This window comes from Pimephales promelas, chromosome 10 (genome assembly GCF_988280905.1).
Source record: "Pimephales promelas chromosome 10, fPimPro1.hap1.1, whole genome shotgun sequence".
Taxonomy (NCBI): domain Eukaryota; kingdom Metazoa; phylum Chordata; class Actinopteri; order Cypriniformes; family Leuciscidae; genus Pimephales; species Pimephales promelas.
The window spans coordinates 26,378,511-26,450,599 of record NC_142778.1 but is presented as its reverse complement, the minus strand read 5'-3'; the positions used below and the strand labels follow the sequence as shown (position 1 = coordinate 26,450,599).

At 38.3% G+C, this 72,089-nt stretch overlaps 1 protein-coding gene across 3 annotated transcripts; it reads right to left on the bottom strand.

The window, feature by feature from the left end:
* Positions 1–18,310: 18,310 nt before the first annotated feature.
* On the bottom strand, positions 18,311–71,368 carry kcng4a (potassium voltage-gated channel, subfamily G, member 4a). 3 transcript variants are annotated; one of them, XM_039650496.2, is made up of 3 exons: positions 71,236–71,368; positions 42,180–43,097; positions 18,311–19,684 (listed from the first exon to the last, which is right to left on the bottom strand). In XM_039650496.2, exons 2-3 carry the CDS (start codon positions 42,927–42,929, stop codon positions 18,818–18,820), a joined length of 1,617 nt encoding a protein of 538 aa, XP_039506430.1. In that variant the 5' UTR covers positions 42,930–43,097; positions 71,236–71,368; the 3' UTR covers positions 18,311–18,817. The 3 variants fall into 3 exon arrangements, with proteins under 3 accessions (XP_039506430.1, XP_039506432.1, XP_039506429.1); XM_039650498.2 differs by lacking the exon at positions 71,236–71,368 and adding an exon at positions 66,966–67,069; XM_039650495.2 differs by lacking the exon at positions 71,236–71,368 and adding an exon at positions 44,638–44,976.
* Positions 71,369–72,089: the final 721 nt, after the last annotated feature.

The following is a 72,089-nucleotide window of genomic DNA, read 5'->3' as shown; positions in this document are numbered from 1 at the left end:
AATTAATTGGTTATTATTTCTTAGTTCACAAGTAGTTCTCAATGAGGATATATTTCTTTAGTAATACTCAAATACCTACCAAGGAACTACCTTTGTACTAAATTACCTATTACTTAATGGTTAGTTAATATTGCTTCCATATTAGTTAATAGTATTAAGTTCGGTGTTAATGCACCTATTACTTCCTGCATAGCTACTTGTTAACTACGGACCATTTTTTTAAAGTGTTACCCTAGAAGACATACAGGTTGCTCACGTGACAGGCTCAGTTTGAGCTTGCGCAGTACACCTGGCTATTAACGGGCTTCAATTTTCTCTGTTGAAATCAATGGGGTCACTGTGTCCATTTATTTTACTGTCTATGGTCATTCTGATTAGAGCTTCCAGATAAGCGAGATGAGTTTTCCAAACTGTGTTAAACTGTGTGTGGAAATATAGCTTTAAAAAGGTTTATTTCTACCTCTTAGCCCCTGGATGATAAAGGGCACAAGGTACCGTTTTAATTTTATGTTGTATGCTAAATTTTGAGAGACAAAAGTGTTTGTTTCCTTCTCTTTTGACGCTTATGCATGTGTGTAAATCAGTGATATGTTATTAGAGTGTGTGTATAATTGATTGTTACTGTCACATGCAAAACAGTGTAGTATTGCGTCCTTTCTCTTGATTTAAACGTCTGATAGATTGTTTGCAGGAAATTAGGCCTTTATTTTGCCCTTTCATATATTTTAGGTTTTTGTCTCTGAATTGATATTGTCAGCTGTACAAAATAATTCATTGTTTATTCAGTTGTGTCATTTAGTAGATATTTTCTCTTTCTGCTGAAGGAGATACACACCTGCTGTGGCCGAGTTTCACGGGTCCTCACTTGGATGATCTCTGGACCTGAATATAAACAAGCTGTTTTGTTAATGAATTAACTTACCCTGGACAGAAATGTGTGTAGCACATCATTCTCTAGAGTGCATAATAACAAGATGTGCAGAAATAAACAATTAATTATATAGACTAAATCTCCTTCATACCCTACCCTACTTTTTTAGATAGAATAGTAAAATACATTTTACTGAAGTTAGCAACCACACCAAGCAGAGGACCACAGCTTGTTTAATTATATCATTTTAAAACTTTCCTTTTGATAAATATGATGAGCCTTCTGGTGCATTCAGCATTCTAAAACATGTTTTGTTCGACGGAAAATGTGCTTCATGTGATAGCATCTATTAACTGGTTTATACAAGTCAAACATATTATTTATGACTGAAAAATCCTGAATATATTAGCCAACAACAATAAAAAGTAATTTCTAAAGATCAGATAAAATAGAAATAGGTAACAACTGCATTGGAATTGGCCGAGAAAAGTGCAGACATCAGCTTTTTTGATAGATTCCAATAGGATGTCACATAAATCCTTATTTTAAGACCCCAGAGTTCCTTTAGTATATAATAATAGGATTTTGAAGATGAGATGGTCAAATAAACATTTGACCTCCAAGAATTTGTGCCACTCGTAAGTTCAATGCTCAGTAAACAAATCTATACATAATATTATGCTGCCTAACTGTTGAAATAGGATTGACCAAGGTCATCATATAGGATTTTTTTTTTTTTGCATCTTGATTTTTTTTATCAAGATGCAAACCTGTAATCTTGGGCTTGAACTACTGACACTCAACTTAAATTGAGGCATAAACAACATTTTACCCTGAGAACAGTTCAGAAATAGCCTGAATCTCATCTCTCAGCCACTGCCCTAAACTTCATTGATTAGCGGAGGTCGTTTAAGCTTCCTCTGATGTTTGATCTTCACTGCTTGGAATGTTTTGAAAAACAAATTAAATGGAAGGAAAATTAAATAAGCTCAGGGGCCAATAAAAACTTGTTTAATTTGATGCCCTCTCCCCCTTTATGCATGTAAAGTAGGAAGAGTTTCCTTAAAGGAAGGTTAAACTGTCAAATGTGCATAAAAACTGCCAACTTTAAATTCATTCAGCCGTAATTTTTGCCTCCTGGACAGGCACTTAGACACTATTAATTATAAAATATATGGTGAAAAGTATTACAGAAATACTATGAAATACAGTGTGCATAAAAAACAGGATGGATAATACAAACTTGACCAGACATGTTTGCTCATAACTATATAGAAGAATCAAATTGACATCGTTGACACTGCAATACCTGTTAAACATGTTAATGTGTGTGACACATAATGTAGATTATAATCAGGGCTTGACATTAACTTTTTTGCTCACCAGCTACCGTCAAATGGCTTTTCAAAGTGACTAGCCACTCAGCATTTTCAATGGCCACATTTTTTGATATTGATACCATGGGAAAAAAACTATTATCTCATAATTCGGCAGCAGGTATATTAAGCTGATGTCACTTTAAGACCTGACTCACAGATTCATTACACTGTTACATATGTTTTTTGTCTCAACTGTAACATAACTGTTTATGTGAATACTTGCCACAACTACACAAGTGTTTTGACATTATTTTGTTGAATGTTTAAGTGCAATGAGCATCGAAAAATAACTCAATTTAGTACTTAGGGCGGCATTATGTGCGAGCACTTTGGGCGCGAGCACAAAATCTGCGGGAATTAGTAAAATTATGCATAATGTGCGTAATCCCAAATTAGTTGACATGTGGCTGCAAAGTTACTTAGAGTTAGTAGACCGATCCTGGTTAACTGTCTAGACATTGGGGAAAAAAGATGAGAACTCGATTATTATGACACTGACACTAACATTATTGATTTCTACTAATGGTTAGAACTGAAATTATAATAGAATACTGAAAAGGAATACCTGCAGTGTAAAAGCATGAAAGCTTGATAAAGTGAGTTATGAGTGAAAGTAATATTTATCTTGCATAGATACAATTATATTGGCTTGCATCCCTTTTTACAATGCTTTTGTCTACCAGAGCTACACCTGATTTCAGCATTGAAAGTCTCAAAACACATGCCTACGAAATTGAATCGTCATAATAAACTGCCATTAGACAGTATCATGATAATCAATTTTACAAATTATTTTACATACTGTAGAATTAGTAACGTCTGACATAATAATGACATAATTAGTCACCTACGTCACTGACTCTTAAAATAATATATTTAATAAGTCAATAGTAAGTCAATAGTAAGAATTTTTAATGTATGCTCACTAAGGCTACATTTATTTGATCATTGTACAGCAAAAATGTATTGTTATTTAATGTGTTTTCGTTTTGTTCTGCTCATGAAACACTGGAAAAATATCTTTCCAAGAAATTTTAGTTGACAAAAAACTCCCGACAATATTAGCTGTGGAAAATTGTAAGTAATCTAAAAGCTTTATTCAGCTTTTTACAGCGGATGCCATTGGAAACACGGTAAGTCTATCCCTCACAGCCTCACTTTCATACCTGTCATACCGGTCGCTGTTTCACAAAAACATCAGAGCTGCATAGTGTGGCTTTAACATCATAAATGTCTTATACTCTCCCTTCTGATCAATTAAATGCATTTTTATTTCTTAAAAGAGATTTAAGTTGAATTTCTTTTTTAAAAAATATTACTGACCCAAAACTTTTGAATACTGTATTTCTATAGGATAAATATAACTATAGAAACTGATCATTTTGGTTGAACAACACTGAAAGGTTAAGATAACATACATCAGCTTTGGGGTTAAATGTTGCATGTCCTGTTTAAAGCTTCATTGGTTGCATGTTCTCCAGTCTTGGATGAAATCTAATTAAAAAGGACCAACTGTCAGCTAGTTAGTTATCGAATATGGTGCAGAGCCTAGCTGTGATCTTTTACTCTCTGGACACGCATCAGACTACTCATGGTCAACAGACCTTTGCATCTTGTTTAATGATTCCATATTCCAGACATGAATCTGGACGTGTCGCATAATATTAAAACTGCAAGTCTCTTAATTAGAATGATTTTCCACTTACTGGATATCACAGCATGGATGAAATAATGTAGATTAATCTCTGTTTGGGTACTGTGACCTGCAAGGTGTTAAACAGAAGGTGAGCATTAGCCGAGCAGAGGGTCGTTCATCAAAATGAGGTCTTTATGTTCAGGATCCCTCTGATAGGATATGTAAGACTGGAAGAACTGGAAGAGAGGGCTACTGAATTAAATTGAACAAATTGAATTAACAATTGAACTCACTCTTGTGAAGTTAGTCTCACCATTTGAGACGCAAGTCTCCCCTTAGAATCATTCTAATCTACATATCTTTCTCTCTTCCCCCCCTCTCTTTCATGCTCAAAGTTTAACTTTAATGTGAATAATTATCATATACATGTTTCATAGTATTATACATGTAAACCAAAAGGTAATAAGTTATTAAGAGTTTTAGGGATAACTTGTACACAAAGGGTGTGTCTTCCAGGCAAATGGCAATCTACTTCCAAAAAGTGTAAACTCTGAATGCAAATTCCCATTGTTAGCAAAAAGTTTCTGTCCATATAATGAAATGCAGCAAGAGGCTCGAATTAGCCTGTGATGCAGATTGGATGCCGGCACTCTGCATCATGTATTTTATAATGTCAGGTTCACATCTTCTCACTCTATTCGAGCATTTGATGTTTTGTATTTATTATCTTTGAATTGATTATGGAACTGGCATGTAATACATTTTTCTCACATTAAATGATGCCAATCATTAAAACCTTTTTCCCTTTATGGAGTCAGATGAAATAACGAGTTAATTTAAAAAAAAAAAGATTTCATTTAATCAAAATACTTTGCCACACGGAAAGTAACACGCCGAGACCTTCACCCGTTCTATCCGAAAACCTCCACTGGGCCGATTGAGTTGAGCTTACAGTTGAAAATGTAAAGACACTACATGAAACCAATTAGATAATGTGGACGAACAGGATTAGATAAGGTATTTATCCTCTGAATAGTTCAGACCAGTTGAGTTCTATGTTTTTACATTGTCATTGATAGAAGGGCATCCAATTCTGGCAGTTCTTTAACTCCAGTGGCTTTCACCCAAAAAGCACAGGTGTCTTTGCACTTGCCCAGATGGCTATGTGGTTGATACAAAACCTGAGTATCATAAAAAGACGAAAGGCAGGACATCTTTGGAACATAAAGATCATCTAAATCACAATTTTACTGAAATTGCTTTGTTAGATTATCTCGGAAGCTTACGTTACAAGGCATATTCTTTCAGAATGAAGACAGAACGTACAGAACATTTTTTTTTCTTCTTGAATACAAAGATGCTAGGCAATTTTGGATATGAATCAATGTAATGTAAAATAAATTGAGGTTTTATTCTTCCAAGCAATGCTACTTTCTTTATTTTTGGATTAGCTGTCCTACCGGAGAGGAGCAAGCTTATCTTAAAATTAGTATGGAACACATGATAGCTTGGAAAAACATGACCAATCTAAGAAAAACTGGTTTAGAATAGTGTATTTTTGCCCATTCAAATTATTAAAAAAATTATTTCTGTTTGTTGGAGTATGTTGGTTTTGATTTCAGAATTGAATTTAGAATTACTTTTAAATTGAATTCAATTCCTTCATTCAAATGGAATGTAAATAGCATTTCATAAAAATAACTAACACAATATTTTTCAGTATTTCAATACTTTCCCCAAGACTGCTAAAATACAAATGGACTTGTCATTCAAAACTTGTCTTCAAAAAAATGAACAAATTAAAAAGAGATACAAAAACTGTTGAGTGTGTCCTAATAATTATATTATATGTGTTTATGCTTCTAACACCGATTCTGTTCTGTTGTTTTCATCTGTATAAGGTGTGACCCCTCTGTTACCGTCATGGTTATGTTTCTGTGTCTATGGTTACCATCTGTGCTCCTCAAGAGGATTTGGTGTCACTGCACCAAAAACATCCCTTCCCCCTTATCTTAACAAAGCTAAGCTTTACACACTGATGGAAAAATAACAGACTTAAAGACTGAGCAAAGTTCTGGGCTAACAAGTATAGGAAAAAAATATGTCTTACCTGTAGCCATCAGGTGTGTTGTAGCAATAAGCCTGTGGTCTGCTGTGATGATGTCAAACCTCCATAGGTTAAACAAGATGGCGATAAAAGGGTGGAGCTTATGAAAATGCTGCAACACAGTCTCATGAAAGTTTTCATACACCATTTATACACACTCCATTTATTACACACTCATTTATACACCAAAATGTTTTTTGCGTGCATATGCTACGCACCGGAAACCCCTGGGGTAGGTTAAGGGTAGTGCGTGCGTGCGTATTATATGCCATAAAGTGCGTATCATATGCACGCGAAAACTGCATATCATATAGACGCAAAAAACTATTTTTGGCGTATAAATGGCACGAGAAATAACATTCGTTGTATACAGTAGATGAGACAGAACACACAAGTTTGTGGGTTATTACATGGCTGTATATTCAGAATACTGAGTGATGCAAGTGTTTGTTTTGCATGTGAGTTACTTACGTCATTTATAATTTATAGCTTGAATTTATAATCTGATTAGAGGGTTTCTACATATTAAGTAAGTTTTGATGTATACATGCATAAAACATTATACCCATCTAAGCAGCTAGTATCAAACTATATAGTGAATGTCAATGTATCTAAATGTTTGTAATAGTCCTGTGTTGTATTTATGAATTTCTATTATGATCTTGTTTGTTGTAAAGAAGGGACCCCCTCGAAAATGAGATGGTTCATCTCAAGGGGCTATCCTTGAAACAAACAAAAAAAAAATATATATAGTTCTAATGGCTGTGTAAATGCATTTATGCAACCTTTCTTTGTTTGTAATATGTAATATGAATTACATCAAATGAAATTACTGTTCTTTGAAAAACTTTCAAGTGTACTAAAAAGTTAATGACTGATGTCACACAATATGGTGTAAACAACACCAATTAAGGCCCAGTCTTATAAAACATAGCTTTTACTTTGGTCTTATTTCAGACTTTGCGATAGCAGCACACGTGTGTTTTTCAAACAAAACTAACAAACCAAAAAACAATCTTGGTGCCCACCATCAGACCTGTGTTTGTCCTCAAAAGAATGCAATTGATAACATCTCAGCCCAAAAACAAGACATTAGTGTCCAATTCTATATTGTAGTCACGCAAATCAAGTGTCATAAGTGTTACACTCCTCTGGGAGCGTCAGCTCACACGGGATCTGATCAAGGAAGTTATTTTACTGGACATGTGGAAATGATTCCTTGACTTATGGAGATCTGACCTGCCCGGAAAACCAAACATTCTGCTTGAAGGGGACCGAGGACTTCTCAAAAGGTCAGTTAAACATCCAACGCAGATGTTTCCGCAAAGTGTAATGACACTTTCTGCTCATGCTGACCAACACAACAGACTTGGTAGTCATTCTACAAACTGAATACCACCGCACCAAGTGCAGGTGGAAGCAAACCCGACCAAGAGGATCACAGACATCGTGTCCCGCTGCTGCAGCATCCACTCAGCACAGTACACCTAAAAGGACTGTGTGTCACAGAAGATTAATGCTCTGCAAAATGCACCTCTATGTTCAATCTGTCAATGCTGTTTGTTCAAGTGAGAACTTGACTCCTGCACCCAGTCAGGTGTCAGCCCTATGAACACTGAAAATAACACCGGAAACCGGAAATGTAAAAAAAAAAAAAACCCAGGAACTGATCTGAATTTGTCTCAAGAGGCAAGGAGAGGCCTGTAAAACTTGAAGAAAAAAGCTGAAATAAAAACACCCTACAATAAAAAAAACAGACCTGGAGAGAAGGACTCAAAGAAAGAGCAAAGGACATCACCTTGCCTAAACTTATTTCATGTTTAAATGTGACCCTGGACGACAAAACCAGTCACAAGGGTATTTTTTTTAAGCGGTGATGAACTGAGAAATCAAATTTTCCTTGAGCTTTTGACATCTAAGAGGTCATCATGTTATAAGAATATCCTGTAAGTTTCCTGTAAGATAGAAAACTCAGGAGAATTCTGATAATTTCCCCTCTCGCCGTAAACAGGTGTAATCTGTTATTTCTGAATTGGCTTCTAATTGTTTACTTGTAATTGGTATGGTATATTTTTACCTGACAAATAAAATATTACATTTGATTTATTCTGGACTCTTCTGAAATCATTATAACCAGATTATGTGGAGGCTGGTGCTACCGTGGATAGGTCAAACAAAAGGCACATGTATGAATGGAGCAGTAGGCACGTCATCTGAAGACCTTTTGATTTATGTATTTAACTGACTTGGCAAGTTGTATGGAAGTGGCTAAATAAACTACACTTTTTTGTACGAGTGAGCAGAAGGCAACCGACTAAAGAATTTAGCTTACCCTGCACAGTCTGACCAAGATCAGACTTGAGAGTTTGTAACGCATTGGGTCCAGAATGAACAGACAATTGAAAGTATGTGATTCCCAGAATAATCAAATATCTATTCAATTACCAATGTATATGACTCATTTCTAATTAGAAGCATGATATACATTTGATAATCCATTGAAATTGGAGTCAGATTAAGTGTGGAGCTAAAGTAAAATTGAAACTAAATTCTAATAAATTAAGTGAACTTCACTGGAGAGGACACTGAGAAGACATACACACGTTATACTTTCCCCCACGCCGTTGGTTTCCACAGTTGGGCTAATGGGTGGCCCTTACAACTTACTCATGCAAACATTTTAAATTTGTGTTTTTTATCTAAAGGTTATAATCGGCTGATACTAAATTTGAATTTTATATTCGTTTGAGCACCAAATTAGAGGTTATTTTAAGGGTGTTATTTTCAGTACAGTCTGTGTGTTTCACTAATCTAAATTTGAAGCCCTTGATTCATTACTCTGGAGTTCAACCTCACCATCTGCCTAGCGTCACAGATAGCACTCAAAGCCCCAAGCTTTCTAATTTACATGAGCAGAGAGATTTAGCCAACAAAAAACGTATACTATCTGTCCAATCAAAATGTCAGAGTGTGGACCTGCACACGGCGTGCATATATGCGTGCACTGGAAGACTAACACAAGATAATGGTTTTCTGTGCATTTCCACCCATGCGAAATGAAGGGCCCGTCAGGGGCTCATTTACAGTCTGTGCTGATAGTTGATGATTAAGACTCAATCCAGCCCGGTCACAGCTGAAAGGACACAAAGTCGTCTTCTACCGCTTTTCCTATCTCGTCAGGACTGATCTTTTGTCCAACTATTGATATGTTTGAAGATAAACAGGGCAGTCATGCTGGTGGCTTCATTCATTATGTGGCACATGGAGATCTCTGTGGACAAGTTTTCTTGTTTTTTGTTTGTGTTTCTCGAATGTGGCGTTCGATTTCTTTTTAGGCAAGCTAACATCTGGCAGTGATCCAGAGTGAGACTGATGATAGTGATGATATCTCTGCTGCAGCTGCACATGAGAGATGAGAGAAAGGAAATGAAAGCCAGTTCTTTAAGTATGATATCAGACTAGTGACTAAAACTGAACAGAATGACAAAATAGCATGATGTATAATAGTGTGTTAAAGTATAGTACAAACAGTTCCCAGACGTTATGATGATGCAACTCCATTTAAACTGGCATATGGCATAGAAACTCATACAAATAATTATAATATTTTAAATCATAATAAAGAAAGAAATAATGTTTTTTGTTACTACAAAAACACAGTAATACAATAGAGGGTATGCGTGTGATGTCACCGTCGGCCGGAGTGCCGTCTGTATTTGTTTTCAGCGTGAATGCCGCGAAAAACAAACACAACACATATAAAGTGGGAAAGAGCTTTGCGATTGACTGTACAACTACATTTGACAAAAAAATCGGAGGTATATTTCTACAGGCTGCTATAGAAAGAGGAGCAAATGGTTCGCTGCAATTCACAGAAACAACTGGACTCCAGTCAGCGAAAGGTGGATTTGCAGTTATCATTTTGTGTCAATAGTTAAACCATACCCATATATTTTGTATTGTTATATATATTAACAACTCATCAATTAAATATTTATCATTGCATATTCTGCATTATTGGATGTTTTTCAATAAACACTGACCAAAAAACAAAACAAAAAAAAAACTATAAAGTTTTAGGGCTGGACGATATGATGATTTATATAGGTTATATACTGTATAACACTGATATAAGTGATCACCCAGATTTAGACCTACCTATATTGTATTTATATAAAGCGTTCACAGGCAATTTTGCTTTATGTATAGGTCTATATTGCTTTTATTTCCCTGGTGTCGACATTTAATCAAACATAAATGTCAGGCAACACGATTGGATCACTGGATCTTTAGTAAGTTGTAAGGAACACTGTATTGAGTCCAACATTTAGTTTAAATTGATACAATTATTCGTTTTAGTTTCATTTTCGCAGTTTCCCCTATTAAATCCAGTCAGATCTTTTGCCACTCAGTCAGGCTGAGGGGGGTTGTTCCGGCGGGAAAGTGACGTCAATGCATTCCCTCTGTATTTTCTAGTTTGCCTCTAACCATATCTTTTTAAACCAAAATGGCTCCTTATTGCAGTCATTTTTGCACATTGCAGTTTCTCCCATTGTCTTTTTTATGTACAGTATGATTGACTTTTCTCCAGTTCCAATGCACCTGCTGAAAATAAAAGGTAGGGGACCAGTGCGGAGTGTCCAAACCCTTAGGCAAGATGATTATAAATCATGAATGAAATCATCAGTCCATTTTTCTCTGGACATTTTATGGATTCACCACCATCCTTCATGAGGTCTCATGAAGCTCATTAATACATTACAGTCTCATAACTGATTCGGGGACATTTCTACATTCCCTGACATCACATCATTCTCATCACCGTGACCACTAGAATAGCTCATCTTTGTCTGTGGGCTATTTAGAGTGGGCTTTGATCTATTGGTTCTAGGATGTTAGAAGTTGGGTCTAATTACCCTTGGTGATGAGATGATTAACGTGGTCCTTTAATCTGCCCTTAAAGGCAATAATCATCAGTGTCCTGTGTCGTCTTCTTACAATCTCTAGATATCTTCTTCATCTCTAACCTCTCTGATCTTGTTCATCGTCAGCCTCTGTAGAACATCAGAATTACAGAATGTCAGTGCACTTCCACATACACCAGAAAAGCTATAATTTTTTTTATCAAGTATACACCTGTACTACTTTAGCTTAAATGTACAGTTTACAACAGAGGGAATATGGAATGCACTCATCTAAAGGATTATTAGGAACACCTGTTCAATTTCTCATTAATGCAATTATCTAATCAACCAATCACATGACAGTTGCTCCAATGCATTTAGGGGTGTGGTCCTGGTCAAGACAATCCCCTGAACTCCAATTTAAGCAATTTTGAGCGTGGCATGGTTGTTGGTGCCAGACGGGCCAGTCTGAGTATTTCACAATCTGCTCAGTTACTGGGATTTTCACACACAACCATTTCTAGGGTTTACAAAGAATGGCGTGAAAAGGGAAAAAATCCAGCATGTGGCAGTCATGTGGGCAAAAATGCCTTGTTGCCTTGTTACAACCAAGGTACGCAGCAAAGCATTTGTGAAGCCACAACACGCACAACCTTAAGGCGGATGGGCTACAACAGCAGAAGACCCCACCGGGTACCACTCATCTCCACTAAAAATAGGAAAAGATGCTACAATTTGCAAGAGCTCACCAAAATTGGACAGTTGAAGACTGGGAAAATGTTGCCTGGTCTGATGAGTCTTAATTTCTGTTGAGACATTCAGATGGTAGAGTCAGAATTTGGTGTAAACAGAATGAGAACATAGATTCATCATCCAATCATTTCAAATTAGTTTCTTGAACACGACAATGAGTTCACTGTACTAAAATGGCCCCCACAGTCACCAGACCCCAACTCAATAGAGCATCTTTGGGATGTGGTGGAATGGGAGCTTCGCGGCCTGGATGTGCATCACACAAATCTCCATCAACTGCAAGATGCTATCCTATCAATATGGGCCAACATTTCTAAAGACTGCTTTCAGCACCTTGTTGAATCAATGCCACGTAGAATTAAGGCAGTTCTGAAGGCGAAAGGGGGTCAAACACAGTATTAGTATGGTATTCCTAATAATCCTTTAGGTGAGTGTATGTATGGGATTGAATGTAATGCACTCAATCTAACCTTCCATTTTCATGATGATGAATGACCAATAAGTAATATCTTATTTAGAGATGGTTTTAACATCTCTTTAAAAAATTGATTGAATGTCAAGTTCATTTTTTTAACTTGCATTTGTATTAAGATAGCAAACCAACCATATTTATGTCAAGGGCCAAGAATTGTGAGGACTCAGAGAGCTTTGAAGGGCTTTATTTAATCAAAAAATAAACAAAACACAACTTAAACCTCCCCAATGGGGGAAAAACACGGTCCAGGGCAGCAGGCAGCAGGACTGGTGCAAGGCACGACAAACAGACAAGGCTTGCACATGAGGAACATAGATGACGACTTGGCACAGGACAGCAACAACAGGAGAGTAAAAAGAAAAAAAAAATCAGAAGGGTAACAAGAAAGAGCACGTGAGGCAAATTAACCAATACTCAGGTAACAAGAGGGCAGGGCCAAGGCTAGAGACTAACAAAAGAGCACATGGCACACAGAAACAAACAAAACCATTTTGATAATTTGACCGCAAAACAAACATGACAGAAGCAAAGTGTGCTCACACAAACCCACAGGACAGAAGAGAACATGGCAGACAAACACACTCTTACTCAAATGTGCCCAAACAGAAAACAAGACACAAGACAGACAGAAGTGCACAGAGCATGGATGTCAGGACCGAAACCGAACCAAGACTAGGCCGAAGTGGCTGGAGACACCACGCCCCGAACATGCAAGAGACAGACATAAGAGTGCACGGCCTTGAGAATGCTCACACAAACACAGGTGTGTCTGGATTAGGTCACCAAATTAAGCACAAGAACAATTAAGGTGACGAGACCCTGACAATTTATTTATGAGAAGTCCCCTACCTGAATTAAACATGCAACTTGGTGAGGTCATGCGACAACGATGTGTATTATTGTTTAAAATAATAATTTTAAAATGCATTATGTTTCACATATTTTGTAGTGTTTTATCTATGCAGTTTTATCTATGCATATCTATGCAGTACGATTGTATTTCAATCTCAACATAGCCTTTGACATTCAATCTAATAATGGGATAATATACTGAAATTCAATATCAAGCACCAGAGTTGAAATTCAAAGCTTGCTATCAATGGTGCAATGCAGTGAAATTGTGACTTTGCTGTAATTATAGTCTAGTGTATTCTGTTCTGTTCATTTCATTGACTTTATCATATTAGTATTTACTAGCATTATTGACTCTATTCAACCTATTTCTGTATCAAATATCAAAATACTTTTTTCTTAAAGAGTAATGTCGAACAACGGATTTTGGTGTGGATCACCTAAAAGGGTGGTGATGGCGCAGTGGATAAGACGCATGCCTTTGGTGTGAGAGCGCCGGGTTGGAATCCACTGTGAGACACCAATGTGTCCCTGAGCAAGACAACCCCTAGTTGCTCCAGAGGCATGTGACCTACATATATAGCAATTGTAAGTCGCTTTGGATAAAAGCGTCAGCTAAATGAATAAATGTAAAAGCAGTTCAGTATATTACAATACAAGAGACAAAACCACACACATTTTCACCACTAATTAGAAAAAAAGTCAAGGAGGATGGAAAGCTTGTTACACTTCGAGATCCAACAGTTTGTTGTTGATCTCTGATTGACACAAAACAACTTTGTTCTGGAGTAGAACATCAAGCAGAACACCCACTACACAAGTGGATAATTTGATGGCAGGATTAAGACACAGCCACTGTGCCCAAACACCTCCTTAAAAGAATAAGAAACCTTGACAAGAAAGAAAATGCACAAAGCATCATCAGCCTCTATATAAATAGTAAATATATATAAACAGTACTTTGCGGATAGTCCCTTTAGTGCAGGTTTTTGTACATGTCAAGTTAAGTAAGACTTATTTGTATAGCGCTTTTCACAATACACATTGTTTCAAAGCAAATCACAATGTTAATGTTTATAATATCTTCATGCCTTATAGTTGCAATTAGCAGATTTAGCATTCAAGCATGTTAATTTTATATCACCCAACATGAGAATACTGTATGTATTTGGATAAAGTTGGACACACTTATACATCCAACTTTATATAAAGTGCTAGGTGATAATATAGATGCATTTTTCAGTTAAGATTCGCTACAGAACATACAGTATAGCTTTGCATGAATATACTGTATGTCAGTGGATAAAGTTGCATACTGTATAATATAGCCCATTATAAATAGAGCTGTGCGATAATGACATCACATAATTCAATCCAGCGAGTTTATTAACTGATAGCACATCATAGCATTCTTTAAATTAACTTGTCTTATTGTGCATATGAATGCTCAAAGCAGTTGAATGATCAGTGCACGAACTGCCCTTCTTGCTCTTTCACTCACATTTGTGTGGTATATAAATAATACATGGCTATTCACTGTGAAGTGAAGTACGCCTAGGAAAAAAATGCAGAAAATGCCTCCTCCTAGAGTCTTTGATTCATTTTTAAAACTTTGCCTTTATACAAATACTAAGAATCAATCATAGCTGTCTGTCAAAGACACTAAGGTCTCAGATCTTCAGTGAAACCTCCACCTAGACTGCAACTACTGCAGTGATAACGCTTGTGATGCAGAAAAGAGGAATGCTTTAACTTTCCAAGCAAGACCCTTTTCAGAATTTCATCGCAACACTGCACTACATCTATGGTCAAGTTGTCAGCTAAGATTAATGGGAAGCTCACTGCCCCATTGAGGCTCTTACCATCATGACAGACAGAGGGAAAAATTACACCGCATCGTAGCCAGGAGCACTGCAATACGTCTGTCTACAGTGAAAGCAAAAAGAGCTATTTGAGGTAAATGAGGCTAAGTTTAGTTACATAACCATCAACCCTTACTTTAATCTATACTACCAGCTGTGTATTTGAATAAGTGTTTATGTTAAAACCGGTGTACTGCTTAAAATGAGATTAGACAGTGCCACCTGGGTAATTCAGTAGCTGCTGTATATCTACAGTAGATTACAATGTCAACCAAAGTTCACAAGATCAAACCTATTTATAAACAAACATGTCAGACAGACCGACTGACAAGCCAATGCCCAATTAAACTCACTCCAAAACTCACTTCAATTAAACTCACTCAACAGTCGACACAAAAATAACTGAATAGTGAGAACTCGAACATCTGTTCACTTTTAGCATCTCTGCCAACAGGCAGCTAAGTGCAGTGATAAAGCTAAATGTGATAAAGTGATAGTCACATTTAAGCCCCTTAAATATAGTACAATGACAACATCATAGATATGCTACAGTAATAGAAGCATCCAGACAGCACAGCAGAACTCATGCCACTCATGAATACAGGGTATATACAGTAATCCTTAAGTTAAATTTACTACTTTTTAATACCTTTTTTACTACTTTCAGAATTTTTTTTATAACCATCACGACACTGAATTGCAAGTGTTAACCAGCGACCTTTCTATTACACAGATTTTGACATTTATAACATGAATAGATTTAGAGCACGCATTCCATTTTTATGTTTAGTGGATTGCATTTGCGACCGAAGTGCATTAGCTCCCATCCAGTTGACATTGATGTTTTTTACACACTAAACAATAGAGGGAATGCATTGACATCACTTTCCCGCCGGTACAACCCCCCTCAACCTGACTGAGTGGCAAAAGATCTGCTGCGTAACTGGATTTAATAGGGGAAACTATTAAACGAAAATGCGACTGAAAACTAACAATTTGATCAATTTAAACTAAATGTTGGACTCAATATAGTTGGACTCCTAACAACTTACTAAAGATCCAGTGATCCATATTGACATGCAGCCAGCAATCGTGTCGCCTGACATTTATGTTTGCCTGATTTCAATAAAAGGGAAATAAAAGCAATATAGACCTACATAGGCTAAAGCAAATTTGTCTGTGAACGCTTTATAAATAAAATATAGGTAGGTCTAAATCCGTGTGATCACTTATATCAGGGTTATATAGCCTCTATATATCGTCATATCGTCCAGCCACTGAATATGACGTCAGCATCAAACATAGACAGAGATGAAAGATCTTTGATTGTGCCCAGATAAGCTAAAGCCCATATTTATACGGACTAACGCAAACACAAAATAGGACACATAGTCTGAAAAAAAATAATACCTAATTTTTAAAAAATAATACCTCTCAGACTACATTTAACACTTTTAATGGCCTTAAATTTGACAATTTTGATTTATCACTTTTTAAAACCCAGCGGACACCCTGGAATAGTTAAAAGGGATGTAGTGAAAAAACAATACTTTTCTTGATTCTTTGAAATTAGTATGTATAGAGTAACATATAGGAACTTCAAGAACTGAAAACAGTTCAAAAGGACATGCAAAAAAAAAACCCCAAAAAAACAAAACTTCTTGTTCCAAAAACTTGGAACTAATATCTGACATCAGAAACCCACATTTATTAACATACAACCACCGACATTTTTGATAAAGTAATGAGGGGGAAGTTAACTAAATAAATATACCATTCCAAATACCATAGGGACAAATGTAATGCGTTATTTGGGCTGTTTCCGGCTTTCACTTTGCATATTATGACGTTAAAAACAAGTAACTGAATCGAGTTGATTTATCATTTTAGTCTGACCTTCAACAGTTTATGTGTCATATTTCAGTGTGGATTCCAAGTGGATGTTATTAAAAGATTTGCTGTGCATAAGCACAGAAAAGTGCTGTTACTGACTTCTGAAATGCTCTAAAGTGTCAAAACCTTTTGCTAAAATTGAACTGTAAATGGGTTTATTTGATGAAATGACTAAATCTTAAATCTACCACAATTTGGAATCTATAAAAGCAACTTATTTATCGAATAGGAATCAATCTTACCACCAAGTATGTCTGATGGATGGCCTCTTAAACCCTTCTTGAAGCTTTCCACATCAATCACTGGTGCCAGTAGAAGACACTTGGCATCTAGATCTGGGCTTCCTTGAAAAATAATGGCATACGATACATCATTGAAGCCATCCTTCAACAAGATTTCTCAATAAGCACTGCGGCTAAAAGCACTTTTATAGCTGAGCTGATGGCATATCTCACGATGCTTCCCCCCATCAAATGCTGTTGGTGCAAATGTTATTAAGTTCATATGAATTGTTATTGCAATAGAATACATTCCATCAAAATAGTTAAGAATATGGTTTTCTCTAACAGATTGTTGTTACAGTTTAAGATCAGTATAACGTGAACACAAACTTAAGCACTAAACATTGGAATTCTGATGACTCAGTAAGGTATGGTAAGATATTGCATTTATCAACAACATAGCTGTGGAGAGTGCCATGGTGTCATTTGTTGGCTTTGTTTGTCTTCATTGAAGCTCTTTACAAGTACCGTACCATTATGAAATATATTTATATATCTCTTCCTTTTCTGATGACTTGAGAGATAGTATGATGAGATTTCTTGTATAGTACAGTGATTTTAACAGAAATTGTTGACTGTCTGGTTAATGTACTTACTACGTAACTTGAGAGTGGACTGAGGCCTGATCCTGTGATTGTGTTTATCATAAAAGAAGTGATAAACAGGTTTAACCTTCACATTAAGAACAAGCTGATGTCCATTTAATGATTCAACCAGCTGGTAAATCCTGAGAAAAGCTACATATGTAATTTGATTGGTCCATCAAATTTGTTTCCCTTTTTGGATTCATGACTCAGCCATCTGGGGCTTTTCAAAGGCAACGGCATTTATGGAACAAATTTGTGATTTGTTGACAAAGCAAAGTCCGTCACAGAGTCTGACTCCAGAATTACTTGTTTATATCCGAGTATTTCTTGTATGTTTAATCACCAGCCTCATCAAGATCCCCCAACAGTCCTGGAAGCACTAGGCAGTGGGACAATTTTGTGACCTTAAAGAGAATCTTTTCACCTGGAGGCTTCAGACTTTCTTAGGAAGAAATCGGTAAGAGGAGGTGAAGACTTCACAGAGGTCAAGACATGTCTGAATCTCAACTCTAGCAATAAACACTAAAGCAATCATAGATTTATTACACCATAACTGCTGCATGTCAGAGTTGGCAGATGGCAGGGGCACATATGTGCTTCTTTCGTAAAACGAAGAAAAGAGAACAGGGTGACTGTGTCTAATGATTGAGCGTTTCAAATAAGAGGATTAGAAAATCCTTCTATGAACCCTAAAACACAGGACAAGACTCTGAGATTACTACTGTTTTATTTTGGAGCTGTTGAAGAGCCATTGAATGTTTTATTATATTAAGAAAATGATATGCATTGTGCACATTTTCTGGAAGAGCGATTCTTGCATTTAAAACAGTCAACAAAAAAAGCATATCTTTGGATCTGTTAACAAAAATGACTGATAATTAATTTGAGGAACATGAATTTCTCAGCTGTATGTCTAACGGCGTGGAAAAAGGCTTCACAGTTAAACTACATAGCTTCATTTTTTATTTCTATTGCATGGATTTCCATGCAGTGCTAAATCTGGCATAAGTCCACAGTGTAAATATGTAAGGTAATAGTACTTAAATGAGAGGAAGTCAGCTTGTGGCTGATGGAAGACAAAATACTGCTTCAAGGCCCTTTAACTCTTCAGACAGAGCCGTCCGTGAAAATTCACCCCGTCCACTGCAAAAGGGTTCAGTATGAGGGCATGGAAGAACAGTTTTGATCTAGTGAACTGTACAACGGTTGTGCATCATTTAAAAGGCTCCAGCTGGTAACGGATGCTTGTTATTCCCGGAAGTCTCTCCTCCGTTCCCGAGTAGGGAAAGGTCTTCAACAGAGCCTGGTGTCTCTGTGTCTGGGGTAAGAACTAGTCTAGGAGGAGGAAAGTCCACCCATCCTCCATCCTGCTCGTCCACGACTCCTGCGGTAGCGGCTGCGGCTTCCGCGCACTCCTCCTTGAAGAGCCTGTCGTGCTCTTGTTTCAGCTCCTGGTAGGAGCGGGAAAACATGTGGAAAATGGAAGTGGCTGGGAAGGCCATGATTAGGATCCCGCTCAAAATGCTACTGAGCGCCACCACCTGACCGGGGATGCTCCTGGGCACCATATCCCCATACCCCACAGTAGTCATAGAGATTATTGCCCACCAGTAAGAGGCGGGAATGCTGCTGAAATCATGTACTCCGGTAAGCTCGCTCTCCGCCAGGTGCACCAGTGGTGAAAAGAGTGTCACCGCTACACAGAGAAAGAGCAGCAGCAGGCCAAACTCGCGCATGCTCCGCCGCACCGTCAGCCCCAGCGTCTGCAAGCCCAGAGAGTGGCGCGCCAGCCGCATTACGTACAGGATCCGAAGGGCACGTAGGACCCGCAGTACCAACCCAAGCTTGTCCAAGTAGCCCTTACCTCCAGAGGGTGCCTCATTTTCGTCAGTGGGGGTTTCTCCCACGACAAGGGACACGTAGTAGGGTAGGATGGCCATGACATCGATGATGTTCAAAGGTCCACGGAGGAAGTCCAGCTTGCTGTCTGCCTGGACAAACCGTAGTAGAAACTCCATGGAGAACCAGCCCACACACACCGTCTCTATGATGAACATGTGCTGGCATTTCTGGGAGCACAAACCCTGCAGAGAGAGAGAGAGGGAGATAGTAAGAGAGAAATCTAATTCCCAATCAATTATTTTCAATAAAAAAGGCTTTGGCTGTAAATTTAAAATCAATGTGTTTAGGCATAGCTTATTAGAAGTTAAAGAAGTTGTTGTTGTTGTTTTGTGGAAGGGAGATAAATATAAAATACCCCAGAGAGCAAAAGGTTGGTCAGTAATGCAAAAAAAGGAGGAAAGAAAATGGATAAGATAAGGCGAGGGCAGATAGACGCAACATTTTCAAGAAAAGCTCAATGTTTACTTTTAGTATTCAAGTCACACTAACCGATAAGTCAAGCTGTATCAGTTAATTAGTCAGAGTCAAAGGTCGGATTGAGGCAGTGGGGGAGAAACAGCTAATAGAAAGGAAAAAAACAGACCACTTTGACCTTGAAATGCCTGAATTAAACACTCGATGTTCAGGCAACATGCTGGAAGAGACCCAAATTGGATTTTTCCCTTCATGTGACATGCTTCTAGATGTTTGTTTGTAAAAAGGTTTGATCTCGTGAACTTTGGTTGATATTGTAGTAATCTTAAAACTATCTGATGCAGTCACACATTCTGTTAACATACCATCACATCGTTTTATCATGTTGTTATAATTCAGTGCCAGTAAGCGCCTTGCTAAAATCTTAAAAACTGGGGGAGGAGCAAGCAGAAATACTGGAAAGATGCTGAGATAGCAGATTTAATTAATATTTGGTGAGATTCATTAGTTCAAGCAAAACTCAAGGGAATGTATCGCAGTCATTCCATGTTAGCAAATTAGCCGTTCAATTTGCAGTTGCTTGAAGACACTAGGTGTAGGAGATGTAATGGTTTTGTTGTTGTCATGATGTGCACACTGTATGCTGGTAAAGCATGTGATGTTATAGTTTCTGCTCACTCACAGGTACGTTAAGGTCAGCTGTCAGGTCACAATGATGCATGTGTAATTTACAGTAACACAAACGTGAACAGTCAAAGAAAAAATGATTACATCTCTCAGCAATTATTCAAAACAGTCCGGTAAGATATATGATGTGAAACATAGCCTCAGAGAACAAGATATGCAATAAATAATTAATGATGGACTGCTAAACTTTGGGTTTACCACATGTACATGTCTTTATAATGTGTTTACCTCAAGACATGCAGTGGAAAAGTGAAAAATGGCAAATATTTTAACCTTAATATTTATCAGGTGGGAAATAAATATAATACATAAATACTAGCACTACTAATAATGATAAATAAAAATATAATAAAACATTTTGAATGAATACATTGTATTTTGTTGTAGTGTAATAATTTCAAAAATAAAAATAAAACATTAATCACAATTAATTGAATTCCCAATTCATTTATTATCAATAGAACCGCTTTGCATCTAAATGTATTAAAATCTGTTTAAGCCAGCTTAGCATACAGAAGTTAAAGTAGAAAAATGTTTGCAAAAGGGAGATTTAAAATAACATCCGTGAGAGTAAGGGGAAAATGGAAAATATATCAACTAAACGAACAAAAAAAAAAATCTCTAGTTTCAAGCACAATCTGGGAAATACAGTACTTCATAGCAATGCAGTAGAAAATCCTCAACTTGACAGTCAGATCAAGAAACCAACTGAAATACTGCATACATACAAATGCTGCAAACCTTTCTCCACAAACATCCTGTCTTCCTAGTGCGTAAGCTACACTTACATCTTTCAAAATCCTTTCAAAACTCATTCATGCTTCTGCTTGTCAAGTCTTGAAAAGCAATTGTAAATTCTCAATCTTTCACCGGAGCAACAGACTCAACAGTTAGAGTGGACATATTATGAGGAGATTCATTGGTGTAAATTCAGCAATTCTAAACGTTGAGCACACAATTTGTCCTCCCCCGTCCAGTACTTTGTCCCCTTTCCGTCACTCTCCCCAGTTCTCAGTCATTCTCATTCCCCCCTTCTACTCCAACACCTTCCTCTCATCTCATTTCTCTGACTCTCTTGCTCCTCATCTCCCTGCGGTGGGGAAGAAGTGGCTGTGACTGCAGCTGCAGACATTATGCATGTAAAAACAATTTGCAACTCGTCAAGCTGATTGTCAATTTCTCAGTGCTAATGCACTTAGGTTAACCTTATCTCTGTGCTGCCACTCGAAATGTCAATGATATATCCCCCCTCTTTTGTGCCCAAAACCAAATGAGCCGCAGTCCCAGCATCTATACAACCAGTACATTTAGAAATCACCAGCAGAGCGAACGAGCAGATTACCGAGGCAGTAGGGCTGCACAATTAATCAAAATGAAACTGAAATTATGAAGCGCCTTGTTCTTTTAACCTTAAAATCTAAGAAATTTTAAATGTTCATCATTTAACAATTCACAACCAGTGCCGGCGCTATGGGGGGGCATTAGGGGGCAATGCCCCCCCAAATGTATTTTGTGCCCCCCCAAATTGAATTATGATATAATTTACAAAATAATATCAGTTTAATTTAATTCACATTTCAGTGAGAAATAGTACAAATATATGTCTACAAACGGCTCATTAGCTGAAAATACAATAAAGCCAACATAAAAACCAGTGTGACGCTGTGAGGAACCCCCCCTGCCGCCCCCGCCCCCCCAATCACGCACGTTAATACTTGAATGAAATGATTTTCAGTTGGCGCGACCGCGCGAACTTCCTGCATTCAAAACAAAGCAAACAGATGAAAACTCTCCAAAAATGGAAATTAGAAAATGGTTCAATACCACAGTTTCTCCTTACACATCGATTACCCCATACAGCAAGACAACGACAGCCCGGCTTTGGTATTTGGTGCTTCTACCGTGCAGTGTTGTAGTCGAGACCGAGACCAAAGACAGTCGAGTCCGAGTCGTAAGCTATTTATCTAAACTGGCATGTACTGTAATGTTCACTGTGTTGTCACGTGATGAAACTAATAGTTTAGTTGGCCTAGTTTTTGCGCTGCCCATTGCACTGCCAAATGTCACTCACTCCCGCCGTGGAGAAACAGGTGTTTAAGCCTATATTTTCTTGTAAATGGAAATTGTAGAATAATATCTGTGTATGTTGTGGGTGTTTTTTATTTGTTAAAGGTGTTAAAGGTTTTATTTGATAAAGGTAACTACATGATGCTTTTTTAAGGCTACGAATGTAAATGCTTATGTTAGAACATAGCAGAATAAAGATGAGTAACTTAGCTTTTTTTTCTCACTTCCGCCATTGAGATAGCATATAAACGGCTATTCTGTCAGTGAGAGACTGTGTACATGTTCGTTAGCTTTGCTATTATAAAGCTGTGGTCAGAGTCGGTCTTGCAATTTTTTTTTTGTATAGGCCTATTTAACCCTTGATCAAATTTCATAAGAGTCGCTCGTCTTGCAACAATGTGTAATGTTTTATGTGTTTATTGTGTGGGTTGCATTAATTCATGTTAATAGCACAGAAAAGGCAGTAGCAATAATAAATATAGGATATCTAATATCGGAAAAAAAGTCCCCATACCTACCTAGTGCCCACCCATTGAAAATAAATGCCCCCCTGCTAAAAGCGGTCTGAAGCCGGCTCTGTTCACAACACAATCACAATAAAAGTTTGGCTCAACCTAACTGCTGCAGTCCCAGAGTAAAATAAAGAAATAAAACAACCAATCACAGAACTACCATTGACATCTTGCCAGCATGCATCAGTCACAGTCTTTGTAAGCACAAACAAACAGGTTATATGAACTGACAGCCACCATTGTGGTATGAATCTCTGATTAAATGTTAGGCGGTTTGGCTGTGCTGTATGAATCTAGAGGGAGGGTCTGAGAAAGCATAAATGGATGTATTGAAAATGACATACTTTTGGGATAATCCGATCTCTGAGCTGCTTAGTGAATGAGATATGGGGACCTAGGAGCAGGGAAGTCAGGAAAAGACGAGGGGTTGGACAGATAATTGAATAATTGAAGCAGCGCTATACTGCCACACACACTTTTATCTGACTGTATACAATTAGAGGGTCTGATAAACAACTCCAAACACATTACCGGCATGTACTGAACTCAACGCTTGTTATGGAGCACATTCTCATTCATATATGTTAGCATACAACACATAAACCCCAGGGGTCATCTGTTTCCTAAAACTCCAATTTGAACTCAAACCTCTAAACATTTTCACATCTTATATTTTCGTGAAAATGCATCAGATATTCATCAAAAAAATATTATTCATGAGAAACGAAACCGCAGCAGGAGTCTATCCCTAAATGCATAAGCACGGCGCATATAGCGGAATGCATGCTGGAAAACCAACTCTATTCCTCTCAATATCTAATATTAAGGCATCTATAAAAAAAAATTCAAATTAAGTTATGGAAAACACTTGCAACTAGGATTCTTCACTTTCAGATATTAGGGCCCTGGGCAAATTATTTTATTACTCAGAGTAAGAGCAACTGCATGATTGAATATTAAATGAACACAAGAAAAATCAGAAAATGTGAAGTACGGAGCCGTTCATAAAGTATAAGACGTGTTAAGCATGGTCCAATTTGTAAAAAATCAAATCTTATTTCAGATTAATCAAAGTTGTCACCCTTTTTACATGTTTGGCACCAACTTCATGAGGTATGGAAGTAGTTCCCATGTCTGGTAGGCACATTTGTTCACTCTCTAGTCCAACTCATCCTTAAAAAAACAAAACAACAACTCACCCATTCCAATAAATTACAATGTATCTTTGTAAAAAAAAAAAAAAGAGCATAAATAAACAACCCATTGCTTCTTACAGGGTAATGTTTTTTTTTTCCAGTAGGAGACCCCATGAAACCTGCTGTTCAGTGAGTAAGGCCACGTTTACACAAAGCCAGGTATTTAGCGAAACAAATATTTTACCTCTTCGTTTTCAAAAATAACATCGTTCACACACTCGCATAAATACGCCGTCGAGCGCCATCATAACTATGCCAAACCTATTGGCGGCAGTGTAGGGAGAAGGATAAAGCCATACAAGCCAATCAGAATCCTCAGAATCGACAAGAGAGAACCTAAAAAGCCGTTTCTCCCTATCTCCCCATTCGTGTAAACGGGGCCTAAGACCCATTCACCAGTTGATTCATTAAACTGTGCCAGCTGAGTAACTTGTTGGCTGTAACAGTCTCAGGTCAAAAATGAAGGCAGCAGCAGAAGAAGTATCAATAACAGATGGATAAATTCAACAGGACAACAGAACATGAAACAATGTGCAGCACACAAACAATACCAGACAATGAGTAATACAAACTGATGAACTTAAATAGACAGAGATAATTAACTAAATGATAAGCAGCTGTGATGATTAATCAGTGTCCATAGAAACTAATGATTGGCGGGAAATTAAGGGGCTGTTTACACCTGGCCACTTCATGCGTTTTCTCAGAGTGCATTTACACATGAGCTGTGTCCCAATTCACATACTATCCGTCCTAAATAGTATTCGAAATAGTCCCAAATCGTAGTATGTTGAAATGAGTGTTTCAAAGATACCCGGATGGTCTACTATATTAGGTCAGAATCCGAAGTGTAGATCGATGCACACTCTAACGGCTGATATTGCTCACAACCCATCGCGCGCTGGACGAGGATTCGGTTAGAACTACAAACACGAGTAAAAAAGGGTTACGAAACTACAGACATGGAGGACGCGCGAGTCCCGCGGTTATGTTGAGAGGTTTAGATAAAGAGGTTTGAGTCATTAATTATCAGTATATAACTTAACGAAAATTAATTTACTCAATTTTGTTCACATTATATTGCATCTGCAGCAGCATTGTGAACTTTTGTAAAGATACGTTTAGCCATTACCTTTTAAATTCATCATTATATTCAAATTGCAAACACGAGGAGAGTATCCGCACAAAAAGACCCATGACAGGCAGATCAATGTGCTCTCTGAAACGGTAGAAAAAAAATCAAATTAGATTGAATGGAGGATTTTAACTGTGACAAGATGATTGACAGGGCAGTTCACGGTGACAGGATGCACGCAGCACGCGACAGAGCTGTCCGTTAAAGATGACGTGATAGTATGTCCCAAAGCTTGCCTACTCTTTTGCTACACACTCAAAAGTATGCACTTTTTCTTCACAAAAAGAGTACATACTTTTAGGCCGTAGTATAAGTAAGCGAACTGGGATGCAGAGCTGGTCTTTTCACGATCAGATAGCTATTCGATCACAGAAAACGCATGAAGTGGCCAGGTGTAAACAGCCCCTAAGACAAAGGAGAACATGTGACTAAAAATAACAAAATTAAAGTCCATGAAAATAAAACTAAGACGAAAACAGCATCCAAACAGAACAGAACTGTGACATTGGCAAAGTTCAGTAAGCTAATATAAATATTTACATTCACATTAATTCAATTAGCTGACGCTTTTTATTAGCATTTTATTACGGATATATTAAAGTTTGGGGTCACTTTTTAAAATGTTTTACTTTTATTCAGCAACTATACATTGCTGAGAAGGAGAGGGATAGAGAGGGAAGCTGGGAGAGTAGAATATATCACAAAGCTCACAGTCATTCCAAGACTGATGTCTTGTCTCTAATGTTTTCGAGCTTTGTCACCGAAGTGATAACATATGAGGATGAGGACTCTCTCAGAGCACTTTCTACAAGCAAGAGGGATGAGTAATGGCCAAAAAAACACATAAAAACAACAAAACACCTTGAAATAGAGGTAAATGGATGTTTAACATGGTTCTGCAGTCCTGCAGTGACAGTAGTATATAGTGTGATATGATGTAATGTGATGAAGTCGTCTCCACTGCACCGCTGCTGCTTACTGTGTCTTCCTGTTCTAACACATCAGCCTACACACTCTGTCTCTTGTCCATAATCTAATCCCATTATTTATTCTCTGTCTCTGTCTTTTCCACTTTCCCTTGCCAAAATATGTGTTGTCGAACATTCGTGGCTCAGAGTCAATAATGCCACGTCATTCTGAGCGTTCCTGGTAAAAGGCCCTATGCAGGAAATTGTTGAGGTCAGCATATTGTTTTAATTTAAACCGGTGTACTCTCGACTCCCCTGTCTTCTCTCTATTCAATATTCGGATTGAACGTTGTTTCAAAGACATAAAGGATAAAGTAAGCAAAAAAACCTGTAAAAGCGTGCTCAATCTGTCATGTTGGGTGTTTACCAGGCTGCGTGTGCTGATGAAGGCGTATGTCAAAATGACCTTGAGATCATTGCCAGAGATTGAGAGAGAGGCAGAGCCAGAGATGGAGTGATTGGGACATTGAAAAAACTATGTGTACTACATTGCAGTAATCCAGAAACCCTCACCCTTCTGGTGTGCACTAATAAAGTAGACACAAAGTAGAGACAGACAGGAACGACAGACGATCAGATATATCCACGTCTGAGTCTAACTAGCAACCAACCTCCATTTTCCTCTCTGGAAAACACACGCACACAAACATAAATAAAATTATAGGTCAAAAAATTTAAGGGTAAAGGGTGAGATTTTCTTGAACTCAAAAAAAAAAAAAATAATAATAATAATTTCTCCTATCCGTGCTTAACATGCATATATATAATTAAGTCTTTTATTGTCAGTTGTGGTTGATTGAACACATACTTGACTGAAAACGTGATACCTCATGTACTTAAAGAAACAGAGTTTAAATACAAACCAATCAATGAAATGAATGACAGGTGAGCATGACAATCAAACTGTAATCAATGAGAAACCATAGACACGAACCAAAAACTGTAGGGAACATGACTAAAACCCACCCAAACCCGACATTCACACAGATAACCATTACGTTTGTGGATTCATAACTAGAAAAAAATAAATATTCAATTCTGTCTTGAATGTTTCTTTTAAAATTCTTTGGAAATCCACAGAAGAGAAACAAGAGAACAACAAAAACATGAGAGCTCAGATCATTTTGCTTTAGACTTTGGTAAAGTTCAAACTTCCCAATGTGAGATTACCGCCTGTGTCTTAGCATAAAAAAAAAAAACTTAGAAGATTAGACATAAAGACATTTGCTCTCCATTTTACCACACAGCTGTCTAGAAGAAACAGTTGAGACAAAGTCAATACAAAATCGAAATTAAACCCATTTCTTAATACATGTTCCTGATCTTATTTTGTTTCAGTGCATGTTTTTTCAAAGAAGAAATGTTTGTCATCATAATCTTTAATCAAAATGTAAAAGCTGTCTGAAACGACAGCTTACATCACCTCGCCTCTTATTTTTTAAAGTCTCTGTCTCTTTCTTTATCTCATCAGAGCTTTCTAAACAACACAGGCACATACAGTTTTAGATGCTTTAATCTGTGTAATCCTTCAAAATTCACTCTACTCAATTTCTCCTCCTGAATAATTTCTCCCTCTCTCTCTTTTCATCCTAGCCCAGAAACCTAAAGTAAAGCACAGGTTTGGATTGTACGGTACAGCCCTGTGCTAGCAAAAATACACAGTGAGACGGTCTCAGAATCTTAAACACCTGCCTCTCCATCTCCTGCTTGCAAAGCACTCCATATATTCAACTGAGACACAGTCGTTCTCTTCTCCCCCTTATGCTCCTATAATAGCGAGTAATGAAGATATAAAGGGATAAATGAGATCCCAAATTGGGCCCCATGAAATCTGATATATTTTTTGGTCTATATGTCTATTGTCTGAACCAAATGCTAAGTTCCCTGAACCCACTGATTGAATAAATCACTCTTTTGGCAAAACCATAAGCACTTTTCACCTGTTTAGACACGACTTGCCAACACATTTTCATTGTAATGCATAATGGTGAGCGAGAAGTGTGTGAGGAGGTCACCGAAGACAAAGAATAGTAATATCTGATGAAATCAGAGCTACTGTGATAGACCATGTTCTTGTCCGTGGTATGAGCACGAGGAAGGCTGGACAAAGGGTACAACCAAACATCAGTAGATTCACTGTGTCCACCATAATCCAAAGATTTAGAGAAGAGAACAGGTAATTACCTTTTTTTTGACATTATAGTACAATATGTAAATGTTGACAGCAATTACTGTATGATATACTATATACTGTACCACAGCATATTGTAAGTAAATATGTTTCAGTACATCACTGTACCAATGTACTGTATATTATAATTGAGAGTTGGTCTAACTGTTTCTGCGCCTAGTATTCCATGTATATTTTTTGTAACTCCATGTTCTCTTTTTGTAGAGTTGAAAGACGTCCACATGGGGGTGGGAGTACAGGTATGTTTTCCCCACACCAAGAGATCCTAATTGTTGATATGGTCCGTGAGAACAATGCCATTACTGAGTGAAATTCAGCAGAAGATCGTTGAGGACCATGTAAATTTTGAGGGTATCAATAGTGTCAGCCTCTCTACTGTTGATCGTGTCCTCAAGTGCAACAGACTGCGTATGATGAAACAGCTATACCAGACTGATCTCATGAAGTGTGTATGACACACCAATTCGTATTTCCATTTTTGGCGTGCTATCAAGACGCATAATCGCCTTTGAGCGTGTTTATGAACGCCATTGACTTACCGTTATATAAATATATGACTTACCTCAACCCCGTCCCTAAACCTAACCGTCACTGGGGTTAATGGCATTTATGACTGTTCCCTTACCATCCTAGGTAAAAAAAAGATATGACTTACCTCAACCCCATCCCTAAACTTAACCGTCACTGGGGTTAATGGCATTTATGATTGGAGATTTGACTGCGTGTACAGACACGCGGAATGACGTGGACGTTAATGGCGTAGACATATACGCATACACGCGGATAGCTCAAAATGCGTAGAGATGACACGCCACCTGACTCGAAAGTGGCGTATATGTTTACGCAAAAGTCATGATGTCATGTTGGCTATACAGAGTGCAATTTGATCGCAACTCAGAGTCAAAGAGCAAAGATTCCAGTATGTAGAGGTTGGCATATAACCAGACACATTCAATGGTGATTACTCTAGGTAGTGATTTACTGTACTGGCCTAAATCACTTTTTCCGTATCACTAACAAAACTATACCTATTTCTACCGAGGGTTTTTCAACTGGATGCAATGGGAATACCCCATGAATGAATCTCACCAAAAGGAGAAGGAGAAGCCGTAATGTACAAAGTAATTGGCCATTGGGCCATTGTTGGTGTTCCTGGGCAGCATGGTGGCAATGTCACACTATGTGCTGCCATCAGTAATCATGGGGTTGTCCACCATCAGGCCAACCAACCTGGGGCCCTACAACACTCACCAGCTCCTCCTTTCCCTCAATCACATGTGAGATGCTCTGTTAGGGCAGCAGGATGAGAATCCCATCTATGTTGTTGTTTGGGACAATGTGAGTTTTCACAGAGCCCTCCAGGTTACTTTGATGGCTACTTTCTGGCATACATTGCGTCTATCAAGTAAGGGTACTGCTGGAGTTGGAAGTACTGGTTGTTTAGTTCTGTACTATACTAGACGCTCGGTGGAAATGAGCCATAACTGCGTTGTTCTCATTTTGTTCACTCTCTTCAGCGTCCTCTCTCACCAAGTCCCTGAACACCACTACTGCACTCGGTCCATTTGATCTGCCCTTTATAGCAAGTTACTGCAAATTCTGTCAAACGAGTTTTACTACTGTAGTCTTGCACCAGCAGTTTTGTGGTTTCCATCTGCCAGAGCATCTCTGCATCAGTCTATAGAAATCTGAGGGGGGCAACCATTATAAATTTTAGAAGTGTATTAGCCCCAGCTTCCTCTGCTAATTTTTTAGAGACAGACATATTTCATTTTGTTTGGCTGCAGTGAAAAAAAGCAGCCATTAAAACAATGACTTCCACACCAAATTGACATATTTATTATAGCTAGCTATCTGTTGTGGCTCTCTACTTGTTACCATCACAGTAACATAACTCATGAAAAGTATATACAACGGAAGAGTCTGCTTCCGCTGTTGACCACAGATTCAAGTATGTTTCTGGCCTAAGTGTAAATGGCACTGTAACATCCTCTCCTTCCCTCTCAGAGCAGCATCTCTAGCTTTTAGTATGGGCCCAAGAGACATTGAACAGACATGGATACCTAACAGCCAACCCATAAACATCTCAGTGGAAAAATAACCAAGAGGTCAACAGAAGGGTTTATTCATCATGCTGGCCTGTTAAGAAGTCTTCAGGGTTTGGTGGAAATACATAATGCTTATTTACACAATTTTGGCATGCAAAATAAATAACCACATTCAAATTTACCATGACGATTATGGACATGCAAATCTGAAACCAATGCTACCATAATATTAGAACAAACTTGAATGTCTCTAAAAAATAAAATGCCATGAACCTAACGTTGGTAAATCCAGAGACTAGTTCATACATGGAAGCATTATCATAGCCTAGTAACTTAAATGTTGCTTCCCAGAAAAAATGTATATCAATGGATTTTAACGGCTCTTGCCATTCAAACACACACTATGGGGCAGTGATCCGAAGAGAAATTTGACAATAAAAATGTTATGCTAATGCTAATTAGCATGCTAATGTTGCTATACTACCCCTTGCCTTGTGGCAACTCTCATTTTCACACAAAAACAAAAAAATTGAGCTTGCATAGCTAGAAGAGTCTGCATACTTGCATAGTAGGGCTGGGCGGTATGACGATATTACCATGGTATACAATATCTATGTTAGAGATTTTGCTGTATCGTGTATATAACAATATGTAAATACATTGCACTACTGACACTTCAGTGAAATGCATGAATGAGAAAGAGCAGGATGTGCTTCATGTTAAAAAAGTTATAAGCACAATATATCCTTAAAAGGAACACGGGCGGTGCTGGTGCTGACTGGCACACAGCCAAAGCACGTGGACAGAAAGCTGCCTCTCTCAGAAGGTGATATTTTGGATGCGCTTGATGTTAAAAAAAGCACAATAACTTAATAATCAACAATCACAATAAGCAGTGAAAAAGAACAATGAAGCGAATGCACAAAACGCAGCATCTCTCAGCATGCAATCGCGAATTCAACACGTCTTATTACACTTGAATGGTCGAATACACACATTATTATGCCAAATCACCCATCGTAGAGTATTTATATAAAAAAAGACGGTTATTGTATTGTCTCAAGTGAAAGTATGGGTGTAAACTGGATGTGCATCAGTATAATGGATCCGTTTGTGTGTTTGGTCTTAAAGTGACAGCAGCCTAATATACCTTCTGCTCTGTGTCAATATTGTGAATCCAACAAAACAGAAATATAAGAAATAAATTAATAATTTTATAAGAAAATAAGTGTGGCGAGCAGGACGAGGCTGAGGGCCATGAGAGAGTGGCACGAGGCCCGTGGTGTGATTACTGATGAGCAGAAACATAAAAAGAGGAGCGATGACAGTGGAGATCAAGAGGAACAGGCCTGATTTTATGTTGTGATTTGTTTCTGTTTTGTGTGGCCAGCAGTCATCCAAGAGGGGCTGCTGGCTTAAAACTTTAATTTTTGTATTTGTTTATTTATTTTAGGGATGCACCGATATGAAAATTTTGGGCGATACCGATAATTCTTTATATTTGAAAGCCGATAACCGATATATCGGCCGATAAACTTAAATCCAAATTTTTATCTAATTTTGAGAGCCTGATTACAAAAACAAAAGTCTCACAATTAAATCCACGTCCCAAGGCAAGTGCACAATTTTAATGATATTCTCATTATAGTGTTGTATAGCCGATATGACAGATTTGCGTTGCACATGTTGTCCCGAACCAGATTTTCATTTTTTGAATTACGAAATTTCGATCATATTTCAAAAAATTTAAAAACATAAACAGTTCTCAACAAGTGTCTCAGTTGAAGGGAATAATACATTATTTATCGGTTTTAATATATCGGCCACATTTTCTTACCAGGCCGATAACGATAACATTAAATGTGAACATATATCGGCCGATACTGATATGCTCGCCGATATATCGGGCATCCCTAATTAATTTATTTATTCAAATGGTTGAATGTTCGCTGGTTCCCACCTCCTTCTTCCCATAACAACTGAACCTCATTACAATAACTAACTGCTCTTGACTGAATAACTTTTTTAGCTTTCATAAGCAGTGCATATTACAGGGAAGACTATTCAATTTCTGTTTTCATTCCAACTACATGTTAAATAAACCTACTGTACATTAAAAAAACTTTAATTTGTTGTCATATTGTATAGTGTTGTCATTTGAAATTAGATAAAATATCGCAAAATAACTATATTGTGATATATATTGTTGTAAAATAAAATATTGTCGTGAAATAAAATAGCTAATTTAGCAAAATAAGAATTTGGTCCTATCACCCAGCCCTTTTTCATAGAATATGATCCAGGCCTTTGAGTACAGAATAGTAACGGCTGCATAATGCAATGCCTGTCAGCAGGGGCTGAAAACTCAGAGAGACACAAAGAACAATGGATAAAGCTGAGAACAAGAAAGTCCTAGGACTAAGCACTAAGACTTCAAGGGTGATTAATCTTCAAACAGGACAGAGACCTGAAGCATACAGCAAAATACACACTTAAAACCCAAAACACTAATGTCCTGGAGTGACCCAGTCATTCTAATTAAGCATCTGTGAAATTACTTAAACATTGCAGTTTTTAAACAGTTTCTGCTTCACTTTATAAAGTCGAGGCATTGGTTTCTTTTCGCTACACACAGTAATTGCTGCCAAAGTTGACTCTGTGGCACTAACTGTTAACTGTAGAAAGGGAGGCAAATACTATTATTCTATTATTATTTTATAAAACATAAATTATCTTACAAAACTTCAATGCATAAAATCGCAAACATGTTTTTAATGGACTCATTTAAAACAAATGTGGAAAAGTTTAAAAATACGATTGTTAAAAATGTGGTTTTATGTCTATGCACAAAAAAGTAGGAAGAGAGAGAGAGAGCACCCACCAAGTGTGGCCTACACAAGATGAGTTTTATACATCTGAGTATCTTGAAAATTTAATTCAAGAAAATTATAGGGGAAGATAACAAGCAGACGGGCATTAAAAATGCATCTTTAACTCTGGGATGAAACTACTTGTGGAATGAATCTTTTGATGGATGACACTATTTACTCCATTTACTATCTCTGCATCTGCTGAATCAAAAATGAGTATGCAGCACAAGTAGAAACTTTATCAAACATGCACACATATATTAACAGACTTGCAACCCCACACCATGCATCCTCTCACTGTTGTTTCCCTTTTCTTCTCTTCTATTATACAAAAATTAAAAGCAAAAAAATCCAATAAAATATTTTAAAATAGAAGGCTTTTAGAACAGTGTTTTTTTTGCATTGTGATGCAATCTGAACCAGTGGACTGGACTCCTCTTGAAGCAACCTTGGTTTGAGTGACTTCTGGTTACCCTAAGCTTGTAACCATTTCACCAAATAAAGACAAGCAACACTGCACAGAGGAAGCCACGTGTGTGTTTGTTTACGTACACTTGTGAGACACTCCAGAGTTTCTTTTTGTGAACTCTGTAACCTTGGAACTAAAAATATGTTAGTGCTCCGAGTAAACAACAGGCAGGCATAAGCACAGCTTCACTTCGGAACATTTTCTTTCAAGTCATGCTGCTCATTTAAGAAGTTCAAGCAAGTCAATTCATTCTGGACTGCAGCTCCAGTTTTAAAAAAGGTGATTCTGGACCAATGACACTTTTGACCTACACTGGCACTTTTTGGCTTGGAAACTCCTGCTGTTAAGTGTCATATAAAAACCTATTCTGTAAGCAGCATGTGTGGACAATCACATCCCAATTTCTCCTGCATCAATATTGGAGCACCGCAGGGTTGCCAGTTCTCTTATTTCCTTCTCACTTTTGATAAAAAAAACACGTAGAACTACAAAAAAGTCAATTTGCAGTAGAGAGACAGTCTGCATTGTAAAAGGGAAAAACTAAAACTCAATTCTCTCAAAGCCATTAAATTAGTATCAGTTGTTCCTACATTTAGGCTAATGAAAGTTTTTGGTAAATCATGATTTGTTTGTGTAAACATTTCCATGTAGATTTCATGAACAAAATTAAGTTAATGAGTTGTAATTAAAGGAGTAGTTCAGTAGTTTACAAAAAAAACTTTTGCTGATAATTTACTCACCCCCATGTCATCCAATATGTCCATGTCAGGCTTTAAATGATACCAGACGATGAATAAGGGTGTATTTCACCTAAATGAGTGTATTTTAATTTCGCAATTTCAATTTTGCATTTTGAAAGGTAATAGAAATGCAACCACTGTCTAAAATGCACATTTGTCAACCAATGTTAAAAATTAAAATTTGTAAGGCCTGCATTATTTAAATCAGTGTAATTAGCAAAACATATTTATTAAAAACTACAAGGTCCATGGAGGTACTGGTAATTTTTATGGGTTGACAAAACATGGCATCAACAGAACACTTCTACAAGCGCACCCAATCTTCATCTAATGTTTCTTTTAATTCCGTTCTTTGACTGCGTCACTTTGGCCTCATTATGCTGAGTTTGAGTGATTTCCGCCCACTCAAGGGGAAACCTGTGGCATATTGTTCCGATTGAGCTGTGTATTGTTCACTCTACCTTATATTAAGGACCCAGGCCAGAGAACAGTGGCTAAGATCATTGCTAACCCTGCAACACCACCTGTTCCAGGATCCCCCCTTCTGGCAAATCATACAGCCAAAATGCAAAACTGCAACACCGCGACAAAACCACTCACGACTCGCACCTGTACCGACACCATCTGGCCCTCTGTAATACTCTGTTCAACATAGCATGAGCAGGACATGTACAGCATTAGTTAATCTGTCTGATGGGTGTGTGGAGACTATGATCGGTCACAAGGAAAATAAAACTAACTTTGGTTTGAACTGCATGACTGGCTAAATCTCATGAAACTCACAGAGATGAATGTGATGCAGAGCTGTAAAACGACTTTAAATATTCCCTTACTTTATGTGCTTGAGCACAGTCAGATGATTCATTTATCAGTTACATTTTGCTATTTTTTCTCAGCACTTTCATCTAACATATGTAAATTATGAGTTCCACTTGCATGCATCTCTTCATGCATGTAATCAAGTGACTACACCTGCAATATAAAATATTTTGATGGGTGTAGCGGTAAGTAAAATTCCAGGTAAAGCCAGCTCTTTTTAGAAGGTTTCCATCAAATAACAATTATTATTGATTTTTTTTTGCTGCAAACACAAAGCTACTCATTGCTTGATGCATTGGCTGGAGACTTTTAGCTAAATTAAAAACACTGCGTTCATGACATCATACTAAATATTTTACTCCCCTCTTCATTTTTTTCAATTCAGGCCAATTTCAACATGTAATAGTTTATAATTTTAAAAGAATAAATGTGCCAATTAATCTTCTCTCTTGGCAAGTAAGAGGAAACACATTGAGCCATCCCTACGTAAGGGTGTGAATAAATTTATGTCAAAGACTGATTAGTGACTGATTCAGGAAACCCACCTAGTCGATTTAAAAAAAAAAATGTTGTTTTATTTTTAAGATGTTTAGCTTCACTTTCACAGGATACTGTGAATTAGTGTGTGTCTCACCAGCATTGGTGAGTGAGAGTTTGCAGGATGCTCATGGCATACAAACACCCTTGGTTCTGAGTCCTTGCTGACTCAAACAAAGGAAAATTTACACCTGCAGCCCAGGGGAGGAGAAAAGGAGAGAGAGTAAGACAGCATGGGGGAAGGACAACAAGAGTAACAAGAGTAAAGGTGAGAAAAGGCAGAGAAAAGAAGCTCAAAAGAAGAAAAGATAGAAATTAATATTTAACTTTCCACTCCAGGTTTTTTTTTTTTTTTTCACAAAATTTCTAATGGCCCCCAGAATATTTTGTTGTATGAATATTTCAACACGCAACAAATCAAAAGAAAGAACAGAGTCTTTGCTAAAAGGGTAACTAAACCCCTGGCCTGACTCCACCCACTGGCAATATTTGAAAAATGCTGAAAAAGTGGGCAGACCCCAGCAGAGATAGAGGGGACGAAACAGATGCTAAAACACTCTATCCTGATCGTTTTCAATACTCGCAATTCCAACTCCTGACTCGCTACAGTGGTTTTGACGAAACAAGCTGGTTTTTATACTGCCAAGGGCGTAGCTCGTACCAAGAGCGTGGTGAGCTGAAACCTGCGTACGTCACAAAGAACCGCTAATATCCAATAGGAAAATCCAACTGCAGTAACCACCGTTCAACCTGAAGAGGGCAGCACTAAGAGGTTTTTACACCATACATTGTAGAAATGAAACGCTTTATACAAAAAATATCAAAAAAGTTACTCGAATCAATGACTGGTTTTAATAAAGATCCATTCTTACAGATCATTAACTAAAAAAAGTTGGTTTAGGGTTTAGTTACTCTTTAAAAAAAACGAAAACAATTTAAAACAAACTTATTATTCTACCTTAAAGGTGCAGTAGGACATCTGGGAAAATGCTCATTTTAACCTGATAGCAGTAAAAGTGTACGTCCCACTCTCCCTGCAAATCGGCATCCAAAGCCACGCCTCCTGAAAGCATGACCGCGCACAACCAAGAAGACAGAGAAATTGTTACTCCAATATCATGTTTCATTCACCGGTGAAAAAACATTATATTACAGTTAGTAACACAACAATACCAAAATTTTATTAAACGTGATTGTTTAGCTTGCAAAATATAGCTTGTGTAATAATATTTCTTCTTGCATGACAGGGTTTCCACGATGAGAGTCTACTTGGCTCGCTTGAATGCACTGACTTATGTCTGCGTGAACAGCCTGCGCAGAAACACACATTGACCGAAAGGGAACACATTCTATAGGACCGTTCGGACCGAAATATACGATTGAACAAACATTTTATGGTCCTATATGCTTCCACAGACAACATATTTATAAAATTACATTTAGACCGGTTAAGAGAGGGATTGCTATTAAGATATGATGAGACTTAAACCAGCATAACGAAACAAATATGCAGAGAATCACCAAAGGGGATTAATTAAGGCATTCTTTTTAAAACAACCCTTGAATATGGGGGAGTTTCATTAAATGCATTTTTGTTAAATACTACATCCAGATAAGATTCAGAACGATGATCAAAACATAGATGGAGAAGACTGAGTCCATCAACACCCCCAAAGCTCGCATGGTCCTATACCTTGTCCTGGTCGACATTTCATTCGGTAACAACATCAGGCACTTTTGAATTGTATGCTTTTTAATGTTGATAGCTGTGTTATTTTACATGTGTATTTGCTTACAAATGCTATTGCTTGTTTCTGTTTCTCCTTCACATGATTTTAATCGGGAGATTCAGTACTCTTTCAGAAGACGCGTCATAGATCCCCTAATGTCTAACTGTGAATAAAGCAGAGGGAAAACTAGAAAAAGCAGGGCTAGAGTGTATCTATTGTAGGACAAGAGGAGACAAAATGTTAATTATGTATAAGAAGGAGTCCATAGGGAAGATCCTTTTGTAAGGATCCACTGGAGGTTGTAGCGAGAACCCAAGTGCAGTTTTTAATTCAAAATAACACAAAACAAGATCAAAACATAAAACAAAGCAAGACGTGGCATGAAACAAAACCGACATATTGATATAGACTTGCAAAACAGAGGTCACAGAAAACAATACTTGACAAAGACACAAGGAAAACATAAGGGCTTAAATACACAGACTAATGACAAGACAAGTGACACCAGTGAACAATGAACAGACCAATGACAAAACATGGCAGGATCACATGACAGACATGGAACATGACATGAACAAACCAAAACGTGACAGAGACAAGACCATCTTGTCCAGGGTCTCTGGCTGGGCAAGCGTGACATGAACAGCCTCTCGATCAGGAGGCGTGACGTGAACATCCTCTGGCTTGCCGGCCGTGATGTGAACATTCTCTTGCTCGGCGGGTATAACATGTACCATCTCTGGCTTGACGGGCATAACGTGAACAGTCTCTGGCTCGGCGGGCGTGACATACAGGCTCTGTAGGACTGACGTGAGGAGCAGGCTCGGTAGGTCAGGCATGACGTGAAGTTCAGGCTGGACGCGAAGAAGCTCAGGCTCGACAGGCATGACGTGAAGCTCCTCAGCCTTGGCAGACATGACGCTCAGGTATGTCGTGAAGATCCTCAGCCTTGGCAGACATGACGCTCAGGTATGTCGTGAAGATCCTCAGCCTTGGCAGGCATGACGCTCAGGTATGTCGTGAAGATCCTCAGCCTTAGCAGGCATGACGTGAAGCTCAGGCTGGTCAGGCATGATGTGAAGATCCTCAGCCTTGGCAGGCATGAAGTGAAGCTCAGGCTGGTCAGGCATGATGTGAAGATCCTCAGCCTTGGCAGGCATGACGTGAAGTGGCTCAGGCTTGGCAGGCATGACTTGGAGCCTCTGAATTGGTGAGTACTGCAGGGTTGCGGGGCTCCTCGTCCACCAAACCCACAATAAAAGTGGAGCCGCTTATCAAAAGGGCATTGTCAATCGGGACCGCACCAGATCGTTTAGCCCTAAATGAAAAATGTCCTTAAAAGTCACCTTTGACAGAGTTTCAATAGAGACAGAACTGCTGGGTTCATTGAATGGGTCAAGCATTCTGTGAGGATCCACTAGAGGAAAGTTGTTGCAAGAACCCAAGTGCATTTATTCAAAAATAACATATAACAAGATCAAACATGAAACAAAAGTATGGCACACAACTGTGTGACTTCCGCAACAGAGGTCAAAGGAAATAATCCCTGACAAAGACACAGGGCAAACATGAGGGCTTAAATACGCAGACTAATGACAGGACAAGGGAAACCTGTGAACAATGAACAGATGATTAACCAAATAGGCTTGTTCGACTTGAACCGGCGCTGCACAGACTGATCGGTTTATGACATCAAAGTACCGCGAGAACGATTCGAAAGTAAGCTGTCTGCTCTCTTATCGCTCTCGCGGTACATTGAAGTCATACACTGATCGGTCTGTGCAGCGCCGGTTTAAGTCGAACAAGCCTAATGACAAGATATATGGCAGGATCACATGACAGACATGGAACATGACATGAACAAACCAAATCGTGACAATCGTATGGATGCTCAGATTCTTTTGGCTTTTAAATATATAATAAACTGTTACAAAACCTGCAGATGGTTTACCCATGAGTACTTCCAGTACCAATATAGGAGCACCACTTCTGACTTATCTAGCTGCCGCAAAGATAAAGGGTATTAGGGCATATGAAGCCAGATAAAACTCATCTTATCACCTTACAAGAATGTATTTATTGTTATCTAAACCATATAAACAAGCTGCTGCTTGGGATAATGAGAACACAGCCTGCTCTCAAACACACAAGATATTTAACCTCTCTGGATCGATTCCCAAGGTTGTCAGATTAAACAAGTTCAGATGCTACTCCATAAATGTGTTGTATCTCTTATCAATCCATATCACACTGAAAACACAAAACACAATTTCAATTGCACTACAGAGTTCAGGATTCACAATGAGAGTGTATACAGGGGCCTCAAAAGTATTCAGACACTTAAATCACATTTAAAATGCTTGAATGATGTAACATTCGATTCAAATTATCAAACCAAGCGGCAGCCATCTACAAACAAATTATGCTAGACCTCACAACAGATTTTACTTCACTTTACTTCACCAATGACTTTCAGTGGATGGATTTTCAAGTAGATTTACATGTTCCACTAATAATTGACAAGAAATTGTCAAAATACTTCTTGTCTTGATTTTGAATAAAACAATATATCTATTGTTTTAAAAAATTCAAAACTTTATAGGTGTGCTTGTGCAACTTTTCTTTAAAATAAATGCTACATGGTTTGATATTTTGTTGTCATTCCTATATATTTATGTATTCGTCAAGTGTCCAGATAATTTCTGAGACTACTGTACACTCATTTAGATTATTTTAAGCTGCATAAGCTACAGGGCTCTGTTTAGGTCACCCTTATGCCAAAAGTTCACGAGAAGTCTGTGGCTTGTTGAATTTATGCACTGTTTTTCTCTATTAGCTCATTGTGAGTTTGCTCACAGTGTTTCTCACTTCTGTTGATGTTTCCTGTTTATTAGAGATTTGCTGCCTTGTCTTTCCGGATCTGATATTGAGCTCTAAACTAAAAGTCTTGTTGTATATAATTTATAGGGGAATAAAACTAAATAAAAAATGGTGAAGTGTGAAACATCAATCTGTACATCTTCACAATCGACTGCACACAAAGAAAATTTGAAAGTGCTGTGAGAGACAGAGGAGGTCATCTTATTATCACTCAGTGAACACATGCGCACACGCGCACATATACACACACACATTTATGAGCAAAGATGAATGACTCCATGCTCAGGCCATTCCTTTTCTACCATGCTGGTGACACTGACAAACGGCTCAGCAGTGTGAATTAAATATGACAGTCCTGCTGCTTCCAGTGCCTGTTGGATGCTATGCTGGCGTAACTGCATAGACATCGCCAGATCTTACCTTGACATATACACAAGCACATCCAATTACACACAAAGTCCTACATTTTTCAATTCAAAACACGTGGAGCGAAACTCCAGGCAAATGAAGCTACAGTCAGCGGCCTACCCCTTACACCCTTACACTTTAGACAGTGTAAGGTATCTGCCTAAGGGCAATTAAAATTCATAGTCATTTAACAGCAAAAAGGTCTAGTCTTCTCAAGCGGACCCCCCTGTGTGCCTGCTGACATTCCGGAGGTCCTCTATGGAGCTGGTTCATTATTCTCTATGTATGTTTGCTGACATTGTGGAGGCATTTCTGGTTCAGTTCATTACTCTCTGGGTATTTACTGACATTGGGGAGCCCTGCTGAGGTGCATTCATTATTTCTCACTAGGAACAGCACACACAGGTCTGCTTGAAGACCAGAAACTCACCTCCAATGACAAACTCGTATTCTACCTGAGGAGAAGGGGGTCTAAGTGAACGGCTGAACATGTATTTGGCTTTTGCTGCTTACACATTGTATAAAAATAAAAAAAAAGAATCGAAGGAAAATGTAGAGAGAATTGCTACAAATGGATTTACATATACTAAATTACACTATTTCCAATGTGTTGGCTCGATATGAAAGCATTTATGCATTTGAGAGCATGATTTTTTTCAATCATATAGACTTAAATGCTTAATTCAATCCCAAAAGTGAACATTTTGTCATCATTAAAATTAAATATGTGCATCATATAAAGCAATTAAATCATTTCATAAAACTTAAATTGCTTGATTCATATTCATATAAATTGCCCCTTGTTCAGTAAATGTTAAATGACCATCACTAGCTCAACCCTCATGTTGTTTCAAACTTGTATGACTTCCTTTCTTTGTTGGAACACAAAATATATTTTGACAAAAAAAAAAAAGTCATAATGGTTTGGAACAACATCATGATGGACTTTTCATTTTTTGGGTGACCAATCTCCTTAATCAGGTTAAGACATTTTGTATGCACTCACCCTATTCTCCTCCTCTCTGAGATCCGGCATGGTGCTGATACACAAGCTGATCACTGTCACCGCCACCATCACCACAGAAAAACAAGCAAATATCTTTCCTGGCAAGCCCGACTGAGGGTTCTCCACCATGTCCCTAAGATCGTTCATGAACTTGCGGTAACGTGTCTCCACTACAGGTGGGCGCAGCTGCATTCTGCGCTGACGGCGCTCCTCTTCCCGCCGCTCCAGCTCAGCGACCTCCTCAATGCGCGTGTACATCTTGCGCTTGCAGCAGCGTTCCATGTAGGTCATCTCCACACCCCAATAGTTGAGCTCTTCGTGCAGCGAGAGTGCGCACATCTCCCGTAACATACGTAGCTTTCCTGCTGCTAGGAAGTTAAGGATTACGCGAAATGCACTGGGGCTACGGTCAAAGAAGAATTCACGGCAGGCCTCATCGTAATCGTCACAAACGCGAGCAATTTCCTCAGGGCTGCTGCAGGGTTTTAGACGTCCTAAGCGTGTCAAGGGGAACTGCTCTAGCGTACTCCAAGGGAATGTGTAACGGTTACCCCCCACGTTGATGAGGGCCTGCAGGCCGTGGTCTACAGAAATCAGATCTTCTGATCGGCGGATGAACTGAGCGCGCTGATAATACTCTCCCTTGATGGTCTCTGTTTCTGGGATCTCAGTAAAGATGTGGTCCAAGCTGCTGTCGTCACTGACCGAGAGGTTGCTAAAGTCATGATTGGCGTTGCTGATGATTGGCATGGTGGCATTGAAAAGGAAAGTTGATCAAAGTGATGGGCAAAGCTCTGGTCGTTTCAGTGTTAGCCTGATACCTGGGTGCTGGGCATTGAGGTGTTTATTTGAAGGTAGATCCCATAGGATCTTGTGCACAGTTCAGTGAAGAGCCAAACAGCCCACATCATTTGCACCCTGTTGGAGACAAAGAAACATCAAAACTTAAAGAGGTCAAATAGTTGTGTTCATAAAATCAGTTTGATAAGTTTGAAATAACTTTGTTAAAATTGAACAAAATTGAAAATAGAAATTGAATCAGGTCCATATTTACAGCCTTGCTCTTCGTATTTCAATAAAGAAGGACACTATAGTGTCTGGAGGCTGGATCTATTAGCAGAGACCTCCAAACATCCCACAACTCTTCTTAACAGAGATTGAATAATTTGCTGTTGTCAAGGTGTTTCATTATGCTAGGGTGGGAGTGATAAACTATTTATTAATAGAAACATATTCCCACTGGGAGTAAGGCTTGCTTTACTGTGTGGAAAGTTAATTGAGGAAAGTGTGTTGAGCAGCCCAGTGCTGTGGCTCTATCAAGAACATTCTTGCTCTCCAGTACAGGCTGATGAGCAGAAAGTGAGGGGAGCAAGATGCTTCATAATCACACATAAGCAGGTGTTAAAATAGGGTGGAAATTAGGAAGGATGAACCAAGCAGACAATGCATGATAATAGCAAACGTGTCTAAACAATGGCAAAATAATGTGCATACTTTTATAACAACAGACAGCATGCAAGAAGGGTCAGGGGCCACTTCTGTTGCCTTTAAAAGGCTTATTTAAAAATCCACAACACGTCTGAGTGATTTAGCGACTTCATTATACTCTTTTTAAAATCATTATACTGTAACTTTAACCACAAACACCAAAACATTTCCACAATGTCTAGGTCTGATCTGGTTGCTAAAATCCTTTTTGACGACCAATCAAATTAGTTTAGAACAAATACTTTTGCAAGCAAAATTTTAATCCATTATAGTATATTATTTTTTGAGTAAAGAGCCCGTTCACTTATTGAATTTCACTTAGTATCTTCATTTGATTGAAGTATGTTCAATCAATATATGCCTCCAATAAAAAGTTAATGTAACACATTAACATAGACTTAAAAAGTCCATGTAACACATTTAGCAAGTGTTAGGCTATATTAAATTTGTTTCTTGTGCTAGCTGCAAGTTGAAATCTAAAACGATCTCATCATTTATCAACACAGACTGCTGAGGGCATCACAAAACTGTATTTTTATACTCAAATATTTCTTCCTCAAAATTTGCCTACCAAAAGAATCGTTCGTGCAATTGTAATCCGGACCTTTAGGACTAATCAGAATCTTTAAGACGAATGGTTACCTTACGATTTCAATAGCCAAGTAGCCTACCTATAATATCCCATCATAAATAGCCGAAATAATTTATGAAAATTCCTGGCTCATTCACAAATATAAGGCTACAAAATTATCGTTCAATATGGTAAGTTCAAACACTGCTGAATTTAAATGTATTAGCCTATGTATTAGACTAGCCACGAACATCAAATAAAGCTAAAGCGAAACCAAACGCACCACTGACATCCTAAAAGTTGATAAATAAGCAATATAGGCGAAATGAACAATGATTCTCTAAGTTTAATGAATAAAATCTACAAGAGCATCAAAGTAGAAACTCCCAGCCTACTCACCGCTCGCCACGACTCCGGTCCTCACTTTCTTCAGCAGAGACATTTTCTGTGCATATTGCTCCATAACAGGATAAACGAACTCACTTTAGAATTTACTTAACGCTTCTTGGTGAAATGCTGAAGTTAGGGGCGGGAAAATTATTACAGCGCGAATATTCTTCGCTGGCACATCATCACTGTCCCGCGCGCCGCTCAGAGTCACTATCACTGCATAGACGCGAGCGAATGTGTGTGTGTGTGTGTGTGTGTGTGTGTGTGAACGCCGGTCGGTCGCGCGCCCCTCTCGCTCCTTGACAGAGGCACTGTAAGTTTAAAGAGAAGTCTAAATCATCGTGGGGATGTACTGAAATCAAGCCCTGACCACGTACTGATCGCACTCCGACAATATAGCAGACTATTTTATTGCACGTTCCTTTTTTTTTTTTTTTTTTTGATGTGCACGTCATTGAACGTCAACACTGAGACATGATTAATCACACTCGCAATAACCTCTTCCCTGGTGACAATGGCGTTTTCAACCCATTTCTGAATCCAACTGTGTATGAAGATCATAAGGTAAAATAGTCTGCTTTCCTATTGAATATTTGTTTCATGGCTAATGAGGTTTATCAACCGCAATATTCCATTGCAGTTCCTATATCTACTACAAGTGCAAATCTGTGTTTGCTGAAATTATGCATTGCACACAGTGCAAACACCCCGGGACAACCCAATTAGTTTGATTCAGTATTTGCAAACATGCTGTTCACCTGGCAGCACTATTATGGAGCTTACAACCAGACACATAATGTGTGCATACTGTACTCATTAAGATGGACATGCCAGGGAAATGCTAAAATAACTAAGCTGTTTGCACGGGTCCTGGTGGCATATGAATGGAAAGTGAGACAGCTGGCATTGTGCACTCAGTCTCTCCATCATTGGATGCCAAGGGTCTGCAGCACACATAAAACCCATGAATGAATGCACAGATATGCACTGCTGATATGCATATCAACCCCCTCCTGACTGTCCTATTTTTTTTGTAAACCTCCAATCATACATTTATATTTGCCACAAAATAAAAGCTATTCTGAGGTTCAGTGTATTTTCGAATACAGTATCTGTGCACTAAAAATTGAAACAAGTTTCATTCTAAAATTTCAGGTAATGAAATAATTACAAAGAAAATATGGCACATACAAAGACTGAAACAGTATACTGTATACACACACACACACACACACACACACACACACATATAAAAAGGTCCCACATTCCTGTTTGCGTTGGTTAAGGGTACAAAAGCTGTCACTGGGGCGGTACCTTTTCAAAAAGGTACACTTTTGTACCTAAAGGGTCGGGTGCATATAGACGAATCCGACGAGCGTTCTGTGTAGGCTGCCATCATGTGGCGACGCCATTACTGAGCTGTTACACAGGCATATAGACATATGCACCGGTATGTAAACAAACCTCGGTGATAACGCGAACTCACCCTCGATGACAGCTACAGCCAGGCAGAATGACTTGTTGGTTTGATCTGTGATTGCAGTGGCCTCCAGTCACAGATGAAGGTACAAACGATCTTACAGATTAACGTTATTTATGAAAATAGCTAGCTAGGCTAACGTTTGCTAACGAGGAAACTATAAAAAGATCTGTCCATTTGGCAACAATAAATAAATAAATGAATGAGATCAAATAAACAAATTCATGTTTTTCATTTGTGTCCATTATTTATCTCATTTTCACATTGCAACAGGCAAGGGTAAGGTAAGGTTACAGCAAGAAAGTATACATAATATCGACCACTTAGTGTTTTTAAACCATGGAAAGAGGTCAATATAACAGCAGGAAAACAATTGTCACATAACGTTACATTTAGCGCAGGAAAGCCATTTAATGACCATAGCATGTTAATTGAATAGAAAAAATAGCAAGAGAGGAGATTTTGCTGATCACTATATCACATATTTATTATATATTTTTTACTTATGTCATTAAATAATTGTTATTATACGCGAATGTCCACGTCTTGTACTCGCCCAGGAAATCTGTAAACCGTACGGCACCAGACAGGGGCAGTCGACCCGGGGTATTCACAATGTTTTCTCTTCAAAATTGAAATTTTACTGCCACCATTGAAACAATTTATAACGGAAACTGTTTACCCACTCGACATTATACAAGGGATAACGTTGTAACGTTAGTGACAGTCGTAAATCGCGGGCTGTTTATTCCAGTGGACGCAAGTTGCAACTAAAACAATAGGAGGCAATGGCGCAACGCTACCCAGCAACAGCTCAGTAATGGCGCCCCGCTTACTTCCGGTAGTTTCGCCGGATTCGTCTATTGGTACCATAATTGTACAAATATGTACCATGAAGGTACCAATATGCACCCTTTAGGTACAAAAGTGTACCTTTTGAAAAGGTACCGCCTCAGTGACAGCTTTCGTACCTTTTTTCTGAGAGTGTACTGTAAATGTGATGGTCTAGCCTATGGATGACTTTCTTGTGCTAGCAACTATGACAGCTGCCGTTGACATGCAGCAATAACGTTTTAAAGGACTTTTTTGAAAGTGATATTCAATTGTCTGAAAACTAAAACAGAAATTTGTCAAATTTTGTTTATCTGTACATAATAAACAGTATAAATGATACGAAATCGCATCTTAATAAGATATGTCAACATTTGAACTGCTTTAATGTTTTTATTTTAACATTTGTATCATTAGATATTTGAGTAAGTTGAAACCCAATACTTGCATTTAAAAGTGTAATCGTCACCAGTGCGCAATATTTTCTGGGGTTAACTAGGCCGTAAAGTATCCATCTTTTTTATCCTTCATTGCCTGGGAAATGAAGGATGCATTTCAATGCTGCAATGGAAGAAGCCCTTGAATTGGGATAGCCTTCGTCGCTCCACATAATCTGCTTCTGAAGTTATATCCTTGTGAATCCCCTAGTCAAAGGACAATGTTCCTTGTTGTCTGCCAGACGACACCCATGTGTGATTTATACACACAAACACACACACACACACACACACACCAATGGGTGGCTTCATCAAGGATACAGTGGTTAAAGTGATGGCCCTACAACATTTAACAGAGAATGAGACAGAGTGGGGAAAGTACAGGAATCAGTTGGAGGATTAAACTGTAATCCCTAGCGACAAAGGGATGGATTTAACTGATGAGAGTGTCAGGTTGGGGGACGGGACGTGGAGTAGCTCTGGCATCTGATGGGCAGTTGTGTGTCCCACTGACATCCGTTTGATCCAGTGTATATTTCGATCAACCTAATTGCTCCGGTGTGTGAATAGCTAGATTTCTGCCAACCAGTGGTCTGCCAGAGTGGAGGAGAATGAGTTATAGAGCTGTGAGACTTTCTCACTCCCAATAATATAGGTGTTAATGAATTCTCTTCCCCGCCAAATCAATCAATACAATCAAAGATTTGGTTTTTGTTGTGCTTAAAGCACTATGACTAGGTGAGATGGAGCAGGACATGTTGGTTCGGCATAACCATGCTGTTTTGTCTATCGGACTGCAATCCTAATCCAGGACGATTTACATAACATTCAAATTTGTAATCAAATCCTGATGGCAGCTAAGAGAAGCAGGTTAAATGAGTTTTCTCCAGGGGGATGGCAGATGTCAGTCAACTGGAATTTGGGCTGGTTGTAGCATTGGAGATTTATAAAGAGAAATATATGCAGTCTGAACCTTTCGTTGGTGTTCTGTTTAAACATTAATGCTGCAGGATGGGATACACCTATCCCTTTATGCAGACATCAAACCTCCCTTTGAGCTTAAATTGGAATTTGAGAACAGCCAGGAACGTAGAACTCCCTCACAGTTACACCACCTCTCTGCGTGTGTGTCTAATGTGCACGTGTGTGTGTGTGCTTGAGAGAGAGAGAGTGAACTGCAGACCGGATATCCCCATACAAGAGGGCCAAAAATAGAATGGTCTTCATCATCTGCACAGGGTGAAGAACATTTGAGCCTATCATGTACCAAAGCACCCCGTCAGCATTTCAAGCAAAACCTCATGTTCTATAGAATGAATCCATCTGCCTATCAATTACCTCAACATGCAACTATAGAACCGTCCACTTCTTGTCAACAACATCAAATGATATAGTTTACAAGGACACATGGCATTGCTAATAACTGCAGTCAGCAGTGAAACTAAAGGGACCGTCTGTCTCACACCGAGGGACTTTCTGTGGTCTCTGCTGTGCGTGCAGTGTTTTATTTCCACATTAATTGAGCCTCTTTACATCAGCAGCCCTTACCCTGCTGCTCAGGTTACCTGGATAAGAACTTGAGCACTCAACCTGATCATCTCACTTCCCTGATCTCTGATCAGTTTACCGACACTGCGGCTCAATTTCCCAGCCCATCATGAATCAAATCAGAACACTGGGAAAACTTTCTTTTTTTCTTTCTTTCTTTGAATGAAAGGTTATCAATATCTCATCTTCTTTCCTGTTAAAGTCAAATATTGCCTTGCTTTAGTAGGGAATACTTTTTAGCAAACTTGTATTGTTCGTCAGGTGCAAGGGTTCAAAGAGTAAATGATTGGTGGGAGTAAGTTACTTTTGGTTTCCAGTGAAGGATCAGTGCATTAAGCAGTGGCTAAAGGCTGCAAAGAATTGTAATACAGAGCGAATGCCGCAATGGAAAAAGATTTACTGCCAGGTACGTCTCCGTCTAAGGGGAAGTTATTTTTCCTTTTGCTCCAGAAAGGGAGGCTATGGAGAAATATATTTCTGAATCTCTAGCAACTGGAGTTCATCCGCCCTTCCTCTTCTCCAGCGGGGCCAGGTTTCAGTTTTGTAGGGAAGAAGGACGGCTCTCTGCAACCTTGTATTGATTACCGGGGGGTGAACAACATCACGATAAAGAATACTTATAGCCGGAGGGATTAAGGTCTGACGTCATTCACCCCCCGCTGAATGATGTTGGACCGTAATCCCTCCGGCAGAGGCGTTACCCCAGTGGGCAACTGGGCGGAGGCGTTCCCCTTTCTAAGGCCGACTTGACCTTCAACTCGACCTCCCATGTGAGTGTGGAGACAAATAGGGTCACGGGTAAAATGCACTCGGGAGTAGACGGGCGTTCGGAACAGTAAAAAATATGCAATAAAGAGTCAGGTTAGATGTGGAACCTGGTACAAGAGAGAAAAAATAAAATGACCGAAAAAAGTGCCCACCTAGCCTGTTCCAACATAGCTTGTCATCCAGTAGTTAATCACACTCGTTTTTTTAGTCAAGCAACGATTCTGGTGGCCACTCATGGCTCGTGACATTCACAGTTTTGTTTTTGGGGTCCCCTAGTTGAACACATATTTTTCTCCACACTCACATGGGAGGTCGAGTCGAAGATCCTCCTGCGGAGGGATTATGGTCCGACGTCATTCAGTGGGGGGCATTGTTTCGACATAACTTGTCATCCAGGAGTTAATCACACTAGTTTTTTAGTCAAGCAACGATTCTGGTGACTACTTATGGCTCGTGACATTCACAGTTTTGTTTTTGCTTGCTCGGTTTGTGCCACTGGTTAGACTTTCAATCAACGCCCAGATGGGTTGTCTCTTCGAGGCCTTGGTCCCACATTGCTCTAGATTTTATCACTGCCCTCCTACCCTCTCAAGGTAACACAGTCGTGGTGGACCGGTTCTCGAAGGCGGCCCATTTCATTCCTTTGCCCAAATTACCCTCAGACAAGGAGACAGCATTGACAGTTGTAGACCACATCTTTCCTTTACGTGGCCTTCTGTTAGACATGGTCTCTGACAGGAGACCACAGTTTGTTTCCAAATTTTGGTAAGTATTTTGTATTGAGTATTTTGGTCCTCAGGGTTTCATCCCCAGAGCAATGTCAAAATCGAGAGAGCCAACCAAGATTTGGAGAAGGTGTTGCGATGTTTGGTCTCCAAGAATCCCTCCTCGTGGAGCCAATGCCCACAATGCATTACCAGTATCGTCCAAGGGCCTCTCTCCGTTTGAGTGTAGTTTAGGTTACCAGCCACCAATTTTTCCCAGTTTGGTATCCGAGGTCATGGACCCCTCTGCACATGCTTTCGTCCAGAGGTGTCACCGTAATTTCCCATGGAATAATGTGCACTGATGAATTGTACACAAGACTAGGAAAATGTGTACAAATAGTGTACATTCTGATTTCATGTTGAATTTGAAGAGTAGAGGAGACCAATCAGAGCCTCTCAACAATTCCCAAATACCCTGACCTGTCAACATGCTACGAAGAATGAAGAATAGATAAAGACAGGACACGAGCACAGTCATGGAGATAACAGCTTCCAGCAGAATACACAGAACATGAAGCCTAATATTTTTCTGTTGCAACTCATTCACCCAAAGGCTATACAGGTGCCTGTGGACTGAAGGACCACGCAATCCTGGGACAGATAAGTCAGCTATATCTGGCCTCCCCACAGACTCTCATCCAAATTGAATCGCCATTCCTCCAAACAGTGCAAATAATCATTAACTCATTCAAATGAATTCCAGCTTTCAAATGAAGTTGCTTCTACACACCGAGCAGCCATCGACATGCATCACAACAGAACCAATAGAGTGAATTAGTCAGCTTCTTTCCTCCATTCCTTTTTTTTTCTTGCCCCTGGGCATGCAAGAGAAAAAATATGAAGGGGAGGGAGACTATGTTTTCAACAATTAAAACCCAGCAGGAATGATATATTTTAATTTTAAGGGAGAACTAACTCTGATAAGCACACATGTGCTGGCCTGTTACATTGCCTGGTCCAATTAATCATTACATTGCAACAGAATTCAATATTCTTGTCAGGAAGTATTTGCTAGCTAGCTGAGTTAATAGAGCTCTTTCTCACTCTTCTGCCAATACGCTGCTTACAGCGGGCATATTGATAATATGTTAGCACACCACAGCATCAAACATGGGGAGCAAAGCTTCGTTCTGCCAAGTCAGATTCATGGTTTAGCGTAAAGTTGCTTTTATATGATCATAAAAAAAAAACCATTATATTTAAAGTGTTGGTTCAAATGAAAATAAAATGTATTCACTCTCATTCAATATTGTTTGACTTTTCTTAAATGGAACAAAAAGGAAAATCTTTGTAAAAATGTATGATATACACCTACAATGACCTAAAACTATCAAACTCCTATACTTCTAAAGACTGTCACGACAGGCTTGGGCTTAGCTTCTGTTGGAATGATGGATTTTGATGGTGCACCGAATTCCTGCTCTCTTTCGCAGATGGTAGACCTATTCTACATACTCTTTAAACGTCCCTCATTGTCCGTCTATGGGAAGGTGCGCTTATGTCTCCACGTTGATACCTGCCCAGAAAAACATACCCAGGCTGTTGTTGTCATAGTGGTCAGGATAGTACAAATCCAGGAAGGCCTGTGACTCTCTCTCTCTCTCTCTCTCTCTCTCTCTCTCTCTCTCTCTCTCTCTCTCAGACTGTATTTTCACTGTTGCTAAATCTGTATTGCTTTTCCATTCTTCTGTCAGAGCTGGTTGCAAACTCAATGAAATTAAAGGCTGGATTTAACCTCAAGCAGTAATTTTTAAATGAAAACAAACTCAAAATAACACTTCTCAGACTACTTGATAAAAAAACACAGAACAACTAACGTAATATTGACGAGAACGGACAATGAACAAAATGAATAAGGCATAAAAAAAAAAACACAAGTCTATTATTTTAATGGTCTTGGTCTTGTCATGGACTCGTGTCCATTTGGACTCGGAATTGACTCGTACTCGAACATTTTTTTTTTAGGACTCGGAATTATTCCCGAGTCCACTCGAGTTCAATTAAAAATATTTTTCATGATTATTAATGTATGTTAATAAAATATTTCTTTAAATTGATTGACATGCCCAGTGATTGGTGATTTTCTAGATTTTCAACTGCGCATGACAAATTGTAATAAAATTACTTTTAACACCACCTACTATGTGGCCTTTTTACCCTAAACTGATCATATTTTTTAAACTCTAAGTAAATTCAGTAAAAAAAAAAAAAAGGATTTCTCTAAGTAAATAAAAGTAAATTAGGTAATCAACCCTCACTGGTCTCGGTCTCGACTCGGACTCGACCGTCTCTGGTCTCGGACTCGACTCTCTATGGACTCGGTCTTAACTCGGACTCGACTCTCTCTGGTCTCGGTGTCGACTCGGACTCGAGTGAGGTGGTCTCGACTACAACACTGAGCTGTTGTGAATGAGGTTGCCCTATATATTGTTTGTCACTTCATCTTGTTTTTGTCAAATGGTTGTTGGAGGTTGCTTCGGACAACTCACCGTTTTCTCCTGCGCTCCAGTTTCTGTTCCATCGCTCTAGACTACAGCGTTACTCGAAGGATTACTGCCTGATCCTGATTCGGGTTTTCATCTCATTAAAACAGGTGCAGATCATAATCACTCAATGAAAGAACAAGGGAACCAAATTCAAAAGCAGGAAACCGAACAAAAAAAAGTGCAAAACCCACCCAAAACAGACATCAAACCCCGAATACCCATAACAGCCATCTAACTAAAATACATGAGTTTACAATACTAAAATTACGGAAACTAAAAATCAAACAAGAACATTTTTAAAAAAGCTATTAAAATGACAAATGCTGCTGAAATGTCTGTTTCTCACAAAAAAACAAAAAAAAATATTTCAGAACACTTTATAGAGCTCAACTGCCTCTGACCCTATTAAAAAAAATAATGCTCTAGACCTTTTGTGAAATATCCAAACACATACATCACACATATACTGCAATCTCGATAGCCTTTGAAATGATAGCTTTTGTATTCCTTTGTCATCAATACACAGTCCATGTTGAATGGTATAGAACTGCCATAGCCTAAGGAGAAAAGTTCAAGACAAACAGAACAAGGCTAATTAATGACCTCTAAAGTACATGACAAAGCTTCAGACCTCATTTTAAAAACATGTGCCATTGGCTGAGTCATGTTCTCTTGTGACAGCAGTGTACAGTGCAGCCCTCAGTGATCAAACAGGAGGGAACAGGAATGGCCGGTCTAATAATATGGAGGGAAAGGATCAGTGCACTCAGCCCTGCTTGTTGAATATAGAGCAGCTGCCTCATGCTTGAAATGTAAGGAATCCTGCCATACACACTCCAAAATACATCTATGACAACAAATACTGTATGAACATAATCCAAGCTCTTTGCGGTCACAGAAACCAAATCAACACCAAATAAACTCAAGCTTTATCCATGTTTTACCATGTAATGACTTGAAACGTGTCAGGTATTGTTCTGTTTTAATTTGACCACAGAAAAAAAAAACATGGAAAAATGCATTAAAAATGTAGAAAATCTAGTATTGAGTAATAACCTAATGCTTCAATGTTAAGTACATACAATAATACATACACTGTATATATAATAATCAGAAATACCAAGCAGAGCATGAAGGTTATCAGGATGGAATGAAATGTAGCCAGCATCCACCATGTCTGTGGATGAAGATTCACTGATTGATACTAATTCCAAAATTTATAATTTCGTGATTCTCTTTCAGCCTATACTGTATACAGAATTAATGAAAGTCTCTAAATATTGTGAGTGTAAAGATATCTTTGGTAAACATTTCAAAGCACCTAAAATATAATTAGCTGATGTCATAGATGTATTGTGAAAGTGGTTAGGATTACAATAAATGCTATTGCCTTGTATTTCAGGTATGTTTGGAGTGTAGCAGCCAGATTAAATGCAGGCACACAAAAACACACCACCACACCACACCATCTTAATCAAATACAGGTAAGAATTGGCCAGCGTCACTTTTCTCCTTTCATTGTGGGTTGTTCATGCTTCCTTTGCTTTTAATCTCACTTAAAACACACACACACATGCTTCCTTTGCTTTCAATCTCTCTTAAAACACACACACGCACACACACACACGAGTAAAGGAGTAGTTTATCCAAACAAGAAAATTCTGTCATTATTTACTCATGCTCAACCAAGTTCCTATCATCTTTCTTTCCTCAGTGGAAGCAAGACTTTCTGAATAATATCCCGGTCATTTGAAGTTATGAAAGTGGATGAAGACGTGTGCTGTCAAGCTCTAAATAAACCATAAAAACGGACTCAAAAGACTTACATGCTATATTGCAAGTCCTCAAGACATACTGAAGTCAAATAATAGCTTTGAGTAAGAAACAGGCTAAATTTAACTTCCATCCCTTCTTGCCTTCACAATTTGTGAACTGTAATCATTCCTTTTTCAATCATGTTGTGTATTACTGAGTAAAATGGGAAATAGAAAGCTGAATACTAAATTTTGAACATCAAAGTGGGTCTAAATAAATGGTTGAAAAATAATAGAGGTCTGAAAGAACCACTATTGATAGAGCTTTAAAAGTAAATGAAGGAATATCAGCTCAGCTGGGTGAATGATATGGTAGTAACTAAAGTCTTCGCTTAAACTGAGAGCTAAATTTCTTATCCACAGTATTTGACAAAACTTTACATCAATGGTTCTCACTCTTGTCTGCTTTGAAATTATGGTCCAATGAAACCCATTGTTTTTTATTCTAATCTACAGTGTACCGTTCTGAAATCAGAACTAACAATGACCAAGTGAAGAATGGTCTCCTGCTACCATTAATCACATGGTATACTTGAATGCATAGCCAATGCAAGTACTGTACAGAAAATTCAAGTTAATGTAAGAGCAAATAAATATTTCTTTCCAATCAGATGTGATCATTACCTGTTACTTTGGTACATCACAACCAAAGATGCTGATGACAGAGTCCTTCTTGTTGTGATTTGCTTTTACTGGAGTCTTTGTGTTTCTATGGATGAAAATTGTTCTGTGGGGAAGCATGAAGTAATCTCTGTAAATGGGAAATAACTTAAATCCACTGCTCTGAGTCTCAAAGGGCAGAACTGGAAAGCTTTTTCTAATCTATTGCTGATATGGTTACAGTGCATTCGCCTCCACTCTCAACACAATTACCACCATCAAATGTAAAGCTGGCCCATTCTGACATCACGACAGGAAGACTAATGCATAGTGGACAGAACTGAGTTCAACACATATGGTGAAGTGAATATTTGCCTAGATATTGAAGGGTGTAAACAAAGACACATATGGTTGGTCAGAAAGCACATAATAGCCAGCTGTTGTCATGTTGGGATCCAAAAAGGACAATATTGGTGGTGTGAGAGAAAATGGAGAGAAAATAAGAAAGAGAGAGAGAGAGAGAGAGAGAGAGAGAGAGAGAGAGAGAGAGAGAGAGAGAGAGAGAGAGTGAGAGAGAGAGAGAGAGAGGGGGGGAAAGCTTTTAATGAGATATCTCATTTTCAAAAGCTCATTTTCTTCTTTTTATCCTTCTGGTCTCAAATTAATCCCCTCATTGGTATTCTCAAAACAAAAAAGTATAACCAACAAATATAAAGAAAAAAGGTTCTATACATATAGGCTACTCTAGTATTGCTAAATATTTTATTGTATTATTGAATTAATACAAAAAAAATAAACGTTGATTAATAAACTTGTCTTACTACACACTCTAAAAAATGCTGGGTTGTTTGAACCCAAATTTGGGTAAAATCTGGATAAACTCAAATGTTGGGTTAAAAATGTAATTTCGAATTTTAACCCAACTTCAACTTTCACTTTCAACTGTAAATTTTTTAATTGCATTTGTAACCCAACATTTGGGTTGGACCATATTTGACCCAAATGTGGGTTGAAACAACTCATTTTTTTGGAGTGTATATATTTGCCATGTTAACAATACAATAAAAATGTCACAAACCTCATTTAGCAGACCAGTCACCTCAACACACATTTCCCATCATCCTCTCTAGCTACCATCTGTTCACACTCAACAATCACCACACCTGTCTGTCATCAGCCTCATCAGTTCCTAAAAGCCAGCACCAAACACTTATCTTGGGCTATGTTTACACGGAAACGATTCTGAAGAGAAAACGCAAAAGTGGCGTTGCGTAATCACTTTTTATTCTGCGTTTAGACAAGCGTTTTGGGTGGGAAATCCATGTGCATATGGTAACGCAAAAGTGCGTGAAATTCAATGTAGTATGCACTCCAGGCGGCTAGCCTGGCAATGTGGAGCACTACTACACAACAACACCAAGTCCAAACCTTCACTGTCTAGCAGACTTTTGCGTTTTTACATGATTTTTACCCTGTACACCGGAATGCGACGGTGGAGCGTTTTTGAGATTTCAGTGGAGAACCATCTCGTCTCGTCTCTATCATCGTCTTCAGCCCACCAGCCACTTCTCTTCACTACCTGCAACAAGTGATACCTATTCATTCTGTTCTGTGACAAAAAAAAAAAAATCTTACATTTAAATATAGCAAGAACTTATTGAAATGTATTATTACACAGCTCTCATGAATGCATGACGTTTGAATTACTCCACCTCCTCTTTTATTAAAACAAACTATAATTTCAGCCTACATCAATGATTAATCTGCATTTATTTATCATTTGAAAAATGGCAATTGAACCCTTAATTTAATGTCCACCCAAGACAATCATTTGCACAAAATAAACCCCTTCGGCATGATACAAGATACAAGTTTATTAGTGATAATGACTGTCTGACTGAACATTATATCTACATACATTATGTACTGCATTTATAAACGCGCATTAGGATTCTACATGTTTAAAACGGAATACAATATACTTAGGAGTATTTAGAATATACAGTTACTTTGGTTATAAGTGCCCACCTTTTGGACACAGATTATTTTACATTTACATTTATGCATTTAGCTGACGCTTTTAAAGCGACTTTTAATTGCTATATATGTCAGAGGTCGCGCACCTCTGCAGCAACTAGGGGTTAAGTGTCTTGCTCAGGACACATTGGCGTCTCACAGTGGATTCGAACCTGGTCGCTCACACCAAAGGCATGTGTATTATCCACTGCAGCATCACCCCCTTATATCACAGGCATGGACCCCCTATCCCAGGCATGGACACCTGGGATCTTACAGGAGTTACCAACAACAACCACAGCACTATTCAAATGGAGGATCCAAATGCTTTTTCATATTCCACTACTAATAAAAACTAAAGAAAAAGGGGAAATCAGAGAAAGGACACTGAAAGGTCACAACTTCAAAGGCTTTATGTTGGTGTTCCATCAATCTCCCCTTAGGTGCGGGAGAGCCTGAGTGTCACCATAGGTCAGTGATAAATCACTGGGTTTGTTTAATGTGTTTTCAGTGTTCACGCTGCACTGTGAAGAGGGTCATGGACAGGTGAGAGGAAGTGGAAAAAAAGAGAAGCCGCCCATCCCATGATAAATTTCAAGAAGTGAGGAAAGTGCTTATTCCTCATCTCTTCCCATTTATTAAAAAGCTTGCTATTGCTAAAGTCTCACTTCTCTGTCTGTCATTACAAAGTACTAAATAACTCTGTAGCTTCCCGACAGAACATTTTTAACAAATCCACTGTGGTGCCATTGCACTGCCTGTGAGGGAAGGAGATATGATAGATGTGATGTGCATATTATGTGTACACTCCTATTCAAATTTTTGGGGCCAGTAAGATTTTTTTTGTTTGTTTTTTAAAGAAATGCAGACTTTTATTAAGCAATGATGCACTAAATTAATCAAAAGAGGCTGTTTATGATGATACTAAATATTTATTTTTAAATAAATGCTTTTCTTTTAAAATTTCTATCCATCATAAAACATTCTTAATTTTATTTTTATAAATATATATATTATACAAGACACTTTTTTAGATAAGACATGTGACACCAAAGACTGGAGTAATGATGCTGAAAATTCAGCTTTTCCATCACAGGAATAAAAAAAATATAAAATGTATTTTTTTAAAAAAAATCATATAATCATGTAATATGCAGTAAGACACTTACTAGCCGCAATTTTCTTAAACAGTAGTATATGTACACAATTAAATAATTCATAGATGTAATTCATATACTGTAGAAGATTTTGTCTCAATATTAGGGGAGAGGGTGATATTATAAAATAACTTCACTCTCCAAAGTCTGCACATACAGATTATGTACCGAACACTCATTTTCCTTTGCCGACCAGTGTTTAAAACTGCACTGAAACTGAACCCACAATGCTCAGGATCCCTTTCAGTGATCTCAGTCTTTCCCAAGCTCAGATTCTCTTACACAAGACATTCATTATTTAAAATAAAATGGGGGAGAAAGAAGGAAGAGGGAACAAACCACTAAACATTTCATCCATTCGAAGTCACCATCAGCAGAGGATTGGACTTAAAAGAATAATCTTCAAAGTGAGTCAGTAACAAAATAGCATCAACCACCCAGTAAATGTTTCATGATGTCACAGTTATCTGGATTAATTCATATTTAGTTACACTTTCATGGACTTTCAGTTAGTTTTCATTCATCACATGTGTTCTTTTGGTTAATTATCCCACCTCTCATCAGTCACCATAGACGCTAATCGTCACAGCTGCTCATCATTCAGTTTATCACCATCATGTATTTAAGTTCCTCCCCATACACCCTCAGTTGTTGATGTTTGCATGTGTGTGTTAACCTTTGTTTTACGGGATTATTATAACCACTTCGTATTGGATCCTGTGTACCTTTGTCTTCATCCTCATCTTGTGACACATGTATTGGGCTGCAAAAAAATGCAAGTTCTCTGAAATCTGCTAGGATGTGCTCCATTGTCTGTAGGGCAAAAGGGGTTCAAGTTTTGTTTAATCTTGGCAAGATTATCACCTTCTTAAACTCTTCCCACCTGCCTGACCTAGAGGATGTCTACAATACCTGTTAAAAGCTATCAGTTGGCAGCATTCACATTAATCTCAATGGCAGTTTGCCGTCAGCGCCAATCAGAATACACAGGCTGTCAAAGGAAAGAAAGTAGTTTTGCCCTTCTGCCAAAAAGAGTATAAGAAGGGTGAATTTATATCAAAAAAAAAAAAAAAAGCCGATGCTCATGGGTTTATATTTCTGTCAAAACGAAGTGAAGACCCTTTCGCTATCCAGTGTTTTGAAACAGACATATCCCCAAATGCATATTTTCAGCTAGTGATTCTGCTATGCCTGCTAGAGTTGGATTTGTTGGAATTAAATGAAAACCAACTTTGCAGAATCAGTCTTGGTCTCTCATGATTGCATTTTCCTCTCATTACTATATTGAACGAACTTGTTCGCAATGAGTAAAGGGCTTTGACTGCTGGCCAGTTTAGAGATTCTGACTATACAGAGCTTTTTTTTTTACTCTTTTAATCAGTTTCTGCTTAATGATGCATATTTTGTTTTGGAGACTACAAAATCTTGCCTTAAGTCAGAGATACAGATCATACAAGAGCCCTGTTGAAACTTAGTCCTTGTAAAGGAAATTCTACACACATTATAATTGTTGCAAATGTATTGCTAAAACATATTACAAAGACTGTGAACTGCGAATTACTGAAATGCGGAGTTAGACCGTTAAACAGTTTTTCACCATTACCATTTTACAAATTTTTTGGGCGGGGCTAAAACAGGGCTCGATGACACACTGGAGCCCATGAGCTTGTGGACACGCCCCTACTTGATGACACACTGCGGAGCACATTCGCGAGTTACTCTCAGTATTATTAGTTACTACAGCTTACAGTTTGCTAGCTAACTAAGCCTTCGACACAGAAATGCTTAGGCTACTACCTGGATGCGATCATGCACAAAACAGATCGGTGTCTGTATTTAATGTGATTAATTTTGTGTAGAGCCAACATTGATGAAGAGCTGAGGATCACCGCTAACACCCGCCTCTGTACTGATCATTTTACACGGGATCGTTTTATAAACTTTCCTCAGAGACAACTGGGATTCACTGATAATGCGCTGTTACTGGTGAATTGGGCCGAAACGACTACCTCCAGCCTAAGCGTTTATCCTCCCGTCCCGAAAGCAGTATCAGCTAATATCACCGTTGACAGCTTTCCCGCGAGTGGGCGTGGTTTCAGCGCAGCCAGCGGACACGCCCCCAGAATTTGAGAACAGAGATAACTGCTCATTTTTTCAAGATTTTGATAGCTTATTTTATGTACTTGACAGCTTTTTTTCATTCAAATTTGGCTGGGTGGCTAATGACACATTTTTCTGTGGTGTGACACTCAGAACACATACTTAATTTTGACTTTACAGTGACTTTAATTGGTGAATTCTATACCATGTAATGTGAATTTCTTTTTGAGATGACAACATGAGAAGCAGTAAATATCAATGCTATGGAGACAGAGAATGAAAGATAAATCACTTCACTAGATAAAAATAAATAACTAAATATACATGAACAAGCAGAGCCATATGAAAATGATACATCTGTTAACTTTATATCTTCATCCTAAACTACCAACTTAAAGAAGCTATACCATCACAAGCTGCTCAGTCTCCTTCAACGTTGACAAGGGTCCCATTCATGCACTGTAATGGTTTTGACCCTGTTAAATAAGTCTATGTGGGATTACAGCCCAAGGGATGGGTAATAATAATCAACAGGGGGGAGGTGATTGGAGCAGGCCAGGAGAAAGACCAGGATGCCCTTGATGTCCTTTGCCATGGAATGAGAGTCATGTCTAACAAAGGGGGCCTATACCCTGGGGGAGACCATGTATAGCATTATAGGAAGGACACATTCAGGCAGCCAGTTACCAAAGAAATGGATTTGAAATGAGAGGACATTAAGGAACAAACATGGTAGAGGTGACAGAGAAGCAGTGATTAATAGGAGGAGATAGAGCTCAGCAAGTGGAGATATAAATAATTATTAGCCTTAGAGCTACATTTGCATTTCCTAGAGGCTTTTGGCCATAGCATGAGCATGCCTTCAATGCAGGCAAATGCAAGGAGTTTCAAGGACATTGGATTCATCTATTCATGGAGACAATACACAGATCGCCAGAACAATAAACACACAGCTGCTCCTAAACGTTCATTAGGTAAAACAGAAATGAAATTTTCAAAATGAAATGGTAGAAAGTAGAACTAAAATGGGTAACACTTTATTTCAATAGTCCACTTTAGACATTCTACTACAAATGAGTAACTTTTCAACTACATGTCAACTAACTGTCATTATAGTATTAGTAGACTGTCAGCTTAATATCTGCTAACACTTTATTTTGTTGGTCCCCCAACAGACATTGAACTGACTATAAGTAACTTGGCGACAAGTAAACTTATTCTCCTAACCCAAAGCCTAACACCTAACCATAACCTTACAGTCTACTATAATATACTAATACTCTAATGAGAGTTAGTTGTCATGTAGTTGAAAAGTTACTAATAGTTAGTAGAATGTCTAAAGTGACAATCGAAATAAAGTGTAACCTAAAGGGAACTGAAACTGAAATGCACATTATAATTTTAACGGATGGACGGATGGATGGATGGACGGGGTTTCATAAGATCCCTCCAGCACTGCTGTTTGTGTCTTTATATACAGTAGGCATGGGAACAGACTGGAAATAGAGTGCTTGGTGTTGTTCCTGAAATCACTTTTTTTGTGATACGAGGGAGGACACTGGTCATGGGTCATTACTGAGCTGGGAAACACCAGTGTGACTCAATATGACTTCTCTGCTGTTTGAACAATCTTCGTGGTAGGTTAAGAGATGTCGTTCTTACCCTAAAAAGATGTTAGTTCAAAATGTAGTTAGAAAAAAAATCAACTAAATAAATAATGCTATATTCTTTCATATAGATTATAGCACACTAAGGTCATTTTTTATACTACTTGACAGCCCCTGACCCAATTAGTTTTCGGAAAAGAGCAATGGATAAAATCTGCAAAACATCTTCATTCTAGAACAATATGTGGGTGAGTAAATGAAGAGTTCAGATGCAAAAGCCTCTAAGTGCCATTTGAAATTTTCTTCTAGAATGATCATTTTTATCAAGCTTGTATATTTAAGTTCAGAGATTTCACTTAAATGGCAATGATAATTACCCATTAATTGTTATTTAAGTGAAATTACTGAACTTAAATATTCAAGTTTGATAAAAATCATCATTAAAGAAGAAAATTTCAAATGGCATTTAGAGGCTTTTGCATCTGAACTCTTCAAATATTGACAGAACATTACATTTTGGGAGAACGGTCCCTTCAAAAGCAAGAATAATGGCCAAAGTGATTTTCCTCTGTTTTAATCACAAAAATGTCACTGAACCATAGTTACGCTCCATTTCCAAAGCTTTCCCATGACTTTTTAGCAATTCCCCATTTGGATATTGTACCCCGGTCTGCCTATAACATGGATGAGAAAACAATGACAGTTATGATCTGTATCAGTCATAGTAATATAGCTATGGCTCACCATTATGCTAAAAACCTATATCGATTTTTCCCCATTATTAAATGGATGAATGTACGGTAAAGGTCTGTGCTAATCGTAAACTTACAGTGGTAATTTAAAATGACTCATAATTACCTGTGAGCAGAAAATAGCTCCACTGCCAAACAGCCCGATTAGTGATTGTTTCATTTGAATCGCCAGTAATGAGAAAAAGTTGTAATCGTAGGAGAGAAACTATTATTGATTTAAATATGGTGTAGCATAGTGATTCAGGTTGGAGATGGAGATGGAGACTGCCCTCAATCAGATTGAGGGCTAATTGCTCGGGTAAAGGAACCCAGGGGCATTCATAGGAAGTCATTCAGGGAAGTTCACGAGTGCAGCCAGTGAACATGATTTCACCAAGTACCACATTTCTGGATCAACATCTTTGTTGATCCTGGATCAACTTTCCAATCAACCAATCAGATTTGAGGTACAAGTTTACTGTTTGTCAAGTTTAGACTATGGGTATGCGGTATGCAACGCGTCTGTGCGTATGGTATGCCGTACCTACTGCGCGTACCCTATGCAGAAGTATAAATTGGCCTTTAGAAACAGGGTGAAGTACTTAAACGTCAGTGTTATTCACGTTTCATTACCCTCTGATTTTAGGGGAAAGTTATGGGTAGGGTTAGGTTTAGGGGTAGGAATTGGGTAAAGACTACATTTTGGGACAGAAATGTTGATCCAGGACCATGTCTTACTTGGCAAAATCACGGTGACCGAGTGCAGCAGCTCTCATAATCATTTGGAACTGCAGGAGTGGTGCACAGTATGGGTGGCAGTGAGTGAGTCACTCTGATGACTACTGTTGGTGCTGCAGTTTGTCTGCAAGTCTGTGTGCGCTGACAGTCTGACTCTACTCAGAAAAGAATGAAAGAAAGAAAAAAAAATGCAAGGGGAGTAAAAGCATGACATGTCTAATAAACTGTTAATTGTTTCAAAGCAAGCTACCGTACCATATAGTGTGTGTGTGTGTGTGTGTGTATATATATGGTCAAAGCACCTCTTAGAATACAAGTGGCTGACACTGGGGTGGTAGGGTATTCCTATTGTACCTTTAATGAGAGGTATAAATTGTAACTTATAAGGTTGTACCATTTAAGGGGCAATTTTGTACTCTTGGTACAATTGTACTTACTGTAATGAAAGCACACAATTGTAACTTATTAAAAGGATCCCCAGGTTATGCCCTGATGACAATGCAGTTTTAATCGCTATATATATATATATATATATATATATATATATTAGGGGTGTAACGATTTTCGAATCGAACCGAAAAACAGCGATACTGAACTCACGATTCGAATCGCGATGTCATTGCGTACCGAACACGGTAAGTTAATGCAAAACCTGCCTTATGTTCAGTTTACATGTTTTCATACAATGTGTTGTGTGTTGATTATTATATCTAAAAAATAAATAGCATCTGAATTTAGGTAAAAAGTCTACAACCTTTAATGTTTTAGTAATGTGTGGCTCCCAATATAGTTTACAGCATTAGCAGATTTTTTTTAATCCTTGTGAAATGTTTAATTGTAATTGAAAGACAAAGACCATTTTTTCATTAAACCACTGTTTAAACAAACAAACAAAAAAAAAAAGCCATTTTAGCTTTGCCTTTCTAAACCGAACCGAACAGAGACGTCAAAACCGAACCATCAGTTTTGTGTATCGTTACACCCCTATATATATATATATATATATACACACACACACACACACCAACAACATACACACTTTCATAAACATTTATACCATGGTTTGGCTGAATACTTGATTCTGATTGTTATTATATTGGCCTTCTATTTTATTGCTTGTTTAGTTTTTACTGCCAAGACAGTTGTGTATCTTCCTAATTCCATTATTTTTTATGTAAAGTGCTTTGAGATACTACTTATAAAGGCACTATATAAAATAAAGTTTATTATATTATTACTATAAATTAACTTCGGTGCTACTGAATCGCTGCATTACTTGCCTCCACGTCGTCCATTAAAATAGCTTAATGCACAGCTAGCAGGGGATTATCCCAGTACATATTAGAATGATATTAAAATATTTATATTATCATTGATTTTGTAAAAGTGCTCCAGGCTGAGTAAACTTGAAAGCAGATATTAGAAAAACTTTTTTTCACTGACGATTGATTATCGATTATCTAACCATCTGAGGAAAAATCCCACAGAGCTACAGCTTGTCTGTCATGTGCGTAAGTGTGTAATGATACGTGTAATGGTATCTCAAGTGAAGAGCTAAAGTACAGCATGACCCTGTGACCCCATTAGTTGATGGTTTGCAATTAGTGGTAAAATATCGCCTGCCCACATATTATCACCACTGCCATCTGAATCTAGACACTGAACGCTTTAAGAAACTCAAACAGCATTGCATTATTGTATAGTACACACGTTCTAACACCTTATCAAAGTAGCTAATATCCTGTGATATGACACATGCACTATAGTATAGTTACTGTAGGTAATATAGACATCATGCTGAAGGATGGTTCCCTTGGCAACATTTCTGTGTCTATGAAAGGAAGTTAATATAAACATCAATTGTTTCACAGATGACCAAAAAAACTGCCTTTTCTCTCACGTAACTGTATATAAATGGGAAAAACGATTTGAAAGTAAAGGACAAATGTACCATAACTCAGGCTAGATCATATTATGTCAGGTCAACCCACCTATAAACAAGCAATTATCAGGACATCTCAAGAACAGATGTAAAGCATAGCAGTGAATAAGAAAATCCATCAAGAGAGTTGCCACTGTAAAAAATAGTTCCGTAAAAAACAAAACAAAAAAAAAAAACAGATAATGTACTGGCAGAAAATTACCAGGACATTTTCTGTTAAATGATGGACAGTTCCAACTACTCTAAAACGGAAAATTCTGTACATTAAATTGCTCTAAAAACACTAATGTTAATGTTACACTTTTAGGAGTGAGGCGATGTCACTTCCGGGTGCTACACATTTATTTATCTGTATAAAACACAAGAAGCACATTTCTCTGCACTTTCGCGCTTCATCTCGTGCTACTTCTACGCTCTTATCCTGTGATACCTTCACAAATTGTCCTAACCAATCACATGTCTGATGTCTAGGCTGATACGTCACACTAGACACATTACTCTTCATACAATACTCAATTCTCAAGAAATACATGTTCTATACACAAACACATTAACATAGGTCTAAATATGTGTGTGCCCGCTATTAAACGACAAAAAAGGAAAAGGTCTGAAAAATAACATAATTTAAGTACCATAAACTCTATCAGTCATCCATTTAAACTCAAACAAACATGTATAGCATTTTGAATTAGAATAGATACATAGCATTGATAACTGCACATAATTTCTAATACTCTTTCATATCACTGTTTCATTTGTCTTTAATCTGCTTTTACTCTCCCATGAAATATGCTAATGAACTGACAACATTATGAACTATGTTACCGTTACTGTGTTATCACTGGGAACTCACAAAATAATTAATAACATATTTACCTCTCAATCTGACTGTGATTCTTATTTAACAGTATTAACTTCATTTTCTTTTACATGTAATAGCTGACAAAGCAATGCTGAAAGAGGTGAACAACAAGTATGCGAGGGCTAACAGTCAAGTGAACTCCAACTAAGTTACCCAGACTCGTCACTAGACGCATCATATTCAGTGTTCACATCTATTCGGTTAATTATGCCTCGTCCCGCACTCACGTCGAGTATATATCTTTTTATGCCTTTATTTCTCCGTATTGCTCACGTTAAGTGTACTAATTTTCTACTAATTGACTAGTTAACATCTCTCGTCCGCCATTTCACGCATACTATTCTTAATCACGGTTAAAACTTCACTTTCCTTAACGTCTCAGGCACGAACTACGGCTCTATTAGAATAAAATACTGTTATGCATTAACCAGTATAAGGTTATTGTCAGCTTACCTGTATAAAACACTAGAAAATGCATTGATCACGCAGGGAGCACATTTCTCTGCACTTTCGTGCTTCATCTCGTTATTCTCGTGCTGTGCAACTCCCGGGTGCCCTCTGCTGGCGACTCCGAGACGAGTCTCTCCAAATTGAACACAATGCGATAAAGTAATACAAGTAACTAACAATAACATTAACAGTTCGAAATTGGGGGGGGGGGGGGGGGGGTTGCATTGTAATCTGTCCCGTTTTACATTCTTACATTCTTAGTGCTACATTAACGATACTGACCTTCTTTATCACAACTCAGCAAGAAATAAGCACCAACAAATAAAAGTAAATAAAGCAATTACAAAGAGGACACTACAACAATCGAGAACCTCCACGAGTGTGAACTTCTTTCAAAGTGTCACGATATGCATAAAACGATCAACATGACGGCTCCGACATTCATTTGCCTAACATGCCAGTGGCAACTAAATAACGATACAGCTTATTTGACATTTAGCAAAACATAATTTTCATTCGCAAGTTTAAGTTTTACCACAGAAGTGTTAGAATGGCTTCCACACACCCGAAATCTGACTTTAAAAAGCAATTTAATGACGGTTGCGTCTTAAACTTTTCGTGCTGCCAGCCAGGTTCTGGTTCCCACAATGCAACGCTTAATTCAAAATATGGGTAAAAGACCTGTAAAAGACAAATACGGAAAAATCCTTCAAATTTACATGGTACATTGTACAGTATTTTTACGGATTTTTTTAACAGTGTGAGCAAGAGTCATTCATCTGTGGATATCAGAGAAATCCACGCGATTATGTTCCCCATAAATCTCCACGTAACACAGGTGAAAGTGGTAAATCTCATAAGGAAATCATGCGTTGAGTGAGACTGGCTGAAAAGTAAGAAAGGACACAGTTAACCTTGTAATCTCTGCTTTACCTACTTTGCTTTCTGTTTGTTCCGTCTTCCCCCTTCAAGGAGGCCCAATGTTCAACCGGACATTGGAAACACAGCTGTCACAAGTACCCCAAACTGGGAAGAGCCTAAGTTCCGATTTGGATCTCTTTTGGCCATACTATATATTTTTGATGAAATAAAAGACAGTTTCTGTGAACACTGCCCCCGTCTCTATTGTGGTTTTGTGGCAGCTGAAACCTCTCCCTGCTTTGGGGACATGTCACAGTTGGTGGATGGCATTGGATAAGCATCAAAGTGTGAGATTTCATTTAATTTTCTAAAATCATTACAACATCGTACACTGCCATCAGGCTTGACCATGCACTGCTGGATTCCTCAATGATGTTCAAACATAACATCTGCTTTAGTACTTCACAGAATGCTTCTCTTCGGGCTTCTGGGGTGCAATAGAGCTTCAGTCTCACCTTCCTCCCAGGCTTTGTGACTATGTCATGGTACACCACTGTGGTCCCCTGGCAGTAGAGAGAATGTATCTGGAATGTTGGTTTACCATCTCCCAGAGGTCTTGTTTCTGGTTTGGGGTCAGTTGGGCTCCCTTGGGCTCCCTTTTCACTTCCATGGGTACATGGGATGACAGAGTGGAGAGTAGACATTGTTCTGGGTCATACCACTTCTTAAGTAAATTCAGATGATAGGTCTGGAGAACCCTGTCCTACTGTAGCTGGGTTGCTTTACCTTATAGTTAAATGGACCCACTCCTTCAACCACTTCATACGGCCCATGCCATCTGGCAAGAAACTTGCATTCATGGGTGAGGACCAACACCATGACCCTTTTCTCCTGGTTGAAACTCTCTTAGTTGCCCCCCCCCCCCCCCCCCCTGTTGAAGATTTGTTCTTGGGCCTCCTGAGCCAGTTTCATATAGCCACAACTGAGTCATCCACTGAGAAGAGAAGTTTGATAGAGAAGTTTGAACGGTGAGAATCCCCTGAAGCTCTGTGGTACTTCCCTAATGGAGAATAGAACATAGGGCAGACACTGATCCCATCTTTCCCAGGCTGATATACCAGATTGAGGTGGAACTTTCCCATCCACCTCTATCAGTTTCCTCAACATCTGCTTTAACCCCCTGGGGTCGGCGGCCGCACTGGCGATACCAGCTCACTTTTTTTCTTATCATTGCAAAAGAGACTCAAAATACTCCGTTGATTTTGATCTTACAGATAAATGTTATACTTCATTCAAAACTGTTAGATGTCTTCTTTTATTTGTGTACACGCATAATAAAAACAAAATGTTGTGTTTTAGTGAAATAAAGAAAATAAACATGATGCGCATTCTGCCGTCTCTCTCAATGTGAGGATTGGATTGTACGCCAACGTCCATATTGATAAATCTCAAAGTCACTGTGGTTTTGGGTGTACGCTGGAAATTTTGGGTACGCGCGTTTGATAAATGAGGGCCAATATGTGTTTAGATTTCTGATGGTTATGTGGGTGAGGTTCCACTCAGTAGTATGTCGAACAGAAAAAGCAGTTTGACCAAATACACTTTTCCTAAAGGGAATGATGCAATCTCCCCTCGCTGCCTCTGGTTCTGCTGTGATCAGCTTTTGACAAACTGGTGGAGAGGAGGGGGTGATAAACCATGTATAATTTTATAGCGAAGACATGGATTTGAATGTTTGACCAGGTTTTCCCAGCTGAGTAATCTATATTTTAGTAATATTGGACACTGAGAAACACATGGTTTCTTATCTAGAATTTTAACAGTTCGTTTAAAAAGTGATTGCAGAGGTTTCAAAGAGCTTGTGACCAAATGGGTAAACAGTAATTGATATGTGAGAAGATCATAGAGTGCATGTACATTTTTGCAGCCTGTGTGGACATTTGATGTCGGATGTGTCTATAAAGTTCCTAAGGCTAAATTTAATTCGATTGCAGACCCATTTTACATGTGATTTAAATGACAACATAGAATCAATTGAAACTCCCAGATATTTGTATTCTGACACAATCTGCAGCCTTTCCCCTGAAACAAAAATATTTGGCTCAACTCAACACAAATTTTTTTTTGGGGACTTTTGTGGGTGAAGAACATTGCTACTGTGCTTGATGTATTCAGCTGCAGGCAGGAGTGTTTCAACCAAGCTGTAATATTATCCATGGTGATAGTAAGCTTCTCAGCCACATGAGATATAGTCATACTGTTAGCATAGACTACTGTGTCTGAAAAACTTACAATAATATGAAATTCCCAGATATATGTTCTTAGTTCTTTTTGTACTAGTTAATATTCGTACTTGCTGTTGTAAGGGTCAAGTCAAGTCGCAACCACTTCTCGCTGCGCCCTTCTTTTCTTGGCTGTGTACACATACCAGTAATCTCTAAACCCAAACTTTATTATCCTTGGGGCTGGGGCTGGTGTTGATGTTGCTGTGTTCATGTTGTCTGCAGAGGGATCTGCTTTTTTTTTGGCAAGCGGTTTCCTGATAGCATCTAACGGTTTACCCACATGTATAAAGAGGAGTAGCTTGTGTTCGCAAACTTATTGAAAATAGTATAGTTCATTCTTATATAAATAAAATAATTTTATTTCTTTCTACAAGTCATTTCACGTAAATAGGCACAAGTCCGAGTCAAGTCTAAGTCACAAGGAGTAAGTCTAGAGGCAAGTCGATTCTCGAAGTAAATCCAGAAAATTGCGACTCGAGTCAAGTCATGTGAGTCAAGTCTCCCACCTCTGGCAAGTTTGATAATATCATTTATTTCTTTTTATATCATGTTATGCATTAAGCCATGTAAGCATTTCAGAACATCCACAAAGAGGCGGGTTACGTGACATCATCTCGTACAATAGAAGTCCCATTTCATTGGCTAATGGCTATAGGCGCTAAGCAATAAAATGGCTTCTTTGAACACCCCGCCTCACTTTCTCTCGCCGCAACTGAGTTGCAAGTGCAAAAGTTAGTTTTGCACCTCATATAATTACAACAACAATAGCAAAAGTCAAGGAGCGAAATTTGAGTTTTCAGTGACAGGATTTGATACTGTAAGTTGGGAGTGCCAAAATGTTTTATGCCGAATGTGAATGTAATGCAAATATTACATGTTTATGAATGTCACTATTATTATTTATGTGAATGGCATTTTACACAGATTACTTTTTTTGCAGCCTCAAATTCAGAATACAGGTTTGTGACTATTATCTGTGAGTGCAAATTTCAACATTCAACTTCAGATTTTTATTTGACAGGCTTTCACATTGGAGCTGTGAGTGTAAATGTTCACATACAAGTACGAATATTGTACAAGTTCTCTAATTCACATCTACGTACTTGCAAGTATTGCTACTCTTTTACCTTCAGATGACCAGGCCATGTAGACAGATGGTTGTGGTGTAGACAGGGCTATCCATGAAGTTGAGATCTAACACTTGTAGCACACAGACCCTGAACCAGTCTAACGGCCAGGCAGAAGGAACAAGCAGGCAGGGAATCTTGGGGAGTAGACAGAAACCAACACAAAAATAAGACCAAAAATAAAAAAATAAAACTAGACTGGCAAAAACTAGAACACCACAAGAACAATTAGAAACTTAATATAACTGGAGCTATAGCAAAGGAAAACTAAAATAAATTCTATAAATGAATAATTGGAACTAGTAAATAAAGGAATAAAACAAGACTGCAACCTTCAATGCAAGCGAGAGAAACTAAATAAAATATTAGTTAAAAAAAGTAAATAACACAAAGACTAGGACTTTTTTTTTACTGTAACAGTTGTAGAGTCTCACAGTAACACTGCAAAATTAAAGTCAGGCAAACAGATCCAACTAAAATCACATTTTATTGAGTCAACCATTATATACAAACAATAAGGAAAGCTTCCTACTTATAAAGGCAATAAAGGTTGTTGCAGAAACAGACCAGCTCACCATTCTGGCTTTCTGCCTCTGGTATGCACACGCACCCTGTAATGTCGGTAAACCCGTGTATAAAGGGAACAGCACATGAGGATCAGGTGAAACCAATCAAGCAAACCAGGAAAGGACAAGGGGGCGGGGTAACAGGAAACAAGGAGGCGGAACAAGAGCAGGACATGGCAAACACAAACAAAGACAAAGCCATGTGGTAACACAAAACAAACATAGAAACATGAAATAAAGGCTTGTTTACACGGACACGGGCATTTTTATAACCGTGACTTTTTTTAC

Bases quoted from the DNA above. Each gene is read 5' to 3' on its own strand.
- kcng4a (XM_039650496.2), bottom strand. From the start codon at position 42,929: ATGCCAATCATCAGCAACGCCAATCATGACTTTAGCAACCTCTCGGTC. The intron at 19,685-42,179 runs GTGAGTGCATAC...CTCTCTCTGCAG, and splicing joins TCAGAGAGGAGGAGAATAGG to GGTTTGTGCTCCCAGAAATG.